At 33.0% G+C, this 52,128-nt stretch overlaps 3 protein-coding genes and 2 pseudogenes across 7 annotated transcripts in view; 2 read left to right on the top strand and 3 right to left on the bottom strand.

The window, feature by feature from the left end:
• Window positions 1–231: 231 nt before the first annotated feature.
• Window positions 232–20,802, bottom strand: LOC124836591 (ATP-dependent DNA helicase 2 subunit KU70-like). Of its 3 annotated transcripts, XM_088095858.1 has the most exons (20): window positions 20,716–20,802; window positions 20,541–20,618; window positions 20,326–20,445; window positions 19,894–20,008; window positions 19,091–19,196; window positions 18,887–19,004; window positions 18,704–18,787; window positions 18,530–18,588; window positions 12,131–12,264; window positions 11,789–11,832; window positions 8,513–8,589; window positions 7,701–7,848; window positions 6,904–6,948; window positions 6,471–6,532; window positions 5,948–6,008; window positions 4,463–4,555; window positions 4,240–4,360; window positions 3,217–3,319; window positions 2,864–3,047; window positions 232–764 (listed from the first exon to the last, which is right to left on the bottom strand). In XM_088095858.1, exons 1-20 carry the CDS (start codon window positions 20,782–20,784, stop codon window positions 651–653), a joined length of 1,935 nt encoding a protein of 644 aa, XP_087951984.1. In that variant the 5' UTR covers window positions 20,785–20,802; the 3' UTR covers window positions 232–650. The 3 variants fall into 3 exon arrangements, 2 of the variants coding, with proteins under 2 accessions (XP_087951984.1, XP_087951985.1); XM_088095859.1 differs by lacking the exon at window positions 6,904–6,948; XR_015781417.1 differs by lacking the exon at window positions 232–764 and having other exon boundaries at window positions 2,908–3,047; window positions 3,217–3,290.
• A 1,957-nt stretch (window positions 20,803–22,759) lies between these two features.
• LOC124836590 (importin beta-like SAD2) lies at window positions 22,760–32,185 on the bottom strand. The gene is made up of 20 exons (XM_047311763.2): window positions 31,697–32,185; window positions 31,472–31,624; window positions 31,208–31,370; window positions 30,860–31,044; window positions 30,585–30,758; window positions 29,552–29,697; window positions 29,343–29,466; window positions 29,093–29,273; window positions 28,130–28,289; window positions 27,994–28,035; window positions 27,789–27,907; window positions 27,508–27,706; window positions 26,934–27,065; window positions 26,448–26,551; window positions 26,138–26,317; window positions 24,847–24,986; window positions 24,605–24,744; window positions 24,309–24,469; window positions 23,553–23,685; window positions 22,760–23,465 (listed from the first exon to the last, which is right to left on the bottom strand). Exons 1-20 carry the CDS (start codon window positions 31,996–31,998, stop codon window positions 23,305–23,307), a joined length of 3,099 nt encoding a protein of 1,032 aa, XP_047167719.2. The 5' UTR covers window positions 31,999–32,185; the 3' UTR covers window positions 22,760–23,304.
• Window positions 32,186–35,111: 2,926 nt separating this feature from the next.
• Window positions 35,112–35,572, top strand: LOC124835659 (putative lipid-transfer protein DIR1 pseudogene; annotated as a pseudogene).
• Window positions 35,573–39,384: 3,812 nt separating this feature from the next.
• LOC148194865 (putative lipid-transfer protein DIR1 pseudogene) lies at window positions 39,385–39,780 on the top strand (annotated as a pseudogene).
• A 3,312-nt stretch (window positions 39,781–43,092) lies between these two features.
• LOC124835658 (signal peptide peptidase-like 2) overlaps window positions 43,093–52,128 on the bottom strand; it is a 9,932-nt gene continuing 896 nt past the window's right edge. The window contains exons 3-14 of one of the 3 annotated variants that reach the window (XM_088097327.1): window positions 52,068–52,128; window positions 50,838–50,954; window positions 48,717–48,874; window positions 48,146–48,319; window positions 46,262–46,296; window positions 45,994–46,150; window positions 45,367–45,420; window positions 45,165–45,257; window positions 43,955–44,097; window positions 43,732–43,802; window positions 43,520–43,603; window positions 43,093–43,451 (exon numbers count right to left, since the gene is read on the bottom strand). The exon at window positions 52,068–52,128 is cut by the window's right edge and continues 51 nt beyond it. In XM_088097327.1, the coding sequence (XP_087953453.1) occupies window positions 43,318–43,451; window positions 43,520–43,603; window positions 43,732–43,802; window positions 43,955–44,097; window positions 45,165–45,257; window positions 45,367–45,420; window positions 45,994–46,150; window positions 46,262–46,296; window positions 48,146–48,319; window positions 48,717–48,874; window positions 50,838–50,954; window positions 52,068–52,128 (1,281 nt within the window). In that variant the 3' untranslated portion in view covers window positions 43,093–43,317. Of the gene's footprint in view, window positions 43,604–43,731; window positions 43,803–43,954; window positions 44,098–45,164; window positions 45,258–45,366; window positions 45,421–45,993; window positions 46,151–46,261; window positions 46,297–48,145; window positions 48,320–48,716; window positions 48,875–50,837; window positions 50,955–52,067 lie in introns of all 3 variants that reach the window. The other 2 variants (XR_015781704.1, XM_088097328.1) reach the window with 2 other exon arrangements.

The raw sequence follows: 52,128 nt of genomic DNA, 5'->3' as shown, positions 1-52,128 counted from the left end.
AGGTCAATTCATATTTCTGTACTTGATCTTCACAATTTTGATCCAATCGTTGTAAAGCTTTCTTTTTGGTAGATTTTTCTATTTTGTCTTTCTTTTTAAGACAATGGATAGATTTTATTCAGCAATAATGGCTTACACTCACAAGGAGGAGAATGGTAGACAAAGTATAATGCAGAGCATGAACAGAAAACACGTTTTAAAACTTCAATCCCACTAAGTAATCCATCCATATCAACAATATCGCAATGTACCCCCTTTTTATGTTTATTCATCTTTTAGAGATCTCTGAACCTCTTCACAAGCAAAATGAGTATAAAATATTGCTATTATAAATCAGACAACGGAAAAATTCACTAATAGCCAGATTTTTTGCCATTTCCTGGTCTATAATTACGCTAATTGGGTTATGAATCATAACTGGAATGCTAGCAATTTAACCAAAACAGGGTTGGATGTCTAACACAGATTATGTCTTCAACCGGTAAACCATGCTACTACATACCCTAATACCATGTATAGCTAACCCCTTTATCCACATAGGTTCAAGAATAAGATATCAAAACACTAACTTTAGCAGACCTTGTGGCCAAGAGTCTTAGGTTCTAGTTATCCACGTTGCAAAATCATTAATGACAACTTTGGCCCCTTCCTCATTTTCCCATGTGACTTAATATTCGGCTAATTATAGCCTCCTTCTTTCCGGAAACAGGAAGATTATGTGCGGTAAGATAATATTTCAACTCCACCACAGTCAAATCCTTTAACTGCAAAAAAATATCAAATGATTCCACATCAGCAATTTTGAAAGTTAAAAGAAAGAGCAGCACTGCAAATGAAAATTTTAAGCCATTATTACAAACCCCACCTAAACTGATAGCCATCTGATACCAGAAACTCAAATTTCAAGTGTGACTAACATCTTTGTCCGTATAAGGTATGGTAACTTTGAGCCATAATTAAAACTTCGTTACAACTTTGAGTCATAATCACCTTGTCGTTGGAGGTGCAGACCAGACACAAGGCATCCTAAACCCTAAACACCCGCCCTCAATCAAATCCCCACCAGTCACCACCAAAAAGAGAGTTGTAGTAAGGAGAGAGATAGAGAGTTAAAGGGAGGTGAGGAAGACTCTAGTGCCGAAGACATTTTTTTATGAAGTGTAGAAACATTTTTTTATAAAGTGTAGGAACGAAATTGGTATATACTTTGGAACAGGAATAAAATACAATTTTAGTTAATAGTTTAGAGACAAAAAATATATTTAATCCTTAATAAAATAATTTGTTATTTCCTTACACAGATCAAATTGGTAGCAAAGCTCCAAATATTGGGAGCCCTATTTCCACTGGAATTGGTGAAAGGAACTGTTTCATTTTATTAGTAAAAGACCTAGAAAAGAACAGCCACTAAGACAAAAGCTAGGTAAGCAGGAAGAAGAGGCTAGAAAAGGCCAGGCAAGTGGCTCTCCATCTATGGGAAGATTGTGTCCAGGGTTTGGTAATCTAAGTTTTAGTCAACTCATATTAGCCTGTGCTTTATTACAAGTAGTCATTCCTTGTTTCTATTTAACAGTACATCAATCTTAAGTCACGGTCATATCTCGCCCCCCAATATAGCAACCAACACCATGTCCAAATTTCATCATATTAATAGCAGCCAAATCCTCTGTTCGTTACTGTGGTTAGTAGTGGGTTAGAAAGGTGCATCTCACATCACATTGTAATAACAACACTGCCAGTTAGATCGTTCAACTTGTGTAGAACACGTACCTCTGGCAACGCTCACTCGCCATTGCCACTGATAGGGTTGTCAAGACCTCTTAAACCCATTCCAAGTGAAGGTGACATCTCCTTTGGCTCTGATTTGAGTAATATAATTTTTTTGGTTCTTCTGCTAAATGAGTTCTTTCTATTATGTCTTTGTTTTGTGTTTTTTTTTTTCTTTAATGTCTTGTATGAAAGCCTATAAGGAGAAACTTGATCTTTTTAGAATAATGATTGAATCAATGACTAAGTTTCTTGAATCTTATACCGATGAGGACCTTATAAGCATCATGGAATATAAGAAGAACAAGATTTAGGAAGAATAAAGAAGATATACAAAGGGGGTAACTTAGAAAGCTTAAAGAAATTAGAAAGCAAATTAATTTGTAAAAGTTTTAGAAGTTTTTAGAAATTTAGAGAAGCTGGAATATAAATGGAAATGTCACCTTTAATGAATCAGAATATTTTTCTTTTCAGCTGCCCACTTCATGGGAGCAAACAGTTGAAGCAAAAAGAGCTTTCATTTTTACCATTACCATATTTGTCTGTGGAGGATGCTCAAGATCCAAATGATGAAGCCCCAAAATGGGATTGAACAAACCCAGTGAGGAAGAAGACAAATTCTTTGACAAAAAATATCAAATAAGGAAACAACAACCTTGAGGGGGGTGTTGTAAATAGAGGATTATCAGAATAAAAATATCCCCAATATCTTTACTAATGATTAGCAAAAAAATCCTTAAAATCTTCCTACTCATTTCAACATATTTTTATTTCCTTATTTGATCATTACAAATAAAAATGATGTTAATGTAATGTAATTTTTGCGATTGTTATCAATAGAAGTTTGTCAGTTTAGGTATAACTGAAAGCTAGTTTAGGTATAACTATATGGTTTGTCCAGTACAGTTTGCCTGTTTATTCCATAGCTTGTATTGCAACTGAAAGACCTACGACAAAATCATTGCTTGGATTTCGAAGGTAGGTAACTAGGTATGTTCGATGTAAAATTGGCTGAGGCTTAAGCACACCTGCTTATCCAAAATTTGATCAAAATTTCCACAAATATGCACTGCATGAAAAAACTTCCAAGGATTACCTTTCCAGTGTCAGCAAGCTCGCCCCAGTCATATTGTTTACACTCTGTAGTTGCAAACTCTACCATTGCTTTTCGTTTCTTTGAGGCTTCAGTTGGCTTCCCAATGCCATGCTCATTCTCCTCATCATAATTTTCCCCATATACCGAGGTTTTGAATTCTTCCACTGCCCTCACCACTCCTGGTCTGCAGGTAACACACAAGCAGGATTATCACTTCAAACTAAACTCTTCATCAGCAAATAGATGAAAGGTCAAAGAGGACAGAACAGATATACTTTCTTTCAGTTTCATTTTACGGTCTGCTATTTAGACTCAACAAAATGCTCAATTTATTATGAATAACTAGAGCTTACCTGGCCAAGCCTTCTTCGTCAGGTAATGTTTCATCTTTCATTTCTGGAACATCATCCTCTTCCAATGCTAATGCCTGCAGTACAGCATAGTGTCTTTGCAAGGCTGAAGATGAAAAAAGCTTATTTTTTACCATCAGGAATCACTATATCTTTTCTTGTGTCAAATGGGAATAATAATTAGAAGTAGAACAAGACACATACTGCAAGTAGCTAATCATCATACACTATCAAGGAATAAAATCAAAAATAAGTAAACAGACAAAAAACAGTAAAACGTTATTATGAAGTTAATATATTTCTACAATTTATTGATTTCATTGAGTAAAATATCAACAAAAGGTCTAATTATTGGGTAAAGCTAATGGAATGAAGTGTATAAATGCAATGCTTTTCAAAAATAATAATAATAATAATCTATCAGAGTTGGAAGAGATGAAAATGTTGGGGTAGATGGGATGGGTTAAAAAGGATGAGAGATTTTTGCCTTTGGTCATGCAAGGAGAAACCAACTGAGGCCCAAGTAAGAAAAGCGGGTGAGATAAAAAGATTACCAAAAACAACTTTATGATTCATTGAACAAACTGATCTTTCCAAAAAAAATAGGTTTTTAAGATATAGAAAAGTGGCTTCATTTGATCAAGGTAAACAACCCCACCAAATAAGAATAACCTTTTGATGCAATATATCAGGTTCAGGAATAAACTCTTCAATATATACATCATTACATCATTTATATTGAAAGTCTGGTAACATTTAAAAAAACATAAGCTAATGAATATTATATTTGGAGAAATCTTGAGTAACACTGCTACTTTTATTCGTTGTCAACCAGCCTTCATATAGAAATCACCAGCATGCTTAATCCTGTATCTTTAAGTAAACTGTCTATAATTCAGTCAAGGTGAGTGTTTCTAGATGAGAGAATAAATTACTATAAAACCAATGAAGCTTACTAGATGTATATGCAGAATTGCCAAACAGCAAGGAGAGGGAGTAAGCCAGAGGAAGGGAGAAGAGGCTTACCAGGGTTGGTAAATTGGCATACAGAAAAATCTTTCAAGTCAACACGCTTAATTAAATCAGCTGCCCTTTTTATTTGATCACTACTTGCTTTAGTCACCATCCCGCTTGTATCAGAATAACGCTGTAAAAATCATACCCACCAAGATAACAGTTTCATATTTAAAATTTTCACTGTTTTAGACATTTAAAGTTTAAACAAAGTCAAAATATTGCAATTTTCTACCTCTTCAACAAGTCTGATGTCATCAGAATATGGAAGATAAATCATGTGCATTCCGGGTGGCTCAATCTGACTACCTGATTGAATAACTTCTTCCTAATAATCATACATGAGGTAAGAATTCCATACAAGCACATTAAATGAATAGCTGAGGTTACGATTAGATTGTATTGATTGCAAAAATTTTATTGAGATCCTTTTAGAATAGGTTAAAATTGTGTTAATTCAGGAGTTTGGAACGATTCAAAGCGAAGCGGACCACTGTGCTTTGTATATGTTCTTCCAATCTTTGCATTTACTCAATTGTTTATATTGATAACATAATGATTGCATGTGATGATCATGATGGCATTGAATGCCTCAAACAACAGAGATTTTCTTTGAATTGAAGTAGCTCAGCAAAGGCAGGCCATGTATGTTCTGAATATTTAGAATGAGCCAAATCATATACACAGATGGAAGCTTGTACCTAACCACCACATCCTATTTTTGATCCTAAGGATATTACAGGTTGATTGGTAACCTAATTGACATATGAAGGCCAGACATAGGGCAGATTGTCCATAAGGACAAGCAATTTATTTCTGACAAATATGGTTTTAAAAAAGTAATCTCATTTCATGAAGGAGTATACAGCAAAATGTTTTCTAGAGTTCCAATGAAAAGGCACACTACCACGCCACGACCCTCACCACATGTGACCTCGTGAGTGAAACAACTTCTTCAGAAGTTACAATTTTGCAAAGGTATTGTAAAGTCGTCTTAATTGCCATAAACCCTAGCCCATCCTATTTGTGGCCTCTCTAGGGTTGTCTTAATTGCAACCTTGAGGATGGTGATTTAGTCCTAGCTAGAAATATGGCTTAAATATAGGCTACAAAACTTGGGTAATTCTCACTTTATAAGTTACTTTTATAGGGTTAAGTTAGTTTTACAAGTATGTGCAACACTACAAGCTTGTAGCCTGGGCATGACGGGAAATGTTGAAAAATCACCTTGACGGTGGTCATCACTAGCCCATCTCAGTTGGGACCTCTCTTGGTGCAGCGCTAATTGTCAGCCTTAAAGGTGGTGATTCAGTCCCACATTGATTAAAGATAACAAATAAAAATTATAAAGCCTAGAAAGTTCTCTTACAAATTAGTTTTCCGTGATTGAACTAGGTTTTCTCAGTGTTGTATCATTCATATCGCACTCACAATCACAATTCTAACAAAAAACACAGCTTGAATTGTGTGTGAAACCAAATTCGGATCTCGTGTCACATGATCCGGTTAAAAGAAATCTTGAGCATAAGTATAAAGATCAATGATCAGGAAAATATGAGTACAGAAAAGAATGCAAGACAATTATACAACAAAATGGAGCTCTAAAATTATTCAGAAGTTTAGAGACAAAGCCATCAAACAGCTACGTCACATCAGCTTTTAAGCCAAGAAAGCAATCATTCATTATAATGCCAAATTTCTAGCATTGAACATATTGTACCTGTGCAATGAGAGCAACTAATTGAGGGCGAGAAGAACTACCACTAAAAGCAACAGCAAAACTGAAAGAAAAATCAGATAATTACTTTGATTGGTAATTATTAGCATATGCAAGTGTCATTTAACATCAGTCATGTTACAACCATACAAACTACTTTATCAATCATGTAATAAAACTTAGTAGTATTACAAGAGGATGCAAAGTTAATATATAATATTTGTCACTTGTTTTTGTCACACACTACCTAACTAGATTTCAGTTGCAGCTTTGACAAATCATAAATACCAAAGATTTCTCAATGTAGAATTTGATTCAAAATGCTACCACTTCAAACTCTAATTTGATAACAAGTTACGTTTTAAGAAAAAGAAAATGCAGATACCCAATTGGAACGCACTTAGAATCAGACTACATTATTTAAGATATTAAATTCTCATAATCACCAAAAACAAAGAATAAAGATGTTGATGTAGACATGAAGGTGCAATTAAAAAAATCCTTAAAGACAATGAATCAAGGATACCGGTTGAGTTGTATCATGGACCTATGAAGAGCAATGAAGATGCACATGCTGCTGTCTGTACCCTGCAAAGCAAAAAGGCATCACAGAAGAATACTATGAAATAGAAAAAGGGATAAACATACAAACTAGAGAAGCATGTAAGATAGATTTGGTGCAACTATTATACATGCCACCATTTCGAAAAATACCAATAGACTACTAGATAAAAATACTTTTTTATCTGTAAAAGGGACACTGTATGCATCCATTGATGAGAGCAATTTATTGGTAGCAAAGTCATAAAAACAACTTGCATCAAAACAAGATTCCCAATGGCAAGATGAAGAACGCACATGATCTATGTACCAATGAAGAAACATCCCATTCTACAGAAATCACACATCAAATAGGGATATGACCAACGTAGCCCTGATAAAGCTCGAGCAGTTGTTACCTTACTAACCAAATTTGAGAGGCTGATCAGCCTTAAGCCCAATTTCTGAAAAGTGAGAACTTGCTTAAATCCTACAAGGACTACATTGATCATATCTCTTGCAGATGAGATCTAAACACACCCATAATAATTTGGACATCTAGAACAAAGACAAATACATGCTAAGAGTCAAACTCAACAACCCCTTCTAGAGATGTACATGTTAAACATTCAGTTATTCAACTGGATGTTAACTTTTCTGTTTTCTGTTATGATAGGATATAAGGTGCTAGCTTATAATGGGTTTAGGATAGAAGGAAAAGAAAATGAGAGGGCGGTTAGGAGGGAAGAGTTATTTGACAGTTAGTTAGTTAGTGGGAAGGGAAAGAGTTAGTGGGAAGGGAAAGAGAAACTTTATAAATAGGGAGTGGGTTCTTTACAGGGGGATTATTGAGTGAATTTGTTGTAAGATAGGATTTTAGCCTATAGAGAGAGGTTATGCTCCTAACCAGGAAGGTTATGCTTCCAACCATTCTTTGTAAAGAGAGTTCTTTTACTGTGAATAATAGAAAAAATCATTCTTTCATTACTATTTCTACCTATTGTTAGTATTCTTAGTTAGGTTTCAAACCCAGGAACCTAAAATGTTATGTTTTTTTTTAACCTCTTTAGAGCATATATATGCTCAGCTTGTGTACTCTTTCTGTCATAAAGTCACAGAGTTCACAAAAACCAAGCACAAAAGTTACATTTAAAATCCAACATTATCCATAACTAAAGATGCCATCAACAGTTCATATGAGACAAAAACCAGTAACCTCATGACTAGGATAAAGGAAACTCGATGGCTTCAAGTTGTAATAATCTCTCAAGCTACTCAGTGGCTTGAACCCTAAAAGATTAAGCTGTCCAGTTGAAATTCTTTTAATTTCAGATAGTTGCTCCATCGAAAATGTAATATTCTGGCTGAAAAAATAAATAAAATTATAATTAGAAAGAAAAGGAAACAACAGGGCCTCAAGAAATAGAATAAGGGCATCTGAAGTATTTTTACAGGCATGCATATAGAAATTTCAAGTCAATGTGGTTGGTTTATCTAATCCCCTTTCAAAGCTGCAACTCCGCATCCATTTCAAACTACAAAAAAACTTCCACCTTTTCTAAAATTATGGTCTCAATTTTAAATAGTTTAAAAACAAAAGAACCACAAGAAGATAATTTCCAGAAATTAAGTAAAAAAACACCAACTTTTTCACAACCAACTAGGATTAGGTAGACCTCGATAACGTTTGATCCCTTTTCTATTTTTCATTTTTCAATTGGTAGTATATTTTCACTTAGCTTTACAGAAAAGGCCACCTTATTTTCATTACAATGATATTATTCACCCCTATATTTTCAGAAACTAAACAAAACCATCTCACATCCTGCTTCAATGACAGATTTGTCCCAGAACAAGTAATTGGCTATGATTCAGATTCCAAAAACTCCTATTCTCAGCAACGATAGCAATGCCCCATATAGTACAGTTAATATTCTTTCTCAAATCAAATCCAAATAGAAAAAATTGAAGTGAAGAAAATTATCCAAACATAAAAATTAAAAATAAATGGAAGTATAAAATGCATACTTTTTATAAGGTAAAAACTGTCTAGTAGGTTTTTCCACCACTGCACCAGTATCAGCACATATGAAAGTTCTTTCAATCTGCACCATCAAACCAGTTTACAATTGCCTTATACAGCTCTAAGAGCACTAAGCATTATGGTTTGACAAAAAGAATATAACCAATGGGAATTCAACAACGTTGTTATTCCATAGATAAAATTATATAAAAAAAAAAGGGAATGATTATAGAACACTAGCAACAAGAAAAATAAGGCGGAAATTTAATTGCAGTAGCTTGATTTTCATGAAACTACCAGGAAGTCATAGAAAAAGTCTATAGACATTCTTTCTCGAAAGTAGTGATTATATTCTACAAATAAATTTTACAAAGACTAATAGGATACAACCTCCTATTACAAAGTTTAATGAGAGAAAAATAAGGGAAGTGGGAATGGAGCTATATAATGTAATTACAATTAGTTGGGAGTCCGTTACCATGCCAGTAAAGTTAGCTAAAGAATAAGAGAGGTTTGTAAAAATATTTTTAGGGGTATAGAGAAAAAGGGAGGAAAAATACTGAGAGGATACTTGACCCTCGAAGAGCCGCATTTGTTCTTTCTATACTACTTTCCATTGAAGGAAATTTACAGTTTTGTCTCTTTTATCTCTGTAAACTTCATCTTCCTTAAGTCTTCTGACACAGTTTCTATAAACTGGTGTCATAGCTCTTTCTGGGCTCTGGGTATTAATGCTGACTACAAGACTGAGAGCATTGGTGTTAGAAGTCTCACATCAATTAGAGATAAGACCAATTTAAAATATATAAATAGGTGCAAACCTTACCTCACAAGCCGGTGTTAGAGTCTATACCTGAGTTAGGCTTAAAGTTTCACTTCTTAACATAGTATCAGAGCCATTGTTAGAGTCTATACCTAACGAGATTTGTGTTTGTTGGACATATTGTTCCACCCGCTATCGGATTATCTTTTAATGTCTAGTTCCACACTCGAGATATATATACCTCGGCGTGAGAGGGGTGTTGTAAGTCTCACATCAATTAGAGATAAGACCAATTTAGAGTATATAAGTGGGCGTAAACCTCACCTTACAAGTTGGTTTTGTGGGGTTGAGTTAGGCTTAAAGTCCACTATTTAACAATTGGAGACCATAGAAAACGGGTTTCAGTTACCAAAGGGCTTCAAAAAAATCTCCGATGCAAGATGGACACAAATGGATGCAAATTGGGAAGCCAGTCTTGCGGAATAGAATTTACGCATGGCTCGGTTGAAAATGATTGTTGACAGATTAGAGAGTGAGGGAAACAGAAAAAATGAATGCAGTTAAGTACGAGTCAAGGGGTTTCAACTGAGATTGCACAAGAAGAGCTAGTAAGTCAAGAGCATGTGGGAATTAAGAGTTGCAATAAGTGAAGGAAGCCGAATATTCCAGTTTCTGAGGGAGAAGATGCTATGGGATGGATAGGTAAAGTGGAAAGATATTTCTGATTGAGAGGAACGCAAGAAACAGAGAAAATGGAAGGAATTGCTTTAACTTGGTTTTAGTGGTAGGAAATAAGCAGTGCAAGCCAATTTTAGGTTGGTTTAAAGAATGCACTCATCCAGAGGTTTCGACCAGTCCTGATGGGAGATCCTTTGAGTCATTTTGGGCTCTAAAGTAGGAGAAGTCAATTAATGAATTCATCACTCAATTTGAATGATTTGCAAGAATTATTAAGGGCTTGGATGAACAGTATTTGATGAGAATTTTTTCCAAATAGGTTGCTGGAGGAGATTAAAGGAGAATTGAAATTGTACAAAACAGAAAATCTTTCAGAAATGATAAATAAAGCCCACACTGTAGAAGCGGAAAATATAGCTGTAGCTAAGGCAGCAGAGGAACAAAAGAATGGATACTAGCAGAGGAAATTTTAGAGTGCCGGTGCAATCAGAACTTCAAGAAAATATTAAAAAGGGAAAGTGTTTTCATTGTGATGAAAATTATTGTTTAAATCATGTTTGTAATAACAAGCAACTCAAAGTCATGATGTTATTAGAAGGACAAGAAGAGCAAGAGTGGGATACAGAGCAAGGAATTGCAAAGGAGGAGCAGTAGGAAACACAATTATCACTGCACGGTTTGACGTGGTATTAATTGACTGTGGGGCAACTCAACTTTATTTCTACAGAATTTGTGATCAAACTCCAGTTACCAGTAATGGATACAAGTCCAGATTCGGTTGAGGTTGATGATGGCCATAAAATTGTGGGTAGAGGTATGTGTAAAGAAAAAACTAATTTAGAACACTAACAATAAGAAAAATGAAGCTGCAATTTATTTGCAGTAAGAAAACTACCAGGAAGTCAAAAAAGTTCATACACATTCTGATAGGAATATGAGGGTCTATGTTAGGAGGAAGGTGATTAAAAATAAAACATGGGTTGTTAGGTGGTTTGGGTGGTTGTAGTCCCCTTAGTGGGAAGACTATATATAGGTAGGATGGTGTCTTTTAGAAGACTCGTTTTCTGTAAATTGAAGAGGCTGGACAGGTCTAGAGACATCCTGTGTGAAGGGAAACATTTTCCCTTGGTTGTAATCATGTACTGTATGTGTGTTGGATTAATAAGATTGTTTTCCAGTGCTGAGATTGTCAACACTGTTGTTTGTGGGTGGAAACTGAACGTTTTTCGGCTTCTTGTCATCAAGAAACCTAACACATTCTTTCTCCAAAGTAATGACAATAGTCTACAAATAAATTTTAGTATGTAGACTGATAGGATACGTCCTCCTACTACAAAGGTTTGTGAAAGAAGAAATAAGGGAAACGGTACTTGAGCTATGTGACGGAATTACAAGTAGTTAGGAGTCAGCACCATGTCAGTAGAGCTAGATAAAGAATAAGAGAGGTTTGTATAAATACTTTTGGGATCTAGACAAAAAGGGGAGGAAAAAAATATATGTGGGAGGATGCTGGACCCTCGAAGAGTCAGAGTTATTGTTTCTGCAATACTTTTCATTGACGGAAATATATGGTGTTGTCTCTCTTATCTCTGTAACCTTGATCTTCTTTAAGTCTTCTGATCCAGTTTCCATAATAGACTCATTTATATCTTTCTTGGCAATCATATACAATAGTTATGGATACAAGGATCATGTCCAATTTCAATAGAGAACATCATTTCATTGTTATATAAATTCTACAAAAAGAACAAGATGAGTAAATTCTGGAATTTAAATTGTAACATTATATCATTCCATGGAAAATAGACTATTTTCAAATTTAGATTATAAAATTAATCACCTTCAAAGGACGATTAGTAACAGAATCAAGCCATGTGACAGCTCCTACACATCAAAAGCATGGAGTGTCATTAATTTAAGATAAGCTGAATATGTATAAGCTATAATTTTCCAAGTTAAAAACTAAAGGAACCAATGGAAAAGCTTGCAAGGTCACATGGGACATAACAAAACACTAGAACAATGAAATGAATTATGAAAAAAATAGCTTCTAAAGCAGTAAGTTTATATGGTATGAATTTCCAAGTTAAAAACTAAGAAAGGACCAATGCAAAATCTTGCGGAGGTTACACAAGACAAAATAATAGCTTTTATAAGATAGAAAGTAACATGAAATTCTTACCTGGCTCAGTGTGACGAACTAAAGCATAAGAATTAAGTTCTATGGATATCCCATTAACTATGGTGAATTTAAGTCTTTTGACGATGCGTTTCGTAAACATGCGTTTCCTTAACTGACTTTTCATATCCTCCAATCTGAATTTGAAACACAAAAATAGAAAAAAACGAGACTTAAATTGAATTGTGCTTAAATAAACAATAACTTCTAATGTTAATATATCTTTTAACTATTAGTTGCTCAACATCACAATCTTAATAAAAATATGTTGATGTTTATAAGAAAGCAAGGTTTTTAACCGGGAACAAAAATGAACACAAAGAAACGGGAAAATATATTGAAGTAGAATATATGGAAGGAGAACCCTGAAAACTTATCTTATTGAATCAGGAAACATTACAATTTATAAAATTTAAAAATAACTACCCACTAACAATGTGTTCCTAGAATTAAGCCATTAAATAAAATGCATGAATCAAAAATAACAAACCTAAATTGATCCCTTAAAACTAGGAAAACTAATAAAAAAAATAAAACAGAATTAAAAGGTGGACATGTTTTAGTCCTGAAGCAATTTTCTAACACTCCTCCTTGCTTTAGGAGCTACAAATACCAATTTTTTTCCTTAAAAGCTCGAACCTGCTACCTGAAAGTGGTTTTGTAAATAAATCTGCAAGTTGATTTTCAGACTTGCAATTAATCAGTCACAAATTCATTTTTCTACACTTCTCTTAAAAAAACAACTTGATGTTGAAATGCTTAGTTTTCCCATGAAATAAAGGATTATGGGAAATAGCGATAGCAACTTGGTTGTCAACAAAAATCTTGGTACTTTCTTTTTGCTCTAGACTTAAATCCATTAAAATCTTTCTTAACCATAAAGCTTGATTGACTGCAACTGTTGCTGCAATAATCTCAGCTTCTGCAGTGGATTGAGCCACAATTTCTTGCTTCTTTGAGCTCCAAGAGAAAACACTTGATCCAAGAGTAAAACAGTAGCCTGAAGTACTTTTCATATCACCCATTGAACCTCCCCAGTCACTATCAAAGAAACTTGTCAGCTTAAATTCTTTGCTCCATGTGAACTTAACACCAAAATCATTTGTACCCTTCACAAACCGAATCACTCTTTTGGCAGCCTTGAGATGCAATTCACTTGCACAATGCATGAATCGAGACAGAATACTTACAACATTTAAAATATCAGGCCTTGTTGTCGTGAGGTACATCAAACAACCAATCAAGCTTCTGAAATATCCTTCATCAACTTTGTTAGCACCATCTTCTTTGTGCAGCTTCTCCATTTGATTCATTGGAGTGCTTACTGCCTTGCATTCTTCCATTTGAAATTTCTTTAGTATTTCCTTTGCATACTTTTTCTGACATGAAAATTTCACCTTGCCCTTGCTTGATCTCCATGCCAAGGAAGTAGGACATAACTCTGAGATCTGTCATTTCAAACACCTTCATCATCTCCTGTTTGAAGTTTTGAATATGCTTTGTATTGTTTCCTGTAACTAGTAGGTCATCAACATACAATGAAGCATTAAGAATGTTAGTGTCATTATGCTTGACATACAATGTTGTTTCTGATAGACTTTTCTCAAATCCAAAATTCAGCAAATATTCATCATTTTTGCTATACCAAGCTCTTGGAGCTTGTTTTAGACCATAAAGGGCTTTCTTGAGAAGATAGATTTTATCTCCCTCACTTTCCTTCACAAATCCTTGGGGCTGCTCAACATAAATTTCTTCCTGTAGGATACCATTTAGGAAGGCTGATTTTACATCCAACTGGAACACTTTCCAACTCTTTTGTGCAGCTATTGCAAGGAGTAACTTGATTGTGTCCAATATAGCAACAAGAGCAAAAGTGTCAGAATAATCAACACCAAAGATTTGGTCATACCCTTTAACCACCAGCCTAGCTTTGTGTTTGTTGATTGAGCCATCAGCATTAAGTTTGGTTTTAAACACCCACTTGACTCCAATTACCTTCTTGTCTTGAGGCCTATCCACTAGGATCCAAGTTTTGTTTTTCTCTATCATTGACAACTCCTCCATTGCATCTATCCACCTTTGATCCTTTTTTGCTTCTGCATAGTCAGCAGGTTCACATAAGGCAATATTGCACCTTTCATAAACATCTGAAAGAAACCTTGTTCCTCTCACAGGAGCATCATCCACTGTTTGATTCTGCGAGTCATCTTCTTCTTCAATGCTTGAACTATAAAACTTGAGTTTCAGTTCTGCCATGTTTTGAACCTTCTGTTCTGCATCATCCAGGTTCAACTCTTCATCCTCCATGAAGTGAACATCCCTGCTGACAATAATATTTCCAGTTTGTAGCTGGAAAATTTTATAGGCTTTACTAACAGAACTGTAGCCTATAAAAATGCCTGGTGAAGCTCTCCTATCAAGCTTGTCACGCTTACTCTATGGAACATGAGTGAAACACAAACAACCAAATACTTTAAGAAATTTTAGAGATGGTTTATAACCATACCATGCCTCAAATGGTGTCATTTCTCTCACTGCCTTTGTTGGAAGCCTGTTTTGAAGAAACACAGTTGTATTTGCTGCCTCTGCCCAAAACTTTTTTGGCAAATTCTTCTCATGCAACATGCATCTTGTCATCTCCATGATGTATCTATTTCTCCTCTCACTAACTCTATTTTGTTGAGGTGTGTAAGGGGATGTAAGTTGATGCTCTATGCCTGAATCTTTACAAAACCTGTCAAATTCTGCTAAAGTATACTCCTTTCCATTATCATCCGTCAACTTTTCAGTTTCATTCACTTGTGAGTATGCATACCTAATGGTTGTACATTGATAGAACAGGTACCTGGTTGAATAGGAATAAAATCGGCACTAGTCCTCCTAGGCGGCAGACCCTTTTGTTCTTCAAATACAACCACAACGCCCATTAGCAACCCTTTCAATTCTTGTTTTTTCCTGGTCAGGTTGGTAACTGATTCATGTGATATGGCTGACCTAACTTCTTCCGAGACAATGAATGCACACCATAAAATTAAAAATACAGCAAATCTAAAGCCCTTGAAAAATTAGCTCATGCTGCTTCAGTAAGGCTTTTGGAGATACCTGGTTCCTATCTTAAGAAGGAAACCCATTCAGCCATGTCTACTGTGCTGATTAAAGGTCATCATTATTTTTGAGAGAGAGCCTTCCAATTTACCTTCATGTCTCCCAATGTCACCAGCCATGAAATTCCCAATAGAATTTCCATGCTGACACAAGGAAGTAGGTGAAAATCTTCAACCACTACAATCCCCTCTAGTTGCTTACAAAGCCCACTTGACTTCTAATGTCCATCACTCAATCTGACAGTAAATTCAAGAGTCCACTCAATGAGTATCTTCAGAACCATAGCTAAGTCATTTGAGGTGAAGCTAGGAATGGTCCACTGTCAACCATCACTACTACAGTCTTCTTTGCCACTACTCCTTACAACTCAGAGTGTTTGGCTGAGTAAAGCCCCCCATTGAGTACTAAATCCAATAGGTGGTGCTCCATCACCACTAACTACATTTCTATATCCTCTCTTTTTTCTGCTCCTTTGTCCCCTATATTCTCCTTGTAATAGTTCTCTTCTTCTTCCACCATACTCTAAATTGTCATTCCAAACACCAGAGAAAATCTCCAAACTGTTGGGCACATAGAAAACACATGTCTGTGTCCCTCCATATATGTACCACTGGTATGATAGGTTACACACTCCTCTATCCTGTTGCCCCTACTGTACGCAGTTGTTTCAATCCAAGTGGAGCCATAGTTTACTAGAGAAATGTGCTCAGCGTTGGATCAGGGAATGGTAATGGGTTGTAAGTTGGTTGTGTTCCTCTCTGTTGAATATAGTGAAAAACTATATTTGAATTAATCTCCCTTGTGTAAAATACACACATAGGGTTCTCTATTTATAATAGAAGAAATATGGGCTAAGCCCAAAATACAAATGAGAAATAATAACAAACTAACTAAAAGATAAAAGATATAATATATCTAACACTCCCCCTCAAGCTGGAGCATACAAATTGTATGAACTAAGCTTGGAATAGATGAACTCAGTGTTGAACTAGATGATTTGTCTTCAAGAGTGTGAGGCAAACATAGATGGACTAACAGCAGCTTGTGAAACTTCAACTTCAAAAGTGGATGAAGGAGAGCAGTGGTGGACAATGACAAACTACAAGGACTGATTCCCAATCAATGATGGATGAGTGACGGGATCAACAGTGGTAGCTGAAAGTTAAGAGCTACAAAACTGCAGGGACTACACTAAATCCTCATCAATGATGGATGGGTGACGGGATCAACAGTAGTAGCTGAAATCTACAAAACTGCAGGGACTACACCCATATATATGTGACTTGCAGTGTCTTGGAAACATACTCCCCCTTAGTGTGAAGGTGGAAATGTGAAAGATCACAGTTGCTGAACCACTAAAGCAAAACAAAATATTAAGCTACAATGCTGAAACAAAGGCATAAAAGATCCAAAGACATGTTGGAGGTCCAAAATTCTTTGCTGGACAACTCCCAAGTGGTGATACTTAGCCGTGTATCACAAGAAGATCGGGCTAAACTCTAGCCCAAGAAAAACTGACGCCGTTGTCTAAGGCGGTAGCGACTGCAGCGGCGGTTGACTGCTATAAAACTGTAGGGACAAAATTGCCATCACTGACTGATGGGGCCTGTAGTGGCTGGAAGCGACAAAACTACAGGGACTGCCATCACTAACTGACGAGGTGATGGGGGCCTACAGTGGTTGAAAGCATACGGTGCCTGGACAGTGGCAAACTGCGCCTGGACAACGGCAAACGGCGCGGGACAGCGGCAAACGGCGCGGGACAGCGGCAAACGGCGCGGGACAGCGGCAAACGGCGCGGGACAGCAGCAAACGGCGCGGGACACCGGCAAAACGGCGCGGGACACCGGCAAAACGGCGCGGACAGCAGCAAACGGCGCGGGGACAGCGGCGATGGTCTGGTTGGCGAGACCGACTCCGATCATCAAGTTGGGCAGCCATGGAGAGGGAGAAACCCTAAAAAATTTAAAGTACTCCGATTGATGCAACGACCACAGATCCAGAAAGAGGGCGAATAGGCGATCACGGCAGTGCTGATCGGCGGCGGAAAGCTCCGGCGACGCGCCGGCACGCGCGCCGGCAGCGGCGGCAGCGGTGACTCTTGCGGCTGCGCGTGAAGGCGCGTGAGAGGTCCGTTCTCCGCGATCTTCATACCACGGTGGTCGCCCGGTCGAGACGATTCCGATGGTGTGGTCGCCGGTCGATTCTGGAACTCCGGCGGCGGCGGCGGTGGCCGGAGGCGGCGACGGACTGGCCGGAAAGAAGCGGCGGCGACGGTGGAGAGATCTGACTGCACGGTGCTGACTGTGGCACAGATTTAAGAGAAAAAGAAAGAGAGAAGGGTTGCCCACTGAAATTTTAGGGGCTGCCGGCGGCCATGGCGGCCAGCCGCCGGCAGACAGCAGAGACACCAGAAGAAGATCAGAGAACCTGCTCTGATACCATGTTGAATATAGTGAAAAACTATATTTGAATTAATCTCCCTTGTGTAAAATACACACATAGGGTTCTCTATTTATAATAGAAGAAATATGGGCTAAGCCCAAAATACAAATGAGAAATAATAACAAACTAACTAAAAGATAAAAGATATAATATATCTAACACTCTCAACCTGAGTCCAATGTCATGGATCCCATAACTCTGCTCCAAGCTTCCATTACCAACTTCTATCCTATCACAATATATCCCCTCTTTGACTTATATTTGATATATAAGTCACAATCGGATCATTACAATGTTGTTGAATTTCAGGACCCTCCCGCACAAGAACCTCCCAAAACTAAAACTCAACCTAAATTACCCCCATCCCCCCACCCCTAAGACTAAACCTTAAATTGAATTGAAAAGAATGTATACAAGTTTCTAACACTGACTGAAAATAAAACAACAACCGGTAGGAAATGTACCCTCCTGGTTGTTGCCTTGATTCATCCAGGGCCCTTTACTCTCCTCTTAATGATGTTAGGTTACCTTTTTATTTTATATATTCAGCATAACTTATTACAATAACCCAACTCCAACATAGATGCATTGCAAAACAAAACAGAAATCAGAACCAGAATTGTGCAACTGCTTAAGACCATTTGCTGACATGTCTGTAATTTATAAGCTTATGAAAAGTAAACTATTAATATGAACAAAATACAGGAAAAAAGTTCAAGTTCACTGCCCCAACTAAGCAACAATTTATGTGCCTGAAACTCAATGTTTCAGAAGCATACCAGTAAAACTACAATGCCCAATTTCAATGACACGAGAGGAATAAGTCAGAATATCATAAATAATAGGTCTTACTTATTTCCTGCTTCTGGCATAAAGTCAACAAGATCATCTCCTTCCAACCCAATCAAATCCTAAAAGGCATACAATTGACAAGCATGGAAAAATGATATAATCAGGATCACTTTACAGAAGAAATCTGGGGAGGGGGAAGCATAACAAATATATATCATAAATGTGCAAACATACAGCATAGAATTGAGATATTTTGAACACTGCATCGGGGCAACTCAAGGGAAGAATTTCAATAGAAATTCCAAGATCCTGTGCATCCTTAACAAACCAAAAAAAGTAATTATGAACCACTAGCCTTCTTCAAACCTTATGGTTTTACCATCTATGCTATAAACAAAAGCATATGTTAATGGATACTTTAGCTCTCTGCAGGGTCATTCTTATCATATCTGATTTTGCAGCCCCTTTGATACTACCAAAAGGATCATCATCATTTGTGAACAGAAGTATGCGTTTGTCAACTGTCTTTGCTGACCTGGTATAAATGTTTCCAATTATCAGTAACCAATAATAACGTGAAAAAAATCTGTGTGTAGTGTGTGTCCATAGCCATTATAATACCCTTTACAAAGAAGTGCCTGAGCTGCCCAGATAGCATTGTACAGAGAATTTTCTCGAGTATCAGACACAATGCCAACCTGACTTCCTATGTATTTCGAAAATGACTCTAGAGAAGATTGAAACAAACAATAGCCTCAGAATTATATATTACATAATACACAAAACAAGACAGAATCTGAATCAGAAATTAATCCTACTAAATGCATACTCCACATCATACACTACATAGCAGTTCAGAAACTTACAAAAGCATTACATAAAGCTTATAAGGATTGAAAAAGATAAAACATATACACTAATAATGTGTGTATTATGAGTTATTAGCAGACATAACCAATGTAATCATAGGTTTAATTACATTCACTGCTTTACTTTTTCTTCTAAGTCGCATCCTCTCTCTAATTTACTGTGCCAGTCATCAGAGTCAGAACAACACTATTATATTTATCCAAAAAAATTTCAAACCCTGGTTACAGATCAAAAAAAAGTATAACAGGAACAAGCAGCTTCAGAAGTAACAACTTCAAAAGAAGGAAATTTGCATCAGGTAAACAATCCTTTGCCCATGTTTGTACAATATTATTCATGTAAGTTTGAAAACCAGTTAGTCAGCAAGCAAAATCTTTAATCATCTAGTCAGTGCTTGATGTGACAAAAAATTACAAATTTAACAAGAATACTACACCAAGTTCAATGGCATCTCTTATGAAAAGAAAATTACTACAAGATAGTTTAGTATAAATAAGGTCCACCAAAATGATTCTCTATATCCACCACCAGAACTGGAAAGCCCAAAATCTTACCTTCCAACTGGTCAAATTCTTTTATGAGCCTTGCTGTTGGCCTGTCTAGAAACTCTCTTTCAGGAACATTAAATACAAAAACACTCTTTAAATCTTGTAAATTTTTCTTCTCCCTCTGAAATAACAAACGGACTAAATAAGAGATTGCAAAACTAGGTACACTGAATTAGAGTTTAGCCTTAGTAATATGCGCAATGAAGGATTTCGTTATTGCCATCACATATTACTGAGGTAACAAGGAGAAAAAATAACTCTAATTGGCCTTTAAGATTTATAAAACTGAAAATCAGAAACCTAGTCTTTTAATTTGTAATTTATACCACAAGAATAAAACCAAATTTTGTGACAATGATGCCTTACTTAAGGTTTTTCCCCACTCTACTGCGCAAGAAGCAAGAAGCAAGAAGGGGTGAGCAAAAACTTAAAACTTACAGTATTGAAGAAGCATATGGCAACTTGGTCGTAAGATCTGGTAATGATCTGAGTCTTTAATGTTTGTGATATACAAGAGATGGCAATGTGAAAATGAGATTCAAGTTTCTGGTGTTCTTGCTGCCATAGCCATGGATAGTCAGTTTCTCATAGGCAAGAAAGCTAAAAGAATAAAGGAAATAAATGAATAGTAATAAATGGAGAAGAAAAGTAACCTTGGGGAAAAGAGTGTTGAACATTTTAGGTGAAGCATCAACCAGGTAAACCACATATTCTTTGTTCAACTCACCTTCCTAGTAAAAGGGTTTCTTCTTAGTTGACATTTGAACAGAACAGAACATAAAAGAAAGGAAAAAAAGAAGAGAGAGAGAGAGAAAGAAAGCAATTTACAAGGAGCGAATCTTGAGCTTCGGCCTGGTCTTCGTCGTCTCCGAAGAAATCATCAGCATCCAACTCCATCTTGCACTGACCCCTCGGTTTTCCTCTATTCTCAACTGTATTAAGCAAAGACTTGAAACCCCTTTTATCTCTCTCAAACACGCGCCCAAAACTTTATGGGACTGTGATTCTTGAAATTGATACTATGTTATTGTTTTAAATTATTTTTAGTTCTCATTTTTAATGTGGTCATTTTTTTTCATCTTCCCAATTTTAACATGCATTTTATAAATTTTTATGTAATGTGTGAAATATAATTATTTTATTCTTAAGATGACATATTTTAAAATATAAAATAAAAAATAATTTTTACATTGTATAATTCAGAATATAAATTGTGTTTTAAATTATACATTCCAATATCAAATGTCAAATTAAAGGAGACTAGGGAGAAAAAAACTATTAGTGATGGGGAAAAACTATGATGAAGAGATATTGAGACGTTGATAAAAATGAGAAAAAAGTAACACTACTATAAGAAGATAAATAAAAGTCCCAATCAATTTATCACTCGAATTAATTATTCCATTTGGATTTTTATTTATGATACAATTAATTGGTATAAGAAAGTATATTGTTATTAAATTATAAAATAAATTTTAATTATTAAAATAAACATATTAATAAATCCTAAAATAATTTTTATAAAAAAATTATGAAAATAAACAATTTTTATAACTTTCTTAATCATATCTTATCTATTTACACTCATAAAAAGATAATTCATTTTTTCTACATATACATACATATATATATATATATATATATATATATATATATATATTCAATTTTACTTTTTCAAATAATAATTACTTTAAACTAAATTTAATTATTTTTGTAAATTAAAATAATTGTTCATGATAAAAAAGTTAATTATTTTTGTAACTATTTTAAAAAAAATTATAATAAATAAATAAACTTTTACTAAAAACACATTTTAAGATATTAAAGATGTTTAAAAATAATAAATAATTGATGAAATTATTAAAAAGAATTAAATTTTTAGAGTTAAAAATATATAAAAAATAAATAAATTTAGAATTATGCATCAAAAATACAAAATCTACATTCTAAATTTCACATAAATACAAAATTTATTGGATGCAAGATAAAATATATGAAAATACATAATGAAATACCTAAAATTGTTTGTTTTAATATTAACCAAAAAATCAAATTAGCTTATATTAAAAATTTAATTGGTTCACCAAATTAAATCCAACAACTAAATATGTGTTATTTAACTATTATATTTTAATTAATAACCAAAAAAAACTTCATTAAACATGTCAAATTAAGTAAAGAGTAAAAAACAAACAATGATAAAACTAAAACTAAAATTAAAATTAAAATAAAATAATCTTAGAATAAGAATGTTTGAGAATAAAGGATATTTACAATCAAATATAAGTATCAGTTATGTTGAGTTAATCCACACAAACAATTTGAGTTAGGTTTTAATCTTCATGTTAAGTTACAAATAATAAAAATTAAGAATTATTTTTTAGTAATACAAAATATTTAAAGATGAATTTATATTGTAGAAACTCAATGAAAAAGATATAGAAGAGAGAATATTATATTACAATATATGTACCTATTTTTCAACTCTTCTATGTCTTGTCACCTTTATTTGTCACCTTTATTTCTTTCACATACATCACATATATATATATATATATATATATATATATACACACACACACACATATAAAGAAAATAGAACAGAAAGAAAATTAGATTCTAATATATGTAATATATTGTAATTGATGATGCATTCACCTCTTCTGAATGTTATTTATTTCAAGAAAAATAAAATAAACCTCATTATTGAGTAATCAACTTACTATTTCTATAAAATCATCCAAACAATGAAGTTAAATTAAACTTGCCCTTCACTGAACTTCAAGTTTAACCAAACTTTTCTTCTTTTTTAACTAAAAGTAAGGCCACAAAGATCAAGTCAGTTTGAAGGATAAAGTTCTAAGTTAAAAAGTTGTACACAAAAAAATTATAAATATTGATAAAAAAATAATATATCTGTTTTACAACGTGCAGCAAGCCACACTAGAACAGCCCAAAACTGTTTTACTTTCGACCCTCAAAATTTTATATGACCAAAATGTAACTTAAAAAGAATTATGAACTATTCCCCACCAAAAATTGCCCACAGAGCCAAGCCAACCTGTCTATGTGACAGGAGAGAAACGCCACAAAAACTCACTCATCAAGCCATTGCTGCGCTAACCCAAGAACAGACAATGGTTGCCATATATTGGAAACAAAATATAGAGACTTGAAGGGGCGGACAATGAGAAGAATGGCCACTCTCCCATCCATTGGATAGTGCGAACCACCAAACTACTCAATCCACATCCTCTGAAGTCAAAGAGAACTTCAGACCACCAAACTCACCCTATCAATATCAAACCTGAACTCAAGTTCACAGGACCAACCAACGACGACCACTGAGCCAATAAATGCCTCACAAAAAATATGTAACCATCTGCTTCTCTTACCAAGAACATACACACGCTAGAGCTAAGAATTCGTGACAGCTGATGACTTCTCTAATTTTTCCTTTTCAATCTCTCCTCTTCTGAGCTCAGCATGCTGTGTAACACCATTTGCAAGAGCTTGATAAGAGAACTCGAGTGTATGGGTAAGGTTTTGAAATCCCAATGGATCTGATGATTGCATCACTACAGCCAAATTTATATTTAAGTCAGGCAAAAATTAAGGGACATTGATGAAACTCGTAACATGTTTAAGGGACAGTATCAGAATACCTTTCATCGTATCCACGAAGAAAACAAAAGGATCCACATCATCAATTGGAGAATGCAACTCTTCATCATCAGTAAAGTCGTCATCTGAGTCGTCATCATCCTCATCCTCATCGTTGGGCCTAAATGTCTTTGTCTTCGGGATGGCATTGTAGAAAAGACGATAAGAATTAAAAATTCAAAAAGATACAATAAATTAAACTTCTATTAATAGTAAAAAACAATTTAGTAAACACTTGTACTTAGTAAATACTCTATCAGCTGAATATCACTTTATGCAAAAAGTGATTGACAGGGAATCAAACATAAACACCCACCACCTATGAATTACCACTAGCTGCTATAGAATGAAGCTGACAGTGCTAAAAGTATAATGCAATTCACATTATTTCACATTTATATTGAATTACTCAAATGTATCTATCTATTTTAACCTAATCAATGGTATATGCCAACAAAACAAAAATTTGTAAAATTAACATGCTAAATGACTAAAAAGTAACATCTTTCTTTTAATGCTCTAATTTTCTGGACAGATGAATAACATCTTAAATTAAATTTCTTACCCATTGAACAATAAACTTGTTTCAATAACTAGCTTGCTTTGCAAAATAAAAAATAAATAAATATTGTCTAATATTAATCATGTTTAAGAATCAATTTTGAACCACTAGAATAAACATGTAAACCACAAATTATTTATTCCTTATTGAATTAACACAGGCATACAGAGGTGTTTAGGTTTTTGTATCCACAAACCTGTTCAGCCAACTTTCTAAATTTACTACTATCAGCTTCATCGCCGTCCTCAGCATCAATTCCCATTTCCTTCTCAGAACCATTTCCATCTTCATCTTCATCATCAGTTTGAAAGTCATCCATATCATCATCATCTTCAGCTTCTTCCTCTTTTGCAGCTTCTGCAAAGAAAGTGCATTTGCTGAGAATTGGATGATCATAAATCTCATAAAATTAAAAAAATAAGTCTACCACTGGTGAACATGCAGTTGCAAGTCTCCAGTACCATAGTAACAGAGAAAAGATGACATAAAGACCTGCAACTTGATCCTTGTATGCAACCAGAAGATCAAGAATGGCCCTTAACACCTGGCCAAGAGCATCTCCAGGCAATTGACCAGCCGGAAGTGCAAGTAATGATGTCAAACCAAGGCAACAAACCTTCTTGTCATGTTCCCTGCATAATTAGATATAGATATTGTCACACAACTTCCTTTGTTACAAAAAAGCATAGGAGAGTGAAGAAAGGGGGATGGTGATGTGGTGGGAAAATACAGACCTCTTGAAATTAGCACGCATGCCATTCTTTTTTACTCCTTGCAACATATTAAACCAAAGATTGAAGATTTCTGATGCAACACCTAACTTTTGCAGTATACCGAGAGTCAGTGCTGCATTGTAGTAAAGAGCATCTGCAATCTGCAAGAAGGAAGGAAGGTTCATTATGACGTCCTTCTCTGAAATTGAAAAGTTTGGCAAAAGCACAAAAACAGATGAACTGAAGTCATTCTTATAGAAACAAAACCCGTTATATTAGACAAGATTTTCATATATTTTAACTTACTAAATCAAGCAAAGAAGTGCAATGTTAATGAGGAGAACAAGGCAATCTTCAGAAACAACTGGGTGCAAGAACCTCAAGTCGCAAGTATCATATCAAGTAGTTTACCTTACTAAATGTCAGAATCCTGACACTGTCACTTCCTTTAAGGACCATCGTCCACAGCAGCTTTCATTATATATGTGGTAGCCTTTTTCTCATTAAGGGCTCACTAACTAATATTCAATTTACACCTTAATTCAGCCTATAAGTAGCCCTTTGTGTAACCCAACTCTCAACAAAACCACTAGTTAAGCATGACGGGAAGTCCAACCCAAAAGATTAGTCCACTAAGTGGAAGAACCTCTAGAACTAAGTACAACATCATGTAGCTTATCCTTCTCAATGTGAGACCCTAACATCTCTACTCCGTAGATGTCTCTGTTTTTCTTTATTCATATGCCTCTTATGTTTTTTCAATTCTCTGTGTTGTGTTCAAAGAGTCTTAAGTGGCTTTTTCTGGCTATATTTCGGTTTCCTTTCATGTTACTTGACCTTTGTTGTAATTCATTGTTTATAATTGTTGGAATGTAATGTATTTTATTAGGAGCCTTCTGTTTTTGTTCTTTTCTGAACGAACTACTGTTCATATCTCTTGTATAAGTATGATTAGTGTTGTATTAGGGGAACAAGAAGAGAATAATAAAATTTTAGTTTCTCTCTCTAACTCTTTAAGTATAATGACTTACTACTAATTTTTATTGTCATCCATAGTAGGTCATTTATGTTTGAGAATTTTTCATATATAAATGTGAGCATCTATATATAAATTCCATGATAACAGTCATTATGCAAATCACTATCCCATTATAGTAGTATTATTGGCATGGCTGATCCAGGCACTATTCTCAAATAATGAATACGGAAAATCTAGCTGTTGAACATTTAAAAATGTCATAATTAACTAACAGAAGCAAATTATCTCATTAATGTGTGATGTGTGTCAATATGGATCTTCATAACCCCTTACCACTTGCATGAGAAGACATTTCAAATGTGAATTTTCGGTTCGTTGCAAGCGTTCAACTGTAACTCTGAGATATGGCTCAACCCATTGATCAACCTGCCCTTTGCAGTTCAGAAAGATGACTTCAACAAGCTTCGGAGCTGGTTCAATATCAGTGTCCTCCATATTTTTGTCTGCCATAACCTTCAACGTGAAATAAAAATCAGACACATGTGTACAAAGAAAGAAGAAATATAAAATTCATTTTTAACCTAAATCCTCTTAACAGGTGCTCGCTGAACTCATTCTAATTAGGCAAAGATAACTAACTTACAGATGAAATCATATTCCATAGACTCTGTTGATAGTCAGGTTCTTTGCAAGTAAGAAAATGGGCAGTTCCCCTTGAGATATAATTGTCCAAAGGAACCAGAATATCTGCAGAAGAAACTAGACAAATAAATACAAGGAACATGCAAAAGTACGGTTGCAAATTATAGACACAAACAAACACCAATTTAAACGTTGGGGTACTATACGGACAAAACTAAAGATATAATTGAAACTAAAGATGTTCCCTGCCTTTAAATAGTATGGATATCAGCTCCATACATAGAACCCATATTATAAAACAATCAAGATATTTCATTGAATGCATAGCTGAGTTTATCTTCAATTTTTCTGGGAGACACCAAAATAACTTCAGGTTCATTTTAATGTATAAAAGGTATATCAAGATGGTCCAAACTACGTGGTTGACTACGGTAGAGCAAAGAGAAATTGAGATGAATTGTGGCCAAAATGTAGTTGAGAACCATACTTGGGAAGAAGTCAATCGCCCAATCTGCAAGTGCTTCCATCATCAGTGGCCAAAGAGTCCACATATCCAATGATATTGTTGGGGAGAAAAAGGTCATGTATGATACAAGCTCCAAAACTTCTTCAAAAACCTCTGCAAGCATTCACAACAGGTGATGAAAATGAATCGAAGCAACCCCAGTGAAATTAAAATTTCAGACCAGCGTTTCTTACATAATTTAACAACAAAATGTGCACCTAATTTGAAAATCCAAGTGGAAAGTTCAAGATAAATCGGCATAAGTTGTTCTCAACATCACACTGTTTTAACACAAACTGAAGCATACCGCTCCATATTAAAGCTAAAAGTACAACAGCTGTCCGCAAAAGTCAATACACAGAGTGCTTATAATCACTTAATAATATAGTTTAGAACAATACTCTCATCAGATTATTTTTGATAGGAAAACCAAATACATATAATCACCCAAGAGGTAAATGAGCGACACTATGACCCAAACCTTAAATTAGAATCACCTCTGCTTTAATAATGTGTATACATATATGAACAAAGACATTGACAAGAGGGAAAATACCTTGACCATCAGTTGTTAACATTCTCCGCATTATGGGAAGCAAGGTTGGCTCAAATTGAACAAATAGTTGAGGAAGACTGCTCACTGATTCAAGTATCGTGCTAATAGCACGCAAACAACCCACAGCAGCCAGAGCACCTGGATCGTCAACCTCATCCTCAGCTTCAGCGGTGTTCATGCACCTCCAAAATGCAGCTGCCTGTTGTAAGAAAGAAAATGGCAATGTTATAAAGCAAGAACAACTTTATTGGCAGATACAAATGGTTAAAAATATATATTACCAAATGTTGGCAAAGCCCAAGAGCATAAGGTGCCATTTCTTCCCCAAACTTGTCCACAATAGTTTCCAAGGTAAATACAAGGTCCTCATTCTCAATTTCATTCATAAGTTTGAAGAACTCTGTATGTACATTTTGTCAGTTACACCCACTCACCAAGCCAAATAATAAAGGAACAAGAACAGACAATTATTTTACATTCACCTACCATCAAGGAGTTGAGGAAGAATGGGTCGAATTTCGTTCAAATCTGCATCAATACAATTGAAAAAAAAAGCATTATCAGTGCTAAGCTTTAGAAAGATTTATTGAAATCAAAAGTAGAAACGAAGACTATTAACCACCTTTGCAAGCCTCAACAAAAGAACGCAAAGCAAAAACAGAATCAATGCGAACAGGGAGCTCAGGATCTCGCATCCCACATACAACACACTGCAATGCCTTCCGGAAATTGTTCTGATCTGAGAAGCTAATGTGCGCATATTGTCCTGCAACCCATGCTGCCTATTTTTCACACAAAAGTCAATAGATAGCCAAAATCATCAAGAATAGAAATTGAAAATTTTACAAGTAATGTCTAGTTCAAAACTATAACTAATTTCACACCAACTCACATAAATATTAAACTGACATAAATATTTGTTTGGTTATAGATAAGCTATTTAGATAAGATTGCATCATTCCCTACATTCACTGCCGATTAAAATGATAGAGAACTGAAGAGAAAAGGATAAATTCTTCAATAGAGGCTCAAAACCCAAATAGGGGGGAGGATTGCGAGGAAAATAATAAGAGGACATTTCTTAGTATACATTTACTTTTGCACCCAATAAATGTTGTATTTGCATTATATTCTCCTTGAAGAATACATTTATAATAAAAATTAAAAAGATTATACTTTCTCTGTTTTTTCTACAACATAAAACACTGAAAAGATTACCACTTTGAATTTCCCTTTTTAAGGTTCATGGATTAAAAGCCTACTTTCATCCCTTCCTCTCTGCCAAGGGAACCCAAGTGAAGAGAGTTTTACATTAACCATAACATAAATAATAACTATTACGTTGATAAAGATATGTGTTACCTCTTATTTATGCAAATCCTTTACCTCCAAAAATTGTTAAACATGGGCAATTGTAAATCAAACTAGGGCTGCTTTTAGTATGGTATTCCACATATTGTGCAATGCAAACTTAGCCTTTTCTAAAAACATTCTGCTTTATGCCCAAAAGAAGAATAAAAGGAGGAGAGTGACTGTCCGGCACGCAAACAAGGTGCAATCATAAACATGTACATAAAAATGATACCTTGGCCCTAAGGTGGCCAACTGGACTGCTAAACTCGGGAAAGACATGTTGAACCAACATATGCTCAAGTTCTGACTTGTATGGCTCGGTGTTCTTCAATTTGTCACAAAGTGCTCCAATAGCAAGAAGTGCACCATCTTTTTGTCTATAGGGTTTGTATTCAGCAGGTGCTTCATCATACCTAATAAAGTAAAAACCCAATTACAACACTATATAAATCATCTAATTTATCAGAAAGCAATATATTTACCTTTTAAAAATTTCAACTATGAATTGTATAAACTTGTGAAGATTATCTTTCCCACGTTTTCGAATCAATTCACTAACAAAATCCATGGAAGCAGTTTTGGGACTATACAAGTCTTCAATAATGTCTGAAATTAAGAATTAGAAGCTATAAGCATGTGCCAATGATTCACATGAAACTTCATGTCATGTATACACTTCAATGAGACTTACCGTAGCCTTTTCTTACATATTCATGTGGATCTTCATCCCAAAGCTTTTGATCATTATCATTAAAGCACATAAGAGGGAAAACTATTTCAAAAAGAAGAACATCAAGCCGAGGCTGCAGTGCAGCATACATGCTATTCTTCGAAATACTGCATACATTAAAAGAAATTAAGAGAAGATTAATTCCAGAATCATGAATATCCTGAAAAATATATATAACAGCATTCAGCAAAAGATAATACTAATAATATACTTAATATGTGCAAAGAGAAGACCTCAAAAAGGAAGGATAAGAGTATCAATGGACACAAAGCAACCCATTCACTCTTCCTTACCTGAAAAATATGTCAATTGGGTATGGGTCTGGATACATGAACTTCAATAAGTCATACATTCAAAAGAACAGACTATCCCAGTATTTGATTTCGGGAATGCATGCATATTTCATAACATATCAAGATCACTATTACTTAGGTTTACTGCTGGCATTAGTGGTTAATACTTTTTTGGTTTAATAATTTCAACCCAAACTCCGGAGGTTTATATCTAGGGATATCAAGCATTGGGCAATTGGGCTGGTCTCGTGTGAGGATTGGTAAAGAGGACTAGCAAACATTCACTAATTAATTCGGCAAAAAATGTTGGTTAGAAAACATTAATTAATTAAATGGATAGAGAGAATTGACGAGTGGCACTAGTCTCATGGGTCATGTTGAAAAACTAACACAAATTGTCATCAAATTTAATATTACTAACAACATTGGCCAACTTTCTTTAACTTCGATGAAAGAGTAAAGGGACAAGAGTAATAGTTATAAAGCTAAGCTCAAATAACCCAATAATAAAGAGATTTTATCGCTGATAGCTAAGTTGAGTTGAGAAAACTAATTAATGACAAAACATGTAGCAATTCATAAACAAAACATGCGAGCTTAATGCACAAAAACGCCTTACCAGAATATGCATGTCCCTTCATAAATAAGAAAAAGATCAGACCTATACACAAATAAATGACAAAAAAATAATTGATGAGCACCTGTTGCTTAGATACTGAAGAACCAGGTTGATAACTCTGTCTGGTAAATAGCCACCAACTCGAATGACATTCAGTAGATTTAAGTAGCAGTCCAAGATCTTCCCAGCATAATGCTTCTGAAACATTTGGGCAAAGGCTTTGTTTTCCAGGTTTTGCAGCTTCAAGTCACCAAATCTAAAACAAGGTAATTTAAACACCAGTATAAATAGAAAATTAATCACTGAACAGTAAAGCACAGAATTGTCAACCAAATCAATTCACAACCTCAAACATACCGAGTATAGAGCCTATTTAGAATGTGAACTGTCCATTTTTTTACCTTCCACCAACCCCATGACTTGCGAAGCTCTGGATCAGCAGGCTGACCTTCCAAGGGAACAGGGCTCTCTAACACGTTTAAAAACAGCACCATCCAAGCATTGAATACATTTTGATCAAACAAAAGCTTTGGAACCTCCAACTGAATAAGTTAAAACGATGTACACAGAATTGCATTAATCAATTACAAACAGTTCGAAGGACAAAAGCACAAACACAAGGAGGGCAACTGAAAGTAACAATGTTATCTCTCGTTCTTTTTCCCACTGAGTGAAGAGAGAGGGAGGGAGAGAAAATAAACGTACGTAGATGGAGGACCAGAAAATTTTACAGATAAGCTTGATCAAGTCTGCAACTTCGACTGAGGGATTGGCAATTTGGACTAAGGCGTTAAATATAGTGAGGAGCAGAGGAAAAGTATGCTGGACAACGCCATAAACCGGCGTCCGCTCTTCATCTGACTTGAACCTGCAGAGGGAGAATGAGGGTTTTGTTATTAGTGATGACTGGATACTTTTCACGCGATAGCAAGAACAAGAAGAAGAAGCGAAACACACAGACTGACTCACTCGTATTTTCTTGAAAGAATCCGCAGCACAAATAAAGCGGCGTGGACTTGTTGTTGATCCTGTAAGTTCTGCTTGATCCAGTCGAGAAGATGAGGAAACTGCTCCGGATAATCCGAATGGATGACTGTTTTGAGGCACTCACCGAGCTGCACCCTGTAACAGAATAGAATGATGCAAAGAGGAGGAAGTGAGAAAGAATAGTGAAGAGTGGGAGGTGCAGTGTACCTGAGGAGAGGAGGAAGCTGAGGGAGAGAGAGGAGCATGTGATTCCGGAGGAGAAGCTTATCAGAGGGTGAAATGGATATTTCGCTGTGGTGATCGGGAGACCAATTCTTGGCGATGAAGTTCTTGAAATTGATGGCGGCAACTTGTCGAACGGCCATGTCGCGGTTGGTATCGACGATGATTTGGAAGAGACTGACCGGATGCTGTGGGGCGTACTGCATCTCCTCCAACCGCTGCTCGGCGCCCTTCCGTTCATCGGGATTCGGACTCAGAGCAGCCTGAAGTATGGTACCAAGATCCATCTCCTTCTCTTCCCTTCGCTTCGCTTCTGCTCTGAGTCTCCCCCGATGCGATGATGACGCTCGCTAGTCGCTACACACTCACACTAGGGTTTACCAACGCGCAAATGAAACCAATTTATGCGTTAGGGTTTTTTCTTTCATCTTTTTACTATGTTTTCACATTCATTTCCCTTCTTTTTTTATTTTTCAAATAATCTCTCAGGTTTAATTTATTCTGTTTGTTGTCATCCCACAATCAACGCACCAACCAACCCCGTTTAAGGATTCGATGTAAAACTGTCAAAGGACCACTCTCCGTTGGATAAGATTAAAGCATGAGATTGCTCCCCAATCAATGTAAGTGTGACTCTTTATCTTTTACAGAAAAAAATTGTATTTTTACATACAATTTATGGCCGATTAAAACCGTTAGAATAATTTTAAGGAAAACGGTTAGAATAATAAATATATAGTTTAAGAAAATCGTTAGAATAATTTTAAAATTTAATTATAATAATGTCGTAATTAAGTACAGTTATTTATAATAGTGATTTTATGATGATTGTTTAGAATATGGATGTTGATATCTGACTCAATTCATATTTCCTTTATTTGTTAAATATTCCTCTCTTCCATTAAATTTGATTAAAAGGCGTAGGTAAATTAGTGTTAGTGTTCATTCGAGGATGTAATTTTTTTAAATTTTATCTTCTTTCTTATTATAATAAACTAAATTAGTGACTTTATTTATTATGTTTAAAGTTAAGTTAACTATTTTTTATGATAATATAAAGTTAAAAAAATTATAACTAATTATTATTATACATCCACTTATAAAGAGTCTATGATGCTCAATTAAATAAAAATAATGTTTATGAATATAGTAAATATGAGTGATAATTAAGTAAATGTTCATTAAAAAATGTTAATTGTATTTATAAAACCAATGATAATCTTGTTAGACTTGTATTTATCATAATAATATTTACCTTAAAATAATAAATTAATAGTTAATAGTAACATACTTCATGATAAATAATAATCATAATATAAAAATGTTAAAATTAAATGTACATATTGTAGATAAGTTTAGGTTACTAAAAATAAGAAGAACTAAGAAGTTTTAACAAGTCTTGATGGTTGATATTTTTTAATAGGTTTATACTCGGTAAAAACAATAGTTAAGTTTAAAAAAAAATTGTCAAACAACAAAAAAAATACTAAATTTTAAAAATAGTTACTTTAAAAAATGTGAGAATACCAAGTGAGTTCACACTGGCTGGTAGTTAAACTCAACACTGTGAGAATACTTTTGTCGCTAGCAGCAATCCAAATTGGTCTCTTTTATCATTTGATATAAAAAATGTTTTCCTACACCAAGAAATTTTAGAAGAAATTTATATAGATTTTTCAAGTCTATATAAAGAGTTTTGGTCATAGAACAGGTAACATCTAATTTTGAAGAGAAAAAAATGAAAAATTAGATCTCTTTTATATATATATATATTGGAATAATAAAATTATTCTTTAAACTTTTTTATAACTATGTCTACAATGTAAATCTTACCTTTATATAATTATATTATTTATTTTATCATTACATTAATCACAATAGTTAAAATTTCATACAATTTAATTTTTGTGATGATTAAATCCATATCACTTTTTTTTATCTAAGTCTGAACATTGAAAAATAATTAAAATAAAATGAGTTTTAGAAAAAAAAAATTCGATTAAACAAAATGAAAAGGTAATAATAAGAAAATAAATTAATCAAATATTATATATACATATATACACACATATAAGTAAATAATTTTTGTATTTTTATTATAAATAATTATTTTTTAGATAGTTTTTATTTTGAGTAATTATTTAAATTTAAAACAATAATTATTTAAAGGGTAAAGTTATAAAATATTACGCAAACCAAAAACATAATTTATTAATGGTATATATGAGAACTTTCCTATAATTTTAAACTTTTAGTTTCAAACGTTTGTATAGTTCATCATATTTAAATTTTATGTCACTTCTTTTTCAACGGTTTAGGTTTAACTGTTAAAAATATTTTGTTGTTTAAGCTAGTTTGATTTTGATTGGTTAAATTATAAATATGTAATTGATATGTCATACAAGTTTCAAAATCATATTTACAATTTGTATTTATAGAATTTTTTATAAGTTTTTATTACAGTCGATCAAGTAGAGTATTTCGTTGAATACTAACTTAGGTAGATTATTGAATCAGTCTTCTCTAAACTTAAACTATTAGTTTTAAATAATTCAATCAGTATTTAACAATTGATACGTACTACAATTTTAAATTTATAATTTGTAAGTCTTTTATGACTAAAATTCGCATTTTACATACAATTTATAGCCAATAGAATAATTTTAAGAAAAAGAGTTAGAATAAGAAATATATAATTTAAGAATAACCGTTACAATAATTTTAAAATTTAATTTAATAACATCATAATTAAATATAGTTATTTATAATATTGATATTATGAGGTACGTTATTTATTGTAGATATTCATATTTAATAGTTATTTATTTTTTAAATATTCAATGTAAATTTTTCTTCGTTAAATTTGTCTAGAAGATTTAGTTAAATTAGTGTTAATGTTGTTTAAAAGATATTATATGTCAAATTTTTATTTTTATTTTTGGAAATTTACATGTGGCACCTTTTATGATAGAAAATAAACTAATAAAGTATATTTTTTTATAGAGTCGTTTTCGAGATAATATAAAAGTTAATTTAATAAAAAAGACCATTTGACTAAGTTTAATAAATATTAAGACTCAATTATATAAAATTATATATTAAATTTCTATTGGGTAAAAAAATAATACAAAGAGAAAAATAAATTAAAAACTTATGACCAATATACAAATTAAGTATATCTTAATTTCCTTGAAAATAAATTCTTATGAAAAATTATACAAGAGAGATAAATTTCCAACTTAAAATTTAGTGAAATTTGCATAAGTTTTGGGTTTTAGTTCACGTGGGACCTGTGCTTACCTTTGAATCGTGCGACTTGTGCTAACATTTGAATTAACGCTTACAAAATGTTAGTTTGTGAGTCAAAGATGAGATACGTTTTATAACGATGGATTGATGCAGAAGTTGAGCAGAGCACAGAGATGGAAGGCTATAAATAGGAGAGAGAAGGATGGACAGAACAAAAACAAGAAGATGACGAAGATGAATGCGAGAGTGGTGGCAGTGGTGATGGTGATGGTGATGGAGGTGTTGCTCATGGGGGCTGCCATTGACGCCCTGAATGTGTGCGGTGTGCCGTCGACGGATCTGCTGAAGTGCTTGCCGGCGGTGACGCCTCCGTCACCGTCGGAACCTTCGAAAGAGTGTTGTTCGGCGGTGAGCCTAGTAGACCTGAAGTGCCTCTGCGCTTTCAAGAGTTCCCCGCTCTTGCCTTCGCTGCATATCGATCCCGATCTCGCCCTTCAGCTTCCCGCCAAATGCAAACTTGGCAAAACTGTCCCCTGTTAGCTTCATCTCTCAGTTCTCATTGCCTCTGTTTAATTATTAAATCATAAATAAAATACTTATTGATATCTTTCATCTCCGATCTTGTTGGAAACATTAAACTGCTTTATTTTAGATTTCTTTATCATCAAACTAAAATATTCTCACGAGCCGCATTCATGTTCTTGTGATGCTATACAATCTAAGTCACATTTAACCATCGGTATAAGAAAGGTCGCAAGTTTAATAGCTAACTAGAGAATGGAAGATTATTGCATTATTTCGGACTACATTCGTTGTTTCTGTAACAGATATAACGTGAATCTAATTAAACCGAAATCCTCAATTTTAATATCCATACTCTTAGGCCCTGTTCTCTTCTCTTGAGTGGATTTGAGAGAATGGATTTGAGGGGATTTGAGAGGATTTGAAAATAATTTTTTTTATCGTTTTTTTGAGCGAATTTGGAGGTAAATGAGAGTGAATTTGAAAATAAAATTTGTGAGAATTAGTATAGAATTGTATTGACATGACATATTAAAAAAAATTATTTTTAAATTCACTCTCATTTATCTCCAAATTTGCTCAAAGAAACGATAAAAAAAAATTATCTTCAAATCCTCTCAAATCCCCTCAAATCCATTCCCTCAAATCCACTCAAGAGAACAGAGCCTTAAGCACAAATAATTATTTTATCCAAATCATAATCGAAATTTAATGCAAATATAAATTATTTATAACATTAAAAAGTATCTAAAAATAAGGTTTCTTATTGACTTTCAATATGTAACGTTTCAAAAGTTAGTACTTAAGTCTATTATTTAATTTCAAATTGCCAGTTTAGATTAACTAACAATAATAAGGCCAATTTATCTATCATAAAATAAATAACATTTGGAATAAATGTGTGCATCATTAATCATTAATAACATATATATTGCAAAATTTAACATTCTCTCTCCTCTTCTTCTCACAATAAATATATATATATATATATATATATATATATATATATATATATATATATATATATATATATATATATATATAATAGTGTTGTGTACCGCGAGCCAACTCGGCCTAGCATGGGTTCTAGTCAAATTGGGTTTGAAAAAAATGTAATTTTTTTTATGCGGGTTAGTTTTTAACTTGGTTCACTTAGAATCCCGGGCTCATCCGCGTTGAACCCGTGGTGAGCTAAGTTGGCTCGCCGATCCACCTAATTTAATTTAATTATTTATTATTTTGTGTTTCAATCCTATTAGTTAATAGTTTTTTATTATATTGCAAATATGAATATAGAAAAAAAAAATTGTTTCAAGAGACAAAAATATTATAGATTTAAGTCTAATATTATAAATGAACAAGTGATACAAAAATTATCAATATTAAAAACTTATTTGTTCGCCTTTTGTGTTTGTTTTTTAATTACTCTTGGATTATGATAACTTTTTTTTAATTGTCTTTGAAGTTTAACATCATTTTAGAGTAAAATTTATTTAGATTTGAATTAAAAATATGTATTTTTTTAAAAAAAAAACTTACAATTAAGTGAGTTACCTAGTCAACCCGTTTAACCCATCAATCGTGATGAGTCGTATTCGAATTTTTTCGACTTACTAATAAGTGAAATGAGTTTGATTGACTCACTAAGTGACCAACCCATGGTGGACCAGGTCGAATCAAGACGGATTATCCATTTTGACAGTTATTTTATATATATTATACTAAAAAATAAAGATGGAATAATATAACATAAAGTTGAAAAAATAGTTATGAAAATGTAAATGGAAGGTAATAGAAAAATAAAAGGCCATGTATTGACTAAATATATAAAACAATTTTCCTTCCTTATCTCAACATTTTTTTTATCCCATCTCACAATTTTTTAAATATATTTTTTACTATGTTTTAATAAATACTTTTTAACTCACGTTAGTACTAAATTATGGCTCAAATTACACGTGTAAACGATATATGATTTACAAACTAACTGTATAAATTACATATCTAAATCACATAGGTTATTCATAAGTAATAAAATTAACATTTTTTTTTCGTCAATCTTACCATTGTGACCATGTTCTTTCCATTCAAATAAAACTTGTCTCCTTTCGTAAGATGTCAATTATATTTTCTATCATAGGAACTCTACGATTTTTTATCCTTCTTTTTTCCACCATCCACCTTTCACCACCCCTTTTACCTTTTTCTCTTTCTCCCTCTCTTAGGTTTTCCATGATACATGGATTGTTGTTCAGGTTTCAATTATATTGGATATTACCTATTAGAAATTTGGATTTATGAGATACAATAGGTGTTTGAGAATGTTTTTTGTGATATCTAGGAGATGGAGTGAGAGAGGACAATTCATTGAAGACCGTAAAAAAAATGTGATAACAGAAAATGATAGGAGGTGAAAGAAAATTATGAGAGGTGGAAGAAGGTAGAGGAAGAAAAAAAAACAGATATTAACTAATTCAGACTCATAATTTAACAAAAGAGTCACATAAGATAAAAAGTCAATTGAGTAAATAAATAGAGAAAAACAATTAAATATTAAGTAAAAACCTTAAATACTTAAATAATTTTATTTAATAAAAATAAAATAATCTTGTATGAATGTAGACATAAAAAATAATTTAAAGTTAAATTTAATTAGACTTGAATCAAATCAATATATATTTAGTTGGATTGAATTCACTTATTTTGTGATGATTAAATCAGTATTACTTTTTTTAATCTAAATATAGTCCGAACATTGAAAAATAATTAAAATATTTTTTTTAGAAAATATTGTGATTAAACAAAATGAAAAAGTAATAAAAAGAAAATAAATTAATCAAATATTATATATATATATATATATAAGTAAATAATTTTTATAATTTTATTTTAAATAATTATTTTTAGATAGTTTTATTTTGAGAAATTATTTAAATTTAAAACAATAATTATTTAAAGGTGAAGTTATAAAATGTTACGCAAACCAAAAAGATAATTTATTAATGGTATATACGAGAACTTCCGTTTAAATTACTGTGTGATGGTTACAGCTTATTATGTATAATTGATAGCTTAATTAGGTTTAAATATATTTTTTATCTTTTAGTCTCAAACTTCTGTACAGTCCATGTTACTTAAATTTCACGTGACTCGTCAATCTTTTTTGATGTTTAACCTAGAGTTTGATTAATTAAGTCATAAATATCTGATTAATGTGTCATACAAGTTTCAACGGCTTAGTTATAATCTTATTCAATTAAATCTAATTACTAATTTGTTTAGAGTAACTGATTTTGATCATCACATATCAGTTTCTTCTAAACTTAGACGAACAATTTAAAATAATTCAATCAATATTTAACAATTGATACATATATAATACAATTTAAAATTTAAATCAATGTTAATGTTGTTTAAAAGATATTATAGATCAAAATCTTTTTTTTTTTGGAAATTTACAAGTGACACCTTTTATGATAGAAAAATAATCTAATAAACTAAGAGTCATTTTCGAAATTATATAGAGGTTAGTTTGATAAAAATAAGACCATTTGATTTAGTTTAATAAATATTAATTAAGACTAGTTAAATAAAAATATATATTAAATTTCGATTGAGTAAAAAAATAATACAAAGAGAAAAATAAATTAAAAACTTATGAGCATTATACAGATTAAGTATATATTAATTTTCTTGAAAATAAATTCTTATGAAAAAATTATATAAGAGAGATAAATTCCCAACTTAAAATTTAGTGAAATTTACGTAAGTTTCGGTTTTTAGTTCACGTGGAACCTATGCTTACATTTGAATTGTGGGACTTGTGCTAACATTTGAATTAACGCTTAGAAAATATTAGTTTGTAAGTCAAATATGAGAATACGTTTCATAACTATGGATTGATGCAGAAGTTGAGCAGAGCACAGAGATGGAAGGCTATAAATAGGAGAGAAAAGGATGAGGAGAGGCATCAGAACAAAAACAAGAAGAAGACGAAGATGAATGCGAGAGTGGTAGCGGTGGTGATGCTGATGGAGGTGTTGTTCATGGGGGCTGCCATTGACGCCCTGAACGTGTGTGGTGTGTCGTCGACGGATCTGCTGAAGTGCTTGCCGGCGGTGACACCTCCATCGCCGTCGGAACCTTCGAAAGAGTGCTGCTCGGCGGTAGATCTAGTGGACCTGAAGTGTCTCTGCGCCTTCAAGAGTTCCCCTCTGTTGCCTGCCCTGCAAATCGATCCCGATCTCGCCCTTCAGCTTCCCGCCAAGTGCAAACTTGGCAAAACTGTCCCCTGTTAGCTTCATTTCTCACTGTTCTCATTCCCTCCTCATTAATTATTAAATCATAAATAAAATACTTATTTATATATTTCATCTTCGATGTCGTTGGAAACACTGAACTGTTTTTGTTTTAGATTTCTTTATCATCAAACTAAAATATTCTTATCAGATGCATTCATGTTCTTGTCATGGATACTATATAATCTGAGTCACATTTAACTATCAGTGTAAGAAAGGTCGCAAGTTTAATTGCTAACACGATAATGGAAGATTATTGCATTATTTCGGATTACGTTCGTTTTTAACGTGAATCTGAGTTAAAACAAAATCCTCAATTTTAATATCCACACTCTTAATCACAAATAATTATTTTATCCAAATCATAAGCTATAACTTAATTCATCGAAATTAAATAAAGTATTAACATTATAAATTATTTATAACATTATAAAGTATCTAAAAATAAGGATTCTTATTAACTTTCAACATGAAACGTTTCAAAAATTAGTACTTAAGTCTATTATTTAATTTCAAATTGCCAGTTTAGATTAATTAACAATAATAAGGCCAATTTATTTATCATGAAATAAATAACATTTGGAATAAATGTGTGCATCATTAATCATTAGTAACATATATATTGCACAAAAATAATATATATATATATATATATATATATATATATATATATATATATATATATATGGAGTTTGCTAACTCGCGAATACATGTTTTTCAGTACTTTTGGATTTTATTTTATAATTTGTCTTATCTAATTTTCACAAAAAAAATGACTTTATAATGAGTTTTCATTTTATAATTTTTGTCGTATATAATTTTATCTAATTTTCACAAGCATAATGACATCCGAAAGAAGTGGTAATTGGCCTCAAAGGGTTTTTTTAGAGATGATGATTCAACATATGCAGATGATGAAATTAGAGAGGTTAGTGAAGATGGTGAAGTTGAAGAGATCTTGAATGAACCTTTGCCTGAAATTTGCCTGAAAGTGAATATGTCAATTACTAAACTCTTTACAAAGGCAAATTTTTTAAAGGCAAGTGTTTCTGATTTTTTCAATTGGGGCTACAGCAGGAATGACAGAAACGGTTGGAGTGAGAGAGATGAAAGAGAAAGGATTGAGAGGAATGAGAAAAATGAGTAAGGGTTTGGTTTTTTTTTTTTAAGTTTTGAGAATGAAAATTATTAAAATACCCTTAACCTTAAAACTTAAAAATCCATGATATATAAGGGTATTTTTGTCTACTAAAATCCGGTACACATTGCTAAAATGTACCAACTGAAAAACAGACATACGCGTTAGCAAACCCATATATATATATATATATATATATATATATATATATATATATATATATATAATGCAAAAAATAAAGATTAAATCAATAGAAGATATGAAAGTTGAAAAAATAGTTATGAAAATATAAATAAAAGGTAATAAAAAAATAAAAGGTCTACAATTAGGAATGACAGGATAAGGTCGGATACGTATAATGCATATGTGCTAAATCATCTCTACCTGTTCGTTACTTGTGCTGATATTCATTTAAAAAATATCCACAGATATTTTAAAACCCACGAATACTCAGAGTTACTGACAAATATTTGAAAAAATATATTTTATAAATTTTTAAAATGAAATTACAAAAAATATATAAAATATAATATAAATTAAATATAAATTAAAATTTAATTTCAATTAAATTTAACCTAATAAAAGCAAATTAATTTTAATTAAATTTAACTTAATAAAATATAAATTAAATTTGTTTTATTATTTTTTGTGGGTAACTGCATATACATATAATGTAATACCTGCACGTGACCCATTTATAAATGATATTAAAATACTTGTTATCCACAACTTGCGGATATTAAATACCAGTAAGTACCAATTATTCGTTGCAGATTTTATTTGAGGGTATCCGCATACACAATTTTTTATTTTGCCTAGTAATGACTAAATGTATAAAACAATTTTCCTTCCTTTTATCTTAACATTTTTTTATCCCATCTCACAATTTTTTAAAATATATTTTTTACTATATTTTAATAAATACTTTAACTCACTTTAGTACTAAATTATGGCTCAAATTACACATGTAAACGATATATGTTTCACAAACTAATTGTGTAAATTACATATGTAAATCACATAAGTTATTCATAAATAATAAAATTAGTATTTTCTTGTTGTCGATCTTACCATTGTGACCATGTTATTTCCATTCAAATAAAACTTGTCTCCTTTTGTAAGATGTCAATTATATTTTCTACCATAGGAACTCTATGATTTTTTCTGTTTTTTTCTCCCTCCATGTCTTTCACCTTTTTGTACCTTCCTCCACCTCTCTTTAACTCCCATAAACCACTTTCGACACTACTTCTCCCCTTTTTCATCACTTCATCATCCTTTTTCTTTTTATTCTTCTCTTTTCCCCCGTCCACCTTTCACCATCCTTTTTACCTTCCTTTCTTCCCCACTACCCTTTTCCCTTTCTCTCTCAATTATATTGGATATTACCAATTAGAAATTTGGATTTATGACATACAATAGGTGTTTGAGAATGTTTTTTGTGATATTTAGGAGATCGCGTGAGAGAGGGCAATTCATCATAGACCGTAAAAAAAATGTGATAACAGAAAATGATAGGAGGTGAAAGAAAATTATGAAAGGTGGAGGAAGGTAGAGGGAGAAAAAAATAACTAAAAAAAAATAGATATTAAATGATTCAGACTCATAATTTAACGAAAGAGCCACATTAAGTTTAAGAAAAACATAAAAAGTCAATTGGGTAAATAAATATAGAAAAAAAATTAAATATTAAATAAAAACCTTAAATACTTAAATATTTTTATTTAATAAAAATAAAATAATCTTATATGAATGTAGACACCAAAAATAATTTAAAGTTAAATTTAATTATATTTGAAGCAAATCAATATATTTTAGTTGGATGGAATTCATTTATTTTATTTAGCAATTTAACCTGAATCTCGAATAATTCTAACAAATTTTTAAAAAAATACGTGAAAATAAATATTGCCAATGTTTATAAAATACAAAAGAATTTATAGTACATGGTATTCATATGATGTAACTTTTTTTAGTAATGAAATTATTGAACAAGTAATATTTAAATTGAATTTGGTTTACTGGGTTTGAAAAAAGTGATCATATTACCGATCATATATGTTAAGTGGGTATACTGAATAAAACTTAACCCACCCATGGTAGAGGCATAGTGAGAGAACGTACGTTATTTGTGGCATCCTTCCCATCCATCCAAAGGCGAAAAGAAAAAACAATAAGAAGAAGAATTTATAATGCATTAGCTGGAGAAGAAAGAAGGAAGAATGAAAGAATAGAATAGATAGTTACGTTACAGTTATGGAAGAGATCCCGGAAGGAATGAATTGTGTGTACATCTGGAAACTCTCCTAACCCAACCCAATCGCATTTGCATCTCATTGACTTTGGATGAATCAGTGAGCACTTCCCACTAGCACACAATGGAGTGAGTGAGTGAGGATCTAAACTTGGGGAGGCTGTTTGGTGTCGGTCGTTGAGGTATTGTTGGAGTTGGAGGAAGACGAAGACGAGTCTGCTTCATAATTCCAAAGGATATTTAGCTCACCTCTTTTGCATCCCAATACCACAGCGACTCCTGTCCATATATAAACAAATTGGCACCAAATAAGCTAGCTAAATTATGAGAACCACAAAATTAGTTACCTAGTGTGCACGGAACAAGGTAGAGGAGTGCAGGTTGTCCATGACCGTTCATCAAATATAGCCCCAGATATGTGAAGAACAGCCCTGAAAAAGGAAACATACTCAGAAAATGTCAACTCATGTCATGTAGGAGACTAATTTTTAAGCATACTTCATATCATACGAGCAAAATCAACAATCTTTCAACGCAAACATATTATACACTAACTTACCAAAGGCATAGCCAATTACCAACCAAAGAAAATATCCGCTTACGACCCCCTTCTTAAGATCTTTGTCGAATCTGAGACAATCGAAAGCCATAACATACGTTGAAAACAAGGCATCTTTTATGATGTACATTAAAAAGTAAAAAGAAAAACTAAGGTCGGTATTGAAAAGAAGTTTATAAATCTTCAGTTATTAAAGTTTTTAACTAAATAAGGGATTCAGTACCTACGAGAAAAGGAAACAAGCAAACCAGGAAAGAGAATATCTCCAAATCCAATCATATCATAGCCACCCCAAGGATCACTTAAACGAGGAAATCTCAAAAGCATAGGAATTGCTTCACCACCAGCCTTGTCACCACGAGCAACCTAGAAAATAAAAGTCATAACTATATACCTTTTCAGTGCAGACACAAGGTAAGAATGAAAAAGAAAAAGAAAAACGTAGAATCTAAGGGCCTATTTGATTGCACTCAATAAAAATAGTCTTTATCTAGAAATTAAAAACTAAATAAAATATATTGTTTTTATAAAGAATCTTAAAAATAAATTAAAATAAACTTTTTTTTAATAATTGGATTATTTAGAATTAGAGAATTTTAAATTTTAACTAAAAAAAGAATTTGAAATTCTTTAGTTTCTCAAATTCATGTCTTTTCCTTTTTAGTTTTCTTCTCAATTTTGATTAGGATGTAGTTAATAAGACAAAAACATTGTTATGTCTACTTTTCCATTTATGACAAGCAGACATGTTTCTATTAATATTGATAGGACTTATTTTCTTATTTAAATTGTTAGTACTCTTGTGTAATTGTAAACTATATTTATTTTTCTCTTGATAAACTCTGACTAAAAATAACAACAAACCAACTAATCAGTACCATCAATATTAATATTTTCTAATTATTACCTATTGTTTCACTTGATAACCTATTTTTAAAGGTAATATGGTCACTAAAATAATATACTTTTATATTTATAAAGAAAAAAATGATAAAATAGTGAAATTAAGAGGAGTGTAAAAATTTATTAAATGTCAAAATATTATGTTCGTTTAAATAATTTGATGTATTTGGTAGTAGTTGAAATACTTTATTCAAAAAGAAAATTAAAATAAATTTGACTTCCCTTCTCAAAATAAAATATTTGAATAATGAAAAGAGTTTAAAAAGATCAATTTAAATGTCCTAAATATTGTGAAATGGTGAGTAATATAAAATAGTTTTTAAAACTAAAAACTGAATAGAGAATCACAGCCTAGATATTTTCAGCAAGATGAAAGACGGTTGTTGAATGAAACTGTATATGACAACAAACATAATGACGGGAAAGGAAATAACAGGATGGTTTGGGTATACGATTAGGGATATTGGAGGTCCAAACTGCACCGCACCAATCCAAGTTAAAGAAATATACCAGTATGAACAAAGACTTACTGTAATCATGACACTCTTTTGGAATATCACTGGAGATATGAATACCCAAAAAATGTCGTATACAAATGCACAACAAAGTAGGACCGTTGCAACCTACCATATCAGATTCATAAGTAAATAATGAGAGATGACAACAGATATTGGAATAAACGAGAAAAGAAACAACAGTTATAATATAAACACAAGGAACTCATTAAGGTACCTTAATATTAGGCAACCGAGCCATCTGTAATACTGTTATCATCAAACAGATGCCCTGTTAAGAATAAAGCCATATGTCAAGTAAGTTGCATAGCTGATCATGAATGACAAAACCCACAATTGAGACAACAGACAACTCTTTAGTGCAATGTCTGAGAAAGCTCACTACGGAATCAAGAGAGATACCAGTTTTGTCCCAACAAGAATACACATTCACTACACAATGATTGAGTTGAAAAATATATGCATCATATTTCTGTGGCTGAACGTATGCTCTGATATGAGTATTCATACATGTACATATGTAGAGAAGTTACTGAATTAAATGTGCGCAGATTTTTTTTATAAAAATGAACATGTCAACACTAGGCAGACAAAAAGCTGGAAACCGCAGCAACTTCTGCCATTGTTACAAAAATCATTTTTCAATTTCTAGGGTTCCTCTCAGGCTCTCTCAGCTCCTCTGATTAGAGTCAGTATTCAGTGTCAACTATCCAGAAAAGAGATTGGCATTCATATCAAGCATCGTGATACCATAAAATGTTTGCCTCACTGTCTTAAAGTTTAAATTTAGAAACAGAATAACAATAGAAAGACTTATGCACACGTACTAGATACTGGAACTCACAAGAAAATCTTGGCCAAACCATGAAAATGATTCGTGCCGAAATACAACCCATAAAACAGCAAATGTCACGCTGAATAGCAGCGCTATCAGCGAGAAAATAGAAACCTCTCCAAAGAAAGGTAAATTCACATTCTTCTGAGCACAAGTTGGACGTTTCCTGCGCATATATTTGAGAAAAAACTTGAGAAAGTGAAGATATATACAGCATGCAGAAAGAACATTGATTTCCCTTTTCATTAGAAGAAAGAAGATATTTATTAATTTGTACCTTAAACCGAGGCTTACAATACAGTTGTGCATCCCCTGAAAATGGAAGCAAACTCCCATTAACGAAAAGAGGAATTTCAAACAAATAAAAAAGAAAAAAAAAACAGATCAAATCCTTGTCAACAGTTTATAGGTATCGTGGTTTCAACTTTCTAATAGATCAAAATACCAGTTAATGGAGGAGTGAAAGTACAGTCTTATGTATTTTTAAAAGAATAAGTGAATTTTATAAGACAGACTTAAAGATAAAATACAACTAGGTGGCAAACAAAATATCCTCCTAAGTACAAAAAAGATACGATGCGAAACAGACTCCGGACAGAAACAAGCCCGAGATAAATAGGTTTAGTCCAACAGAAGTGAATCTAAGTGAATCTAAATGGGTCCATCCCGGGTTCACTGACAATGGCTATGGGCAAACTAATGAAGTAGACTACTCCTAGACTTTTTCAATCATTGTAAATATTGCTGTTATTCACCTATTTATTAGCGCGGATTTCACTCACCATTGAACTTCTCACCAAAATGTGAAAGATACTTTTTTTTTTTTGCAGGATGAGTATGTGGAGCCAATGTTGGCTTTCCTGCTGAAGTAGATATTTGGAAGGTACGCACACGCAAGAAGTTATTTAACATTCGGTCTGAATTTTTTTGCTTCTTAAAAGATACTTTAAAGTTAAAAGTAATACTTTCATATTTTTTTTGGATTAAAAGTTGTTTCTAAGTTAAAAACTATTGGGGAGTGTATAGGATCTTGGAACAGAGAAGGCGAAGGAGAAACTCCTTAAATTAGCTTCCCTAAAAGCCCCTTTTATATACCTTCATTTAATCATAAGATCGTTTTTAAAATAGTGTTTTATTCAATTCTTTTGTTTGCCTATTTAGTGATAGAATAAGATACGATCAAAATGAGTTAGTTAAAAGAGTGAAATATGATAAAATAAGTGTATGGGAACTTACCTAATAACACTACCCAATATTTGTATGGTAAAATAAATGTATGGTAAGTTATATATATATATATATATATATATATATATATATATTACAATATTATCTTTTATTAGAAGTACATAATTTTTAACATGTTTTTGAACATTATTTCTTTTGAAGATTCTAAAAATTATGTGAAATAATCTTTAATATTCCTTGTTGACTTTATAAATCAATACAATTTCATTATTTTTTTAAAAAATTAAATTAAAAGATCAATGACACAGTTGACATAGAAGATTTTATAAAAGATGACAATGAAGTATGTATAAACTGTTATATATATCGTAAATAAATACAACTATAACCCAACTCCCCATAGAATGAAGAAAACACAGGCTAAAGTAATCATATTCTAACAGTGTATCACATAATTGACTACAGTGGCATATTTTATCTTCTCCTGTAAAAGAAGCCGTAAAAAAAATGAAAACTCAAAAAGTCGGGTTAAACACTTTGTTAGTTAAAGCAATCCTGTATAATCGAGTTCAACATTTATGTCAAGTAGTTCAGAAGTTTAACTGAGAGGGGTTGACATCCCATTTCTACCTTGATCTACCGTATTTTTAGGTTATCATACATTCTTTGGTTTGTGTAGGTTATCATACGTATCTAATGTATTTGGGTTTCGTAAAGCCTATCTGGATGCAGATGTATGGCTTCTCAAACACTTTACTCCCTCTCCTCAATCCTATTACTTGGTTAGAAAAATAATACTAGTACAACTAAAACAAGCATTTGACACCTATATTATTATTTGGCAACCATATTATCATAATGAAATAATGGAAGGATTGGATTGTATGTTAAAAAGAAGTTATCTCAACATCATTAGTTGATATTTTATGGCTAGAAGGTTGGGAGTAAAATCTATGAAAATGAGCTACCTTACCTCAATACCACCAATGCAGAAAAGTATAATCAGCACCCAGATAAACCAAGACGACATGAAGAAGAACAGTAGCACAAGAAAAGTAGATGCCGTAATGACAAACACGACAGCACCCTTTGTATCTATGTTAACTATTTCCTCAGAATCGTCTTTCCCTGCTTCCGACATAGCGCTCTATGAAAAAAAAAACAAGAAGCTTTATGTTACATACTAATATAGCATAAAGATGTATTAACGAGTAAACAAAATGAATGGAAGAAACCATTCTCTATGGCTTCATTTAATAGTTAACAGACTGAAAGATCAATGGCTAGCAATACAGAAGGCAGTCAAAGAAAAAAGGAAACGTAGATTAGAAGTTAGCACGGAAGCCAAGGTCACTCTGTGGTTACTGGTTACAAATGTCCCATTTGAACATTGTTGAATAATTGTTACTCACTGGAAGCACACCTTCGCATCACTAAGTAACTTAAATTACTTCAGTTACGTCAAACAACGAGAAAAGTTCAGATGATCGCATTTGAGCATATATCTTAAAGATTAAGATAGATATAGGGTTGCATGGAAAAACCTTGGGAGACAACTCGTTGTAGCGTTCATCGATTTGATCGGGAGCAGTTATATCTGCCCATAATGAAGCACATATAACTGTTGCAACAGCCATCAGCCACAAAAATGCAACTGAGTAGTCTACAACTGGGCGAGTTGGAGCATATGGCAAAACCTCCACTGAAATGAACAACTCAGAATCAACCATCAGTAAATTGTGCGAAACAAACTGGGCATGTAGCAGAAGAAATGCACTTGACGTTGATAATGCAATAATATTTTTCTTTTATCTTATTTAATGCATTTGTGCGAATAAATGAGCATATGTATATAAATAACGCTTTGCAGTGCTAAAAGTTGGGTATTTTACTATTTACCGAATGTTTAATTAATTAATTCATCACCGAAGTGCATGTTAGGCAACATAAAAAAAAGTCTGTGTCTTGGTATGAAACAGTACTCAAGTGTAATTGATTGCAACACGACACTTGCTACCAGTTTCATGGAAGGGAGAAAGTTCATGACCAAATGGGGAAACCAAGGGATCTATTTAGAAGTGGGCGAATCATACAACTTTTGGTAAGGAAAACAGAGCAGAAGGGCGCTCTTTGTCTCAACCGGAACAAAATAGTAAAACTTTCAGTCAGGAGGATATTGACCGTCCGGGGACCCTTCTTGACACCTTTAGTTAGCCCTTTGAATCATGTTCCAGGACCAAGACGAGTAAGGGGCCGTTTGGTTTCGGAAACATTTCCTATTTTCATTTCATACTTTTAGGTTTAAAAGACATGTTTAGTTTGACTTTGTAGTTTCTATTTTAAGAAAAAGAAAATTTTATAAATGTATTTGATTAAACTATTTTCAGCAAAAGTTTATAAAACACTTTTTTTATAAAGTTAACAGATAACATTTTAATTATTCGACTATAATCATATCTTTATTAACGAGCAGTCTGTGAATAGATAACTTTATATTATATCCTTAATTACAACATTATAATGACCATTTATATACTATCTCACTAAAATTGTGAATAAATAAATTCTTCAGAATTTCAAAGGATTAGGAATGAAGATTATCCTCGATTACCTCAAAGTTAAATATGAGGGTGTTATGAAATTGTTTAGTGACAACAACTCCGTTGTCAGCCTTAATCATAATCCACTCCTGACAGAACAAAACACTTAGAAATAAGTGATACCAAACACTTCATCAAATAGACGTTGGATGGAGGCACTATTGTTACAACACATATGACTCTAAGGTTCCAAGAGATAGATGTCTCGACTCTGAGGCTTCCTAGCGCCAGGTTCCACTATCAACAAAGTTATTTTAATCTTATAAATATTATATTATTTCTTTAAATATTTTTTAATATATTATATTCTATTGTTGTATATAAGTCGTTCAACTAAGCTTATTCGTTATTTTTCTATTTCTTTTGCCGTATAAAAGGAACAAAATTTTGTTTCTTTCAACTCACTACTCAGACATCATCACTTAAATACGGGCAAATTCCGAAATGATTTTGTGACAACAAATTCAGTCTACCTTGTTACAAGACAAAACACATAAAGATTCACGTACCCTTCATCAAAGAGAAATTGGACAAAGGCATTGTAGTTACAACTTACAACACATGTTGGTATGGAGGACTCCAAGTGGCGAAGGTCTTCACTAATGGACTTCCTATTGCTAGATTTCAAGAATTTGCAGGTAAATTGATGATATTCATTTACTAACTTTTGAGGAAGAGAGTTATAAATATCATAGATAAATATCACAGTGAATCTGCACATTTTTTTCTTCTTATTTTTCTTTTTTCCCTTTCAAGGCACAATAGCTTACCATATAAAAGAGAGATTAGAGAACGTAATACACGCAATAAACATGCAATTCTTTTCCTCTCGACTTAGTTGTTTACTTATTATTAGGATTATATGTGCTAGAAAATAGCTTATCTAGAGTGCTCAATGTTAGATTTTAACTTGCTAGTTTATCTCTGGTCCCCTATTATATTATCATTACATGCATCTTAGACATGTACGACAAAATGAAATAGAGAAGTAAATACAAAGCTCTTTCACAAAAGCAGTAGTGGTAAACAAACTACAAATAGAAGTTTAAGAAATCGAAGACAGACCTTTCTTTTTAGATGTTAAAAGTTTGTTGAGAGCGTCTCCTACTGACTTTGTTGTCTGCACAACTGGAATTGAAAGATTTACGCTTTGGTCACTGGAGCAGTCCATCTCAAAGAGTTCTGACATAAAATAAACAGGTAAATCTCAGCCAAAGAGGATCATATAAAACTTTATTTACTTAAACGGTTTAAAAGCGGAAAATAACATAGAAAGAAAAAAAAAGCAGTAAAGGTAAGTTTAAGTTAGTGAACTGTAATTGTAATGCTAACACAATTAGGGGATCCTTTTTCCTATATGTAATAACCTCTACGGATTTAATAAAAACAAAAATAATGCAACGATGCTTGTTATCATAGTTTCATTGTGAACTCCGATACAGGCTTCAGATGTGCAATGAGATTGGATTTCCTTTTACTGCTAAGGTATTGCCCTGTTCCCTTTCTCATCTCCGCAGTTTTGAAATAGCATTAGAAAAAAAACATGATCAGTGATCATCCTCTTTTGTACAGTTTATTATGTGAACCAATATTTAATAAGACTAATGGCAAGTAACATTAGGAAAAACAATGCAGACTGTTCTGATAAACTACATGATTTAATTCTGGGCTATTGTCAGTGGAAAATATGATCAATCTAAAATCTAGAGGTGTCATGTGAAGGCTCATTAATGTTTTTATATATCTAAGAAGAATCCAATTTCAGCATGTAACATAATTCCTCTCATACAAAGCACTACCATTTAATGTATCTAAATTGCCAAAAGTAGTCCAATGATATTTCACTTTGTTGTTTAGTGACAGTCTATTATGTTCCAATATTTTATAAAATTGAGCTATTTGCCTATTTTCAAGTACAAAAAACAAAGCAACACCTTATCCCTTCATAACAGCTTTCCTGGAAAAAATGCATTAATATACATCAGTTTAAACTTAAAATCTTTATCCAGATCCCAAGAAAGTGACAATAGTTGGCAGTCGGAATTCAAACTATGCTTAACAGCCCAGATTTAACCTTGCTACTCTTTATTAAACCCCATGCTTAGATTCTGAGTACGCTGTACAGCATGCACGAAGAGACTTCAGTCTAAAGAAGAAGAGTGTGAGCAACCAAGCTGACAAATAAGTGGGGAGGTTACCAGGCTGACAAATGACACCTCATATACGTCTAATATACTTTATTTATTCAGATTAAACGTAAAATGGAAACCATGTGTTTGAAGCGCTTGAATATACCATCTGCGTCGTTTATCATAAACACGGCAGCAGCACCTCCGGTCTGTGCAACTACAGCTTT

The sequence above is a fragment of the Vigna umbellata genome, chromosome 8 (genome assembly GCF_029865625.1).
Source record: "Vigna umbellata cultivar VRB3 chromosome 8, Vumbellata_1.0, whole genome shotgun sequence".
In the NCBI taxonomy this organism is placed as follows: domain Eukaryota; kingdom Viridiplantae; phylum Streptophyta; class Magnoliopsida; order Fabales; family Fabaceae; genus Vigna; species Vigna umbellata.
The sequence above is the reverse complement of the archived record's forward strand: the minus strand, read 5'-3'. Positions and strand labels throughout refer to the sequence as shown.

Coding starts and splice junctions, on each gene's coding strand:
- LOC124836591 (XM_088095858.1), bottom strand. CDS start 20,784: ATGGAGTTGGATGCTGATGATTTCTTCGGAGACGACGAAGACCAGGCC. Junction 19,197..19,893: donor AGAATTTGACCAGTTGGAAG/GTAAGATTTTGG, acceptor AATCTTCTCTAG/AGTCATTTTCGAAATACATA. Junction 765..2,863: donor AGCTTGCTGACACTGGAAAG/GTAATCCTTGGA, acceptor ATTTTTTTGCAG/TTAAAGGATTTGACTGTGGT.
- LOC124836590 (XM_047311763.2), bottom strand. CDS start 31,998: ATGGATCTTGGTACCATACTTCAGGCTGCTCTGAGTCCGAATCCCGAT. Junction 24,987..26,137: donor AATGTCTTCTCATGCAAGTG/GTAAGGGGTTAT, acceptor TCCTTCTTGCAG/ATTGCAGATGCTCTTTACTA. Junction 24,470..24,604: donor ATACAAGGATCAAGTTGCAG/GTCTTTATGTCA, acceptor CTTTCTTTGCAG/AAGCTGCAAAAGAGGAAGAA.